The sequence below is a fragment of the Chanos chanos genome, chromosome 4 (assembly GCF_902362185.1).
Source record: "Chanos chanos chromosome 4, fChaCha1.1, whole genome shotgun sequence".
Lineage (NCBI taxonomy): Eukaryota > Metazoa > Chordata > Actinopteri > Gonorynchiformes > Chanidae > Chanos > Chanos chanos.
In genome coordinates, this window is record NC_044498.1 from 19391753 (window position 1) to 19442843 (window position 51091).

A 51091-nucleotide genomic window follows, 5' to 3' on the forward strand; every position below is an offset into this window, starting at 1 on the left:
ACAATCTTAAAGAAATACTTGCCTTGCAAAAGTGGAAAAAAAAAAATCAACAACATAAAAAGATGACTGATTACACAAACTGTTCTGACTGTGGGACGCTGTATACTTGTTATAAAACCTGCCTATGTCAACTGGCATAAATAAAAGGAATGGCATTGTAAAAAAAAAAAAAAATTAAAAATAATAATCATAATAATAACTTTAATAATAATAATAATAATAATAATAAAAAAATGTGACTTGTCTTAAGTTACTAAATTCAAATATACACAGCGACTCCTTTATTATATACACATATGTACAGCTTTCTTGTCTTTCTTTGATCAAATACCGCAATGGTGATATTGGAGGGGTGACTTGTGAGTCAAGCCTGTCCCTTTGCCGTGATCTATGGGGTTTTACCTGGACAATCAGACACAGAAACCAAAGGGCTCCACGGAAGGCACTTGCTACCAACTAAAAATACTGCAATCCACATAGAGAGCTCTCAGCCAAGAAAATACAAAGGACAGAGAGGACAAAAAAACCAAAACAAAAATAAAAACAAAAAACAACAAGGCCACTTCGTAGGCACTGGGGTATCCCCCCCCCCTCCCTCCAAACCACGAGCTTCGTAAGGCAGGCGCGGGAAGAGGGTAGAGCTATGTAAGTATCAATGGGAGAGATGTCCTTTGAACGGTTTGATAAGAGGATCCTATTGTAATCCTCAAAAAGCCATTGATCTTCCCCCTGCATAACCCCCCTCCATAGCCCACATCAAATTTGGGCCACTCACAATTAAAACAAAACCACAATCATCTGTAAACAACAACAACAACAAAAAAACCCATATTTATACAGTTTCTCTTATTTTCCTCTATTAGGAGTTCTTTTTTTTTCTGCACTTCTCTCTTTTCAGCAGTACATTTTTTCCATAAACAAAGTGAGAGCCATTCTTCAGCTCCTCATAAAGTAATACAATTTAGCTTCATCTGTACATAAAAAAATAAAAATGTCAATGTTTAAAGAAAGGGAAAAAAAAATTCTCCACTTTTACCATTCAGCCTCAGCAACATTTCTCAGTGGGGAAGTGGAGGGGAAAAAAAAAAAAAAAGAAAAACGACAACAATAACAACAACGAAAAAAAAATGAAAGTTCTTTGTCTCTCGAACTCAAAAGTCTTTGTTCTGAGATGGGGGTGGAGGAAAAAAAAGGTGGTCTATGCCTTTATGTAGTGCTCTGGCCAATCCACGGCCTTCATACACAATGATCTTTGGACTCTTCACCTGCAGGGGTGCTGTTGATGTTTTTACAGCGGTTGTCTTTGGGGCTGTAGGTCGTCCGATGCGGGGCTTTGATTGGCGAGCTCCGTGATGTACAAATCAACTCGCCCTTACCCGCCTTAGAGTACTTTCTGACGGCCAGTTTGCCATCCACTGTGTTGCACCAATCCTCCACCAGCTCCAACTCTTCCTCATCCGCCTCCTCTTCATCCTCCACTCCGGCGCAGGTGTGGTCAGGGGATGGCATTAGCTTGGCGCGCTCGTACTGAGCGTCGCGGTTATCTTTGTGCTGTTGCCGCGGTACCGGCCGTAGCGGTTCCCACTGGTTATTCACGCTCTCTTCCACTGGCACTCGTTCTCTCCTCTCCCTCTCTTTGCGCCGCTTACGTGTCCACCACACGCATACGATGATGCAGAAGATCCACAGCGTGCAGAAGACCACACACAAGACAGGCACCAGGTAGTCTACCCAAGAGGAAAAAAAAAAAAAAGTGTCAGAGGAAGAAAGAGGTCTGTGCTTAAATGGTTTTCAGAGTGTTAATAACTTCAATGTTTAAGTTCTCACGTAAAAACACCAACAGAGAGGGTTATGGGATAAGGACAATAGTATAAAGCCACCGGAATTTGAAGATGACTCTATATGCTTTGGGCCACAGGAAATGTGTTTATTAGTAAGTGTATTGACATTTCCCTCGTAAACTGAACACACTAAGATGTAACTTTGTCATTAGGAGGTCTTTTAAAAAGCATTACTCGCAGCAAATATCCAGACAGTGAGTTAAACTGACTCATTCCAGTAAAACAGACTCTATGCAGTAGTGAGAGATGTGACCGGGAAAAGCAGCAGATGAATCACCACAATTACTGTCCTATTGCTTTACAACCTCTGGCTTCAAATCAACAGAGCCCTCAGTTTCTTTATGACCCTCCTCTCAGCAAGTCACAGAGCCATCCTAATTGGTGGATCGTGGTTGATTGAGAAACGGCCAGAGGATTCTGATTGGTGACTCCCCTTTTCTGTTTGACTCACCAACTGGCTGTGTTCTGGGCGTGTTCTGTGTCTCCACTTTGACCTCAATGATGGCCAGCATGACTGTGCTGTTGTGACGCTTGGACAGCGTGTTAGCGATCGTGTTGGCTGCCTCCTGGATTAGAGTGTGGTCTGGCTGCTCTGCCTGAGGGAACGACTGCAGATCAAAAACAGACAATGGACAACTCATGAGCGAGTGTTAATGAGACAGAAAGAGAGCATACACGAGAGACAGCGAGAGAGGGAGAGACAGACCAACAAAAACAGAGAGACAGAGTTTTAAAGTAGACAAATGAGCACAGGATTGCCTTCTTCCTTTCATTTGGTTAATCATTCTCCTCTTTTAATCATCTAAAGACATGTAAAAACCTGCAACTGTGCATTCCTCCCTCAAGGACAAACACCATTTTATTCTACTCTGGCTGTTTCGTTTGCTAACTCAGTAGTATTTTATATTTTAAACAGCGAATCAACATTCAATTCAGATTGTCCACAGTTTTTGATGTTGGAAAAAAAAAAGATCCAATCACCTGGATGGATCAAGTTCTATCAGTGCAAAGTAATTCCAACACAGTTACAGTGCCAGTAGCTCATTTAGATTCCCTAACATCACTTTCCAAAGCCTTTCTGTTCTCTCTTGTTCATGCCCTGACTTCACTGCACCACTGAATTATTCCTTATTTCTTGCTCCCCTCCCTGGTGCTCTGAATTTGAAGCGTGCGTGTGTGTGTGTCCTAAAGCTTTGTGTGAGGGCTCTCCTAGTCTGGTCTCAGAGGTGCTGGTAAAAATGCTGCATTGCAGTTGGTTCGTACTGCTGGTCAGTGAGCTGAATCTTATACTACACCACAATCAGCTGGCTCTGAGGAAGAAGGGAAGACAGAGAGAGAGAGAGAGAGAGAGAGAGAGAGAGAGAATAGGCACCGCTGGCCGGCCGGATGTATTAAAGAACTCAGCGTGACGCTGTGTGGAGATCGAATTTGAATCTATTTAGAGAATTTGTGCTTGGAGTTTCTAGATCTCCTGTGGTTCTGACTTTCTACCCAGAAAAGAGAGTTGGGGGTGGGAGGTGGGGGGGGGGGGCATGTGGACATATCTGATGAATTTGCTTTTTGAAAGAAAGACCAAAAAAAAAAAAAGAAGGAAGGCTTGTATGCTACTGTCTCTGAGGGGAACTGTGTAATATGAGATGTGGTATGTTTCGATAACACTGGATGATGTACACACTCACAATGGCCACCTCGACAGCATCCTGATTGGAGTAAGAAAGATCGCAAAGGACCAATAGGGCGTGGTCTCTGGCCAGAGTACGTGTAGCTGGCAGGTACCGCAGCTCTGAGCAAACGCTTTCAACTGTAGTGCCCTGCACAGAGAAAACAATCACTAGATTAGATCGGATTAGATTTGATTAAAAATGCGTTATCAGGGTTTCTAAGATATAGAGTGCCACATCAGCTAGGACTTACAAACACAGACTCAGGCGCTAGATTAGACTGACTGAGCGGCTTTGGTTTGACGACGGCACTCACCTTAGGCACTTTGTCCCTGTTGAAAATCAGCGTGATGCGAGCACAGCTGTTGTCCAGATAACCCGCGTTGGGTTCACATTTGGTGTGGACGAGTGTCGTGGAATCTGCGTTTGAGCACATGCCCCACTGGTTGCAGGGCGGAGACAAACAGGTCATAAAATTGTGCTCAATGCACTCATGGCCTCCTGGGCACGCATGGCGTTCCCGCCCCAGTGTCCCTGGCAACAGGCACGGACGGCGACCACAAAGAACCTGGCGAAACGGAAGATTGCATATCCACACTGTCACGCACAACAGTCACTGTACCTCTTAACAAAAAAAAAAGAACACACACACTAACAGAACAGGTCAATACACAAAGCCAGCCGTCACGCCGCAGTAATGTGACAGATTTTGAGCCTGTTTAACGTTTGAAAGCAGACACACAGATCTGTGTCAGACCAGGAACTGTTAAAAGCTAACAGCGTTCAACTGTCACAAATTCCAATTTAACGTTCCATTTTTTCCAGGGTTAAGAGACAAGTGCCGGTAACTTAGCAACAGTATAGCAACAATCGCCGAGGATCCCTTCAATCCTTAGCGACTTTCCCATAATGTTCATAGTTCAAATTGTTTAGTTAACATTAGTGATTGCTTAGAGCAGAGAAACTGACCTCAAAAAGGTAACGTGAGCAAAATGAGTCACTGTTGACACAGAGCTGGTGTGAGTGTGTATCTGAAAATGGACTGAGGCTTGTGCTTGTTCACGTTGCTCTTACCTTGGTGCACTTAACTTTGCCATTCACACACTGACAGGAATTGCATTCCTCCTCCCAGTGGCTACCATGGGGAAACTGGAGCCCAGCGTAGTGACATGTTTTCCCTATGCCAATGACTAAACCAAACAACAAACAAACAAACTCTAAGACATGCCCTCAGTTTTGATTTTTAACCATCACCATTGTCTAAAAATACAAATTACAGAGAGATCATCTATTGTAGCAGACGTGATGCATTTTCGAATGTTTGCCTTTGCCCATTAGAGTTTAGCGGTTATTGAAATCTATGGGTCGTTATATCTGTTGTTCAAAAAAGACAGAACGGTGCAAAATATGCAGTGGGCTTTGGATCCTACTCACAGTCTTGGCAGCGGGGTCCCGTTAGACCCAGAGGACAAATGCAGCGGAAGCCGTTGATCTCATCTATGCATGTAGAGCCATACGCACAGGGAGAGGACTGGCATTCATCAATGTCTGAGTGAGGAAGGTAAACAGAGAGAATGAAACATCAGCATGTGCACATCTGACTCAAAGCATCGTCTCAGTACAGACATGTGCTGCTTTTTTTCCCCCTCCGTACCACGAGTCATCTTCAGATTTTGAGAAGTTCCACAATAATGTGTAAGAAATGAGGTCGGGATGAGAAAAAGTATATTTAAGAAACATTTATTTTAAATGATCAAACATCTCAACAGGAAAAAAAAAAAAAAAGCCTCAGACAAAAGGACAAGGCCCCTGAGAGAGACGAAGAATTTTACGCCCATTGAATAATTCATCTCTTCTGTCCCTTTGCATGTGAGGGCTGCCCTTTGGCCCAAGAGGGGGTCAAAGGGCACGGGATGAACCCTAATCCGGCATTGTGGATGACAAGCCATAGCAGTCCCTTCCCATTCTCACTCTCATTCCTTTCTTTCTCTCTCGGTATGTTTTCCAAACACTCACTGATTCGGCAGTCTGGTCCAGCAAAGCCTGGTGCACACTCGCATCGAAACCAGTTTACTCCATCCACGCAGATTCCACCATTATAGCTACAGGGAGGAAAAGAGCCGTGAGTCTTATTATCTTTACTTTACACACACACACACGCACATAGTCTATATAAACGACAATACTCTATACTTGGACAATGTTTTGACTGTTTACTGGAGTTCTAAGCTCCAGATCTATCTCCAGAGTTCCTAGAACGTGACTTTTCGTAAACATATAGAGTGTTACGCAAGATCTTATCGAGAGGAAGGAGAGAGCATGTTGGAGGGAAAGAGAGACAAGGGGAGCTAGAAAGAGGGTTACAAAGGCTTCATCTCATTCATCAATACCGCCCTTTTCAGATGCAAATCTTTACTGACCCCTTGCTGAGATGCCCTCCTTCTCCCTCTACCCCTTCTCTTTCCTCCTCTATATATTGTCTGCTCCCAGGTCACCACTGAAGAATGGCACGGGACAGGGACTCCCTCCCTCTTTCCTTCCCCCAAATCCCTCAGCCCCTCACCATTGGGGGCACTTTTTTAGACCCAGCAGATCTATTGTGCCCCCTATTAAAACCAGCCCAGGGTCTCCTGAGATGTCGGATTTAGTGGGTGATTTAGGGACATCTTCCCCTGTCTTTACGAACCCCCCACCCCAGCATCCTACCCCCAACCCCCGCCCCCTCCTCTTTCCACTTCTGTAGGAGCGTATCCGCTCGGAGAGATCGGCAGGGGTTTCTCTGGGCATTAAGCCATGTGAGAGAGGCTATTCACAGCTGGTGCTGTTGTACAGGGAATGGGGAGGGCCAACACACACATAGAGAGGACAACAAAGCCACCAGTAGCCCCCCTGAGTGGAGCAGTGCAAATATAGAATGAGGAGGTCCAGCTCTGAGGACCAGAGGAGCAGAGAAACAGAGAAACAGTGAAGGCTCACTTACCAGGGATGGGGGTTACAGTCATTCATGTCTGTATCGAAAAAAAAAAAAGCACAGGTTAAGCTTGACAGTCAGATCTCAGTACAGTATAAACTTTGCAACTTTGTAACTTTAAGTGTGATGTAACTTTAAGTTACAAACGTTTTGTTCTAAAGGTAAGTCCTGTACATATTATCTTGATTCTTTAATGTTATGCTTCACAAGCAGATACAGGCAAGATACACACACACACACACACACACACACACATACACACACACACACACACACGCACACACACACAATCTAACTGACTTGTGTATCTACATCGGGGAGTGGTGTGTAAGGACATAACACTCACTCTGGGCACATGTTGGTCCCTCCCAGCCATCTTTACATATGCAGGTAAACGTGTCTCCTCCTCCCACACATGTCCCTCCGTTAGCACACGGGCTGGATGCACACGTACTGTTCTTAGCTGAAGTAAAAAGGTGAAAGAGGGAGAAAGAGAGGAGAAGGGCAAAGAGGACGCAAATGTGAAGATACAAACTTTGACCTAAAAGACTGTCACGCATACAAAACCACTCCTGAACCCAAAAACAAATCACACAGATGTACACACCGATGTTACAGGTGCTTCCTCCCCATCCGGGCGGACAAGAACAGCGAAAAGCATCTCCGTGGTCGTAGCACGTGCCTCCATTACTGCAGGTGTTGGCATCACACTGGTTCTCACCTATGAACACAAACAAACATTAGTCAGTAAACAAAAACAAACACGAGTCAGTAAACACAAATAAACATTAGTCAGTAAACAAAAACAAACACGAGTCAGTAAACACAAATAAACATTAGTCAGTAAACAAAAACAAACTTATGGAGTCAGGTCAGAGAGTCGGTAAAGGAGCTGGGTGAGGAGTTTCACCGCAGGTCAAATGAAAAATGATCACCACAGAGGGCTAACTCACGCGAATGACATGTTTTCCCCTTCCAGCCATTTGCACATTCACAGTGGAAGTCATTGATGAGGTCTACACATCGCCCGCCGTTCTTACAGGGGTTCCTCCGACACTCATTTACATCTGACAGATTAGAGGAATGAATTAACGCAACGCAAAAAGGAAGATGAAAAGAAAACAAGGAGAAGAATGAAAGTCTTCGCTTACTATGGTCGCAGAGTTTTCCCTCCCAGCCATCAGGGCAGAAACACTGGAACGCGTTGACCCCGTCAATACAGGTGCCCCCATTCCGACATGGATTGCCCACACAGTCATTCACATCTGAGAGAGAGAGAGAGAGAGAGAGAGAGAGGGGTGAGAAAGACAGAAGGGAAGCAAGTATGGAAACAAAAGAGAGGGATTTGGTGAAAAAAGAGAAAGAAAGTGGAGACTTCTAAAAAAGAAAGTGCTAATGAAGGATGGAGAGACGCTGAGAAGTGCGGGAAGACTGGAGAGGTGAAAAAAAACGTTGATGGAATAAAACACTCACTCTCGTGACAGTAAGCGCCGGTGAAGCCTGGTTCACAGGTGCAGGTGAAGTTCCCCCCCGGCTGACTGATGCAGCGACCATGTGGGCCACACACGTTAGACGAGATGTACCGTACCCCTCCATCTGATTCGTTAGTTGCCACGGTGATTGTACAGCTGTCAATCACTAAATCATCGATGACAGGATACAACATCTCAGCAAACCGGATCCATAAAGCACACTTGAACATGTCTAGCTATGTGTCTGTCAAACTCAGGTCAGAACCAATGTTTATAGCAAAATAAACTTTGCCTTATATACATGTAGCTACTATTGAGCAATGTGTGTCTCCTCTCAATACCTTTCACTTCTAGCTCTGTTTAGCTTTAGGACTGAAGATTACTTGACAATATTAAATCAGACATTATACCCCCTACACAGGGCAACCATAATATCCAGATGATTCTGGGAAAAGGTTTGGGGAAACCCCTCCTGTAGTGTGCCAATGAAACGGATGCCATTAAGCTGAATGAGGGTTGTACCTTGGCAGGGTGTGGTCCTACAATGGTCCTTCAGGTCTGAGCAGGTCTTGCCTTCAAAACCCTCTGGACAGGCACAGTAAAAATCCCCTAACAGACTGTGGCAGGATGCCTTGTTTTGACATGGATTGGGCTCACACGGGTTTGCATTTGAGCGACTTGGCACCTAAACAGAGAGAAAGAGAGAGAGAGAGAGAGAGAGAGAGAGAGAGTGTCAGTGAGGGAGTGAGAAAGGAGCTTTGATTTACTCAAGGCCTTATCTCTGTAAGTCCAATCTCCTTAAAAACAAAGAGATAAACTCAGGGAGCGAGGTAAAGCCATGGAAGCTTGTTGTAAGCTCCCAGCTAAAGGAAAGTGCACCATTAGCCTTACATAAGAGACCAATCAAAACAAACCGTGTGAGTAACGCTCATACAACTTAATGTTCTGTTCACTTAACCTAACTCACAGGCCAAATGTACTCAGTGAGGACACAAAACACTTCTCTGACAGGTTTTATCCTCGAATTTGACGCTACTCTTGGAAAAACACACATACACACACACACACACACACACACACATTTTGTAACTCAATACTTTTGGAGGCTTAGAGTCCACATCCATCACCCTGTTCTTTTCTTCCCACAAACACAGCAGTAAGGCTCAGTTATTCTTCTGCCTTTTTTTTTTTTAAACTCCATTTTTATACAATAGTTTGGACGAGACACACAACTCAGAGGGGGAACTTCAGCTGCCCTCTCTCAGGAGAATAAACCACCGATCATCCCAGCTGCCATTTAAGGCATTAGGGCCGCCCGTGACCTGGCCCTCCCTGCTCACTGTGTCTGAGCTGCATGTCTGCTCGTGCCACTGGCTCCTGTTCGAGGGGCCGTATTTATTTTAATAACCATGCGCTGAATAAATACAGTGAGTCTAAAGCCAACACAGAGCACTCACGCTTCCCAACTGCAGGTGATTTAAAATGAGGTTGGCAGCACTTTACCAAAAGACAGGCCTCGTAAAAACCCAACTCCAAGCAGACCCGGCTAATGCGAGACGTCGTTTCTCTTGTAAAAGCCAGATTTCCTTTGAGACCGTTTTGTATGTTTGTTTAGTCAGTTGAACCAATGCTGTCTAATTCGTAGAAGTATTCAATACACCCTGTGAATCATTTGGCTGAGGCAGATGTTTCGGTCTGGGCCTTGAATGGAGTTGGATCTGGATTCTAAAAGCATTTTGGTGTGATGTGAACAGAGCGATTAGAGATCAGAAACTCTTTAGTGTAGCCTGAGCACTCTTAAGAGGACGGAGAGTCTAATTGGAGTCTAACAGCAGCGTAACGGTACGCCAGGCATGAATATAACGCTCCAGTCAAGGCCTTCTTGTTCCCGGCCTCCGTTTCTCGGCCGAAAGCCAGAGAGCCCAAATAAGAGTTGCCTCATTCACTACAACTTTTATTTTTAGCCTCTACGGTGAGCCGGGCGGGGGGCGGCTGGCGACCAACCAGTGCAATCAACCTCTCAGAGCCTCCAGTGGACTAAAACTGGCCCCAGACCAGAGTTTTCCACTCACTACGAGCAATCGAGGCTGTACGGACAGAGACAGGAATAAACCCCCTGTTCTAGTTACCCACTTGCACCTGTGGCTGACTAACAAGGCTGACCTGCTATTGGACCACTGCTTCAAACAAACACGCGTATGAATGCCCACTCATTTCCCTATGTAAGCCCTGAAGGGTGAAATCGAGATTGTAAGGGAGAAAACATGAATGGGCATAGACAGCAGAAAATTGTATTGCATACAGAGGGGAAAAAAGATTGATTATTTCCACTGAAAAGATTGAACAGGAACCTGTTGGCAGTACTTTGTTTACAGAACCAGATGAAACACAAGCCATTAAACGAACGGACGGAAATTTTAGCGACCGCGAGACAAAGTGAGCTGACGGAAAAAGGGAAATAAATGGCCTCGGCGTGCCCGTCACTCACCTCGCAGAGCGTTCCAGCGAAATCTGGTGGGCATTCACACACAAAGCCGTCCAGCACCACGTGGCATCTCCCGCCATTCTGACATGGCCCACTGGCACACTTGTTCCTCTGGATCTCACAGTGTGTGCCAACGAAACCTGGCAGACACAGGCACTGGTAGCCCCCTCGCGGGCCCTCCTACAGAGAAACAAACAAACAAGAGAAAAAAAAAAGAGGGGGGGGGGGGGTAAAGATCTTAATGGCGTCGTGCCAACCAGAAGTGCCAATCTCCGCCAATCTCCTCCCCCACACATCAGTCAAAACAACTACTTCAGGAGCCAGGGGTAAAGGTGAATATGAAAACATTTCAATTTGAAAGTCCCCGACAAATACAGTCAAATGAAAAGAGAGAGGGCAGCGACAGGACAGTGTAGGCAATCGTGCTCTGCTGGGGAGCTAATCAAGAGTTGAGCTTCTTTAAAATCGATGACTGCATTGGCTCCTTACAACATCAGGTACTTCATTAAGAAGTTTAGACTGTCCTCTCCTCCAGATATCAGTCATCTAGTTCCTGGAGACTAAAACAGCACCATGCTGGATGATCAGTGAGAGAGTTAACTTACCTTACATGTTGCTCCATTCTGACACTGTCCATTGCAGCCATTCACATCTGCACCAGCAACAACAACAACAAAAAAACATGGATTACATACTGTTCTCAGTAGAAACAAAATTAACCAAACTATATGATTTCAGCGTCCGATTAAATATGAAACGAGCGAGCGTTAGTGCAGTGGAGATAAAAAAAAACGAGTTAGTTCATTCTGTACATTGTTAGGCATTGTGGTTAAGAGGAGAGATACTCCAGCATGCAACAGAGAGAGAGAGAGAGAGAGAGAGAGAGAGAGAGAGAGAGAGAGAGCGATCTATTGTGCTCTGCGTAGTTGTATCTCTGTCCAGTATCAGGTACCTACAGAGGAAATCCTCACTGAGAGAGCAGGTGACCTTACTACATGGCTTGGTGATAGAGAGAGAGAGAAAGAGGCAGGACACCGTATGGAGGGAGCATTAGGGGGGGAAAACGTTGGAGGAGAAGAGGACAGAGAATATAGAGGTACTGACTGATGTCACAATTCTGTCCAGACCATCCTTCAAAGCAGTCACAGTGATATCCACCAATCAAGTTTTTGCAAGAGCGAGCATTCACACAAGGCTTCCCAACACTACACTCATTTATATCTGTGAATTAGGAGAGAAGGAGACAGGAGCATAATAGCAGGAGAGAGGGAGAGAGCAATAGATAGACAAGAGGAGGGACAGAGAGAGAGAGTGAGAGAGAGCGAGGGAGAGAGAGAGAGAGAGAGAGAGAGAGAGCGAGAGCGAGAGCAAGAGCAAGAGAGAGAGAGAGAGAGAGAGAGAGAGAGAGAGAGAGAGAGAGAGAGAGAGAGAAAATAAGCCTTATAGCCCCATCACCGTTAGGCACACTACTATAACGCCAAAAGCCACTCTGCTGATTTTGTGTGTGTGTGTGTGTGTGTGTGTGTCCTGTCTGAATTAGAATTACTGCATACTTTATCCTAAAAGCAACACACAACTCATAATTTTCTCCCCTTATCTCATCTGTGATTTGTCCTAATGGCTCAACCTTACAGGTGACACTCGAGCTCCTCTCCTGTTCTTCACACTCAGAAGGTAGAACGCACCCTCCCACCCCCAGATCCTGCCATGAAAGAGTTGGCGCTCATTACAGATGTTAAATATTTATGAGGGGCCCCTTGTGGAGGTGCACTCCTCTCTCTTGCGCACCTGTCCTCCAGGAAACCCGAATCCCCTGCTTCACTAAAGAATGGCGAAAGGCGAGACGGGGGCTAAGGTTCGGCCCTGAAGATGATCCAGCCTGCTCTTGTTCCCTCCCTGCACTCATTTACAGGTTATAATCCGTTTTCTCCCGCATCCATCACTTCCTCTGACGCCAATGGCCCAAATAAGCGCGATGGACCAATGAGGGAAAAAGGCACGCTAACAAATCAAACCCTGTGTCTGAAGCCTGAGGTAACCTCACACTTGGGTCAAATTTAAGTACACTGCTCGGTCATTACACATATGGACACATACAGGGCTTTACCCCAGTCCTCGTGGTTTGGTTTTCTGAGATCATACATCTACTCCCGGCGTTTTTTGTTTTTTTTCTTAACTGAAATCTGTACCCACGCTTCTGAGTGATTCACAGGTGAGAGGAGATTATACAATGCAAGCTGGCTAGGTCGCTCAAAAACAATCAAAAAACTCAAAAAAACCCAAAAAAAACACAACAACAAACAGGCACAAACAAAACTACTGGATGAATGGTTTGTTTGTCAACAAACTGGGATGCAATAACAAACACTTCATTAGCTAACGGGATGCATCATCATCACCATCATCAACAACAACAGCAACAAAACGATTAAATGTTTTTTTTTAATTACTGGAATATGATTGGATGCACGGTTGATTGACACATGCTCACGGTCTCCTGCTGTTTTGAGGAGAACTCCTCATGTCTTACCTATCTGACATGTCTTCCCAGCCCACTGAGGAGGACAGATGCACTCAAAACGGTTCTCCAGGTCAATGCACGTTCCACCGTGAGCACACGGACTGGAGGCACATTCATCCATGTCTGTAAAAAAGAAAACATGTCGATACTTACTTTGAAAAAAAAGAGACTAGCAAGATATACTACAAAGCTGTAAAAGTGAAATGGAAAAGTCTGTTCCAAAATAGGAAATTTCCTTAGCTGTTCTCCAGTTGGACAGCTTTGCTCAAGTGACCTGGCAGACTAAGAAATTCTGCTTTGTGGAATAATCCCAAGGTCTTTTCCTCTTTTTTTTTTCTTTCTTTTTTTTTTCTTTTACATTGCACACGCTCTGCTCCAGCGAAAAAAAACGACGACTGTGCGACATCACTGGTCATCGTGAATCCACTATTATTATGATAACTGTTATGTCTATACGCCTTTTTTAAGAGGGTGAAGCACCACTTTAGCTGGATACAGAGGAGCGCCTATGGTTTCTGCTGTGACTTTCCACATAAACAGCCATTTGTCTGATTTTATATCCACTGAGGTTGTGGAGGCTGTCAACCACCCACTACATAGCCACAGTATAACACATGCCAAGAGATGTGCAGTCCAGGCAACACACTCATTTCACACACACACACACACACACACACACACACACACACACACACCAGTGTTATTTATTTCTATATGCAACGCGGAGAAAATGACCGTGCTTATTCATATGTGTGAGAGAGAAAGAGAGAGAGAAAATAAGCCTTACAGGCCCATTACCGTCAGGCACACTAAGATCACGCTGAAAAGCCACTCTGTTGAGTTTTTTTTTTTTTTACTGCTGAGAGGACAGACCTGTCTTCACACTCTTAACGCGATTAGCATCCAACATAATCCAGAGGCCGGCAGATTAGCCACTATTAAAGCTGCAATCCTTACACTTCTGCTGGCAGCACAAAGCGAGAGTGGGAAGGAGAGCATAGGAAAGCCGCAGAAAGGTGGGAGAGCCGATAAAAAAAAAAAAGAAAGAGACAGAAAGAAAAGCAGCAGACAGCCAGTTGCTCGAGCTCTGTGTTGTTCTTCTTTTTGCTCCCCGCTTGTGTATTGTAGCTGTCCAGAAGAGCAGAGGATCTAAGCACTGGTAAGGGGCGGGGGGGAGTGGGGGCTAGGGTAGTAGGGTAAAGGGGAGATAGCAGCACCTTCATGGGCTTCTTAGGGGAGAGTGCCAGATTCCAGCAGGGGACCTGGCCATTACCATGACGATGGAGTCCTAAATGTGTTGTAGGGGATCTGGGGAGGGAGGAGGGCAGTGTTTGACTCACAGATGTTCAGTGTCATTTCAAAACAGGGAGACAGAGAGAAAGACACGCACAGACAGAGAGGTACACAGCTGCTGGGGCCTCAAAGGTAGGATGGATTTTGGAGGTGGGGGACAAGGAGGGGCATGTGGGGGCGGGGGGGGGGGGGGGGGGTTGGGGGCATGGGGAGACTGGGGGGTGGGTGGAGGCGGCTTGCAACATGCCGCGTTCCTGATTTCACAAAGCCAAATGCGGGTTGGTTCAAAGTGAAGGCAGATTATGCAAATCCCCCCCATCTCCCTGATCAGTAACATTGCTCTCTAATCCAGGGCCCTACGAGTGTTCAATGCAAAGAGACAGAGAGAGAGAGAGAGAGAGAAGAGAGAGAGAGAGAGAGAGAGAGAGAGAGAGAGAGAGAGAGAGAGAGAGAGAGAGAGAGACACCCCAGTGAGCTCAAACCAACCTTGCCAAACACCCAGCACGAGAGGTCAGCCTGCAACAGACTGTAGCAACTGGGCACATGTGGAGAAAGCGTGCATGCGTGCCTGTGGGTGTGTGTGTGTGTGTGTGCACATGCATGTATGTGTGTGTGCCTGTAATATGGAGATATAGGTCTGCAGGCTACATGCCTGCACCTGAAAACAAACAAACAAACAGAAAATGATGTACATACCTTTGGCACAAGTTGGGCCTTCCCAGCCTGGCGGGCAATGACACTGAAATCCAGAAGCAACTTCGTGACAAGTGCCACCATTCGCACAGGGATTGGACACGCAGGCATGCTCGGCTGTCACAGACAAGGCTCACAATTAACAATAACACAATCAAAGGTTTAGCAAACATTGCCTTCTGATCACAACTGGATGGCTTTGTCTTGTATGGTTCTCTCTGCCAACAGTCCAGCGTGGTGTACAATTTATCATAGATTTATTCACAGAATTAGTCATGATTCCTTAACAAAAGAGAAAGAGACAAGTGTTTGCAAACTTGGAAAACACTGTTTCCTAGAGTCTGCGGGACCATTAGGAAGCAGAACGTGTTTTTTCACAGCCAGTCCTTGATTCTTTGCTCTTCTTTGGTCAAGCTCATTTGTTAAGAAGGAAAAGGCTAAATTTTCACTTATTCGCGTTGGACACTCACCAATCTCACAGTTCTTGCCCGAATAGCCTTCTGGGCAGGCGCAGTTGTACTCGTTCGGCTCAGAATTCATACAAGTCCCTCCATTCACACAGGGGTGGTGTGTGCCACAATAATTCAGATCTGTGCATAATCAAAAAAACATATAAATACAAACCTCCAAAAAATCCTAAACACTGGGTCCGTACTGACGCTGCTGCTTGAGCAGTAGTTCAGTGCTTCTCAACTTTAGACCCAAAGATAAAAAAAAAAAAACCACACTGTTTTTTTGCCTTCGGTAAGCATTAAAATAATTCATGAATGAGATGAATCAGGTGTGTTAGCGGAGGGCCAGAATAGAAATGTGTTCTTTGATTTCTCAGGACTGAAGTTGGGGAATGGCGGTGATGAAAATCGGATCCTTTTTAGGCCCTTGGACGGTACGGTAAGGCACGGCTCGTTTTGGGAAGGCAGCTTTCCAGTCATGAGAGAAGGTCTGCACACTTTCAAGCATGCCTTATAAGGTGCGGCACTTCACAGAAATGCTGGTAAATAAATAAAGAGAAGGCCGTGAGCTCCGCCGACCTCAAAGACTCTTCTCACTGCCCAGCACCTCCAGCATGGAAGCCCGGACACGCGGATCGGATGTCCAAGTGCCACTCCAATCACTACATCAATATTCCACACATAGCGAAGGTCCCTATCTGTCAGCGAATGCGCGTGTTCTGTGTGTGTGTGTGTGTGTGTGTACGCAGTTACCGCAGAACCACGCTGACTCTGCAGCCCACAAATCCCATCAATTTAAGACGCGGTAATTCCGTTTCATCTGCTGCTACAAAATTCGCTGCGGCGTCATTTTAGTGCTTTTGTTTATGAAATTCAAATAGAATATAAAATGTAAAACCGTGTTATCGTTGTCTGCTTTGTGGGTCGAAACTGTGGAGACTTTGATTGTTGGAATAATTGGACTAGGTCAGACCTTTTACAGTGTGTGTGTGTGTGTGTGTGTGTGTGTTTGTGCAATCATCCTTACCTTTATCACACAGAAGCCCACCCCAATTCTTCTCACATGTGCACTGCCATGGCATGACACAGGTTCCGTGCAGACATCCAGGAAAGGTCAGACACTCGTCACAGAACGGGCCCTGCCAGCCGTAGTTACATCTGCAAGCCACAAGGGCGGCAGCGTTAGCAAAGGAGCCTATCAGACAGCTAGTGACATCTTAATGACAGACTAAGACAAACACACATACATATGGCTGCCTCAAGGTGAGCCCCAATCATGCTTCCTGACACCTAATCTTGGGAGAAGGCGACATTCCAGGGCAGCTGAGGTTATGAACACTTCCACACACGCTCCCCCAACACGAGTGGGTTGTTGTGGGGTGGGGCCGAGAGAAGGAGGGGTATGCGGAGACACACGGTAGAGGGGTTAGCTAATCATTGGTTTACGGGAGCATTCTGCTATTCCAAGGCCAGCAGTGCTCTCTCTCTCTCTCTCTTTCTCTCTCTCACCCCAGCTGTCTTGTCATTTCTGAGCAGGCTATTTTGAGACCGCTCCCCTGTAGGAGAGGCATGACCAAACTCCAGCTGCTTCGGACAGAGAGCCAGTGTCTCCACAACTATCAGAGATATATACACACAGCTCCCAAACAGACACAACTCTACTTGTAAGGCTTTACTGCAGCAGGATCAGACACAAGAGGGATCTGAGACTGCGTTATCTTTGCCTCTTCTGACATTATGACTAACAATACTTTTCTGACTGAATGCTTTGATTTTTTTTTTTTTCCCCCTGTGTATTTCAACAAAACCATTACTTCTCTGCAACAACCTAAATCTCACTTCTAACTGTACTGACTGACCGTGGTGGCTGTGTGGACTTTCAGAATGAATGATTTTCTGAAATGTCAGACGAGAAAAAAAAAAAAAAAAAAAGATATTATTTCTTGCCTGTGCAGTGTCTTCTATATGGTTCATAGTCTAATGGATATTATTTCTGTGTTTTGTTTTTCAGGAAGCTGGATGAAGCAGCAGCTTAGTATTAACGACAGGTTTTAAAGCTATTCTCAAAATCACATCCAAAATTTAATTTAAAAAGAGAGCCAACTGTCAAGATGGGCCCATTTTCAACTTCCTTTTCAAAAACAAGCTGCCAGATTATATACACTGATCTAATCACTTCTCAGCTGGAGCTGATTTTTTTGGCTTATAAAACAGTGTCTGCTGCTTCAAGTTTACGCCTCAGTCAACCACGCTATTGTGTGGAAAAAATATTATTAGTGGTATCCATATAAATTTAGCTTCGGGAGAGATATGAAGCGTACTACCATCACACAATACTACAGCATACACAGGCGACCATCCAAACCCACTTATAACCACTCTGGTGAGGTCTCCGAAATAGCCCCCCCACTGGAGCAGAGCCCTCCAGATCTCTTTCCACAGGCTCTGCATGCCTGAGGCAGAAGCTTGGCGAGCCAGCCAGGATTATTTACACTAAAGTACACACTCAGCCCTCTGTTGCCCAGATACAACTTTACTAGTATCACATGAGCATGTAGGCGGAGAGAGCGTGCGCTTGGTGAATTCGAACCCCTGTTTCAGCTCAAAGGCGTTTTGCATTGCTAAGGCTTGCCTTGCCATAACTCCTCTCGCCTCGAAAAAGAAATTAGGAACTTGGAAAGTACGAAATAATGCGTCTGGGCAAGTCCATCAAGAACTTAAAAAAAAAACCCCATAAAATTATGCGCTGGTACTCGCTCCTCATATAGCAATGCTTCAGGGACCCAACACACATTCCTCTATCTGTGTGGACCCGACACATATTCCTCCATTTTGCCTTTTAGATTTGGGTGACACAAAGCACCCAAACAAAACCATGCTGAGGACTTGGTTGTTTCACGTCCATATCAATATCCCTCCATATACATGGACAGGCCTATCCGGTCCAGACCCTCCATACCAGCACTGGCAGGTACCAAACCACTCTTTGTCGTGATAAAGAGCGTATAGTGGAGGCAGTGTGGATGGGGGCAGAGTAGATACCGCTCTTGTTGAGGCTCTGGCCTCTTCCTGTGGTTGAGGAGGAAGAGCCATCATAAAGAGGAATGCGGCTGTGGACGGGAAGTGACGGAAGCGGGCCAGGAAGTGGACGAAGAGGGACTGTGACGTGGGGGGTGTGAGGAGAATTCCAACAGAGGAAGCGCTGTCACTTCCTGTGCCAGGAGAAGTGAAGCCCAAAACTATGCAAATAGAAGCAAAATCCCGACGCTTCTCAACTTATTCATACGTGCAAGACATTACAAGCGCGTTAATCAGGTGCTTAGGGGATTGTTTCCCACTTGTTCAGACTCGTGCAAATGAGAGTTGAGAGAGACTAAAGTCAGCGTAGGTAACTGTGTACCTCTAATCACCAGAACATTAGCTGAGTCATCTGGAAAAAAAAAAGCAAAAGCTTAAATATTTCACCATGGGAACAGCGTGAGGATGTAAGCCGTGTATCTAAATGCTCATAATAGTGTTGTCATACTGTCCAGAGGTCTCACAGAGCGACACTCGAGGCCAAAGGTTAAGCACCACGTCAACACACTTTCTGCACGCTTTATATAACACAAAGAAATCATAACTGAGACTTCGTTTACAATGACATCACATTCAGGTGTCACAATCATAAAAAACAAATTATCACACAACAAATTGTTCAGTAACAACACTCTCCTATAACCATGTTCAGAATGAAAACATGTGTGTCTATAAACATATTCCAAAAAAATAAATAAACAAATAAGGCACAGCTTGGGCAAACAATGGCTTAAGTGAGTTGACTAATTAATAACATCAAAGCAAACAAGGTAGTCCCATTTGAAAAGACTTCATGAGAAGAAGCACATATGGCCTGCTGAACTTAAGAAGACAGATCAGCATGGCTAACGGTGCGTGAAATAAGACTGAAATCACACTAAACACTCTGCCACTTACTTGCACTCTCCGGGCTCGGTGCAGCCTCCATGGAGCAGGTTACAGCCCTGCTTGCAGATTGCTGCAAGTTAACAAGGAAAGGGAGGGGGGGGGGCAGAGAGGGAGAGAGGGAGAGACAGAGAGAGTTAGTGAGTGAAAGGGAGAAAGATAAGGGCTTAGTCTTGTTTGTTTGCACTGACTCCATACAAGTGCAACAAGACGTGAGAATTCTCAGTGCCCTCTGTCAAACAGCATTTCCCCCTTTTTTTTCTTTTATTACCTCAGCACACATGCACACATGCACGCACACACACACACGCACGCACGCACACACACACGCACACACACACACACACACACACACACACACACACACACACACACACACACAAATTCTCGCCCACCCAAATACCCGCCCTCTCGTCCACCCACCTCCTCAAACTCTTGTCTCCTAAGGTCAGGCTAGTGATTTAGTGTCTCTTTTCTACACCACATTTAGACTGCACTAAAGCACCAGAGTTACATTTCTGACCACCCCCCCCACCCCTCCCTCACACCCCACCCCTCCCTCACACCCCACCCCATCCCTCGACTCACCCACCCACGCACACACCACCACAAGCACATATACACTATCAGCGCTTTCCGTCATTCACTCTAGAAAAACACTGGGTTAGAGACACACTAACGGCTGCAACATAGATTATGGGGTTGTAAAAGCAGGGAGACCACTGTATCTATAAATACAGCAGAAAGGTCAATATTTAACAATGCTCCTCTCTAAGTGCTAAGGGGCACAGAGAGCAAAGGCTGTATCTTCCACTCAGAGCAATCATAATTAGGACACAAGGACAGATCAAGGACGTTCAGAATCCACTCAAGTGTGTACCAGGTCAGTCTGAATTGCTAAGAATGTCTAAGAGCAACTGCTCTGATTAACTGTAACTGACTTCAAATAAGACACCACATACCTGTTCTGCAGTCCTGACCCATCCAACCCTCTAGACAGACGATGTTTCCAAAAGGATCGCAGCGGTAGTGGCCGAAATAATCGTCCCGAGGCCGGCACTGCTTGTTGCATTTGCTGCCATAATAGTTCTCGTCGCATCTGACACGGATGCGGTAAACGAAACGCGCTGTGGGGCCGAGATGGTCGATGGACCGCCAGTGATCGCCCGGGTTAACCATTCCTGTGTGAGCGTGACGTTCAATCAGCAACTCCTCATCTGAGGGGGGGGGGGGGGGGGGGAACAAATGAACAAATAAATAACAAGCGGAAAAGCAATGCAAACCAACAGTGAAAAGTAAGGTTCCAATTTTTCAAACATCACAACTGAGTCTGTTCCATACACCAGGAAGGTAAAGTCATGAAATGTAAGGAAAATGGAAGACAAAGTTGTGTCTGAGGATAACATTCCTCTCCTCCACATTCTCCATGGTACAGCTACTGACTGACATATGCATACACCAACAACAACTAAATCTACTACAGATAAGAACAAAAGGTAGGAGAGCATCACGTGAGATGGAGAGATGGACCATGATGGAAGGCTATGAATCCCTTCCATGGGCACAATGACTCAGCTTTTATTATAGCTGCCCAACCTGCTGCCTCTTAAATCCACATCAACAAAGTTCAAGCCACCATCAAACTGTCAGTTTGTGAAATATGTCCTCAAATTACAGTGTCCAACAAAACAGCTATAATACTAACCGAGTGAAACCACTTCAGCATCCTGGATTAGACTAAAGTTAACTAGCACCACACAAACACACACAAAAAGACGGCACCAATCACAGGTCCACTCAATTTTTCTGATAGAGATGACAACCCTGGGGGTTTTAACAGTAAAATAAAGACAATCTTGAGACATACTTGTGTATGTTCACTGTTATCAAGGAGAGTTAGACCTTTCGCGGTTGAGAAGTGAAGGAGACACGTGCTTTGAATCCAATCTGAGTCTCTCCTCCATCCTTGAAGGATTTATACCTCCATTTCTCGCGTTCCAGAAAAATCCGCCACGTTCTCTAGATCCACCGGGGCAAATGTTCCACCCACTGGCCTTTAGCGTAAATGTTCACATTAACAATTCCATTTTTCCAAGCATCCCAGCATTCCGCCAACTCCGACAAAGAAAGCAATTTTTATCACAGTGGAATCGGAGATGACAAACAATCGCTGTGGAAATAGGGGGCCTGCGATTTCCTCTGTCCTCATGCTTTGAGACACTCACACACGGACACACACACACCTTCCTCCCCATCCACTGTTGGATGAATTAAGCAACAAAAACAGAAATAGCCCTAGTGTTTCCAGATAAAGAACAATGGAGCGAGCTTGGCTTGACTGCTCTGCCCAATGTCTAAACACCAAGTTGTCCACAGCTCTTCCTGCCCTGTAAACACACGGCAATAGCGACCTTTCCTGAGACCTGTGGTATAGTGATGCAAACACACACATACACACACTTACTCCTCCATATGCATACGCTTCTGGGTCCAGCAGTTAAACTGTATTCAGTCCTCTGGATCACGCACACTAACAATAATATTCTCCCAAGACATTTTGGTTACAATACATTTATTCTGCTCCTGACAACACATTTGTCAGCATTTGATGATAAATGACCTCCTCTAATGCTTAACAGTTCTATGTAGGGGGTGCAACGGTACATGCATGTGCCAATCGTTTTGGTAGGGGACGTGAGTGTTGCAAACCGAAACAACTTTCTGTTGGGCAAAAGCTAACGCAATGTATGAAACAACACACACTGTAATATAGTTTTCACAAGAAGAATCATACATATTGAAATCCAGATTGGGTTATTATTCCATTCCCAGAGTGCCCCAAAAACAAGAACACATTTTCGCTTATTTAACAAATTAAAGCAACGCGCGCGCACCAGAGATTATTTCGAAAATTCCTATCCCAGCGGATAATTTCACTTTGGCAAAGTGCAGAAAGTCACGGTAGAGAGAGAAAGAGAGAGGGGGAGAGAGAGAGAGAGAGAGAGAGAGAGAGAGACTGCTGCACGCAGCTATTGTGCAAACAGTTGAGTGAGAGCAAGATCTGCTCCTGGGGGTCTTTAACTGAGCACGTTAGCAGTGAGTAACTTTAATGAACACGGGCTTCTGGATCGTCCAACAGGGGTGAAGACCATCCTGGACTATCCTGGCTTTTCACAACGTGTGTACAAAAGTTGTCCCACTGAGTATGAAATCTTGATTTGTGCAATCTCCCTGCTCTGGGAAAAGGGGATTCGTTTGATGAAATTTCAAATCCATTTTGTGCCAAATAATGAAAAAATTTCTAAGTACTTGGTATAAAAAAAAAAGAGCTTCATAAGCAGGAAAAAAACCACAATTCCTTGTTCAAAAAGCACTATGCAAAGACAGGTCAGAGAAAGCTCGGCTCGCGATGACGTGTTTTCAGGATTGCCAAATCCTCTCTGTCTCTGCACAGGGAGTTGATTCAAGATTTCTCATATTTCTTGGTTAAACCAATGACTTCAAATTTTCATGCTGTGAAATATCAAGTTGGTCCAAATGACACAACATAATGAGCCCACCCAAAATAGACAGATGTAGCCACCAAATGAGCACAAATCCCACAATACTTCCATACCAACTTCATCCTGAGAGGTCACAAGAGTTAGGAGGTGAGATAACTGGACAGGCCAGTAGCGGCTATTCCAGTGTAATTTTTTAACGTACAAATGAATTTTATGGCTACTCAACAGGTTTTAGTTTCAAGACAATCACGTTATCTGATCTAGTCCTGAGTAAATCACTGGCGTGCAGATAGCAGGTCAACAATTAAAGAAAAGGACACTCTAGCTTTCTAAAGGAAGTGGCCATTGCACTTGGGAGTCAAAACCTCCACTGATTTCAATGAAAGGGGTCATCCTATTGGCTGGTTCCTACACAAGATTCTGTGGCTGCTTCTGTGATGTCATATGTTTGCTCATTCATTTGATTCTTCAGACGACATGGCTACTGGTAGAGAAAGCAGTTTTATAGAGTGTGATTATTTCGAAACTTCTTACCCCTTTAATTTGTTAGATAAGCGAAAACGTGTTCCTGTTTTTGGGGCGCTCTGGAAATGGAATAATAACCCAATCTGGATTTCAATATGTATGATTCTTCTTGTGAAAACTATATTACAGTGTGTGTTGTTTCATACATTGCATTAGCTTTTGGCCAACAGAAAGTTGTTTCGAGGCAGGGGATTCAATGGCTTATGACTGGTCTTGACCAAAACGTCCACTGGAACCAGTGTTTTAAAACAGAAGCACACACTTTAACAGAAAGGTCAAGCAGATGGGGCATCAAGATACCATCCACCACCCTTTGCCTCTCTCATGTATAAGAATCACTCAATTACTGACCAGTTGCTGTAAACTAAATACCACTCTAACTTCATCGGGAGACACCTGCTTGGCAGTCGTTTTAAGTATACATTCTAAACCCTACTCAAGTCACATTCTCAAGCCTGACAAGCTCTCAAATCACCCCTGTGTATATGTGATGTTTTTCAAAACGTGTTGATGAATGACAGGCATATAGGGAGGGGAGGTATACAAGAAGCCGGGCTGGGTACCCCTTAGGGGCCTTTCAATAGAGGGGAGTAAGGGAGGGAAAAAAAACAAAAAACAAAAGAGAGAGAAAACAGGAGATGGTGACCTCACTATGCAGAAGTTGCTTATTTGCGCTGGAGTTTTACACGGGAGCTGAAATACAGTCGTCCTACCGATCGCATCCGCACATCAAAGCCGACCCCTACAATCACCCCCCCCCCGGGTCCCGCTGCCCATCGTTGGATTGATCCCGCCATCCAGCGTTCCACCTTCTCTCGCATACGCTGAATTCCTCCACGGACCCCCTTCCTCCCGACAATTCCTCAAACAAGACAAAGGCAGTAGGAGCAGCAGCCAGACAGGAGAGGGAAAACAGGATACAGCTGCGGATTGATGGCGCCTGTGTTGACTTCCTTCAAAACTCCTGCTGCCCTGACTGAAATGTCCAAAAAGCAGCAGCTTCCAGACAAACTCTGGGAGAACTGATCCCACATCAGGCTTCCCCGCATACCACCCTAGAATCGGTGCATGCCTCATATTTGCTTTCTGACACCTTTATGCTTAGATAAAGATTTGTTCCAATGCATGATAAGATCAGAGATATTAACATGGCTCTAAAACAGTGATATGCAATTTCACATGTTGCCCAACTCAACATACTGAACATACTTATGAGTAAACGTATGTGTCACAAGACAAGATACAATGACTAAGTAAAAAAAAAGTCCGCCTTACGCACACTGAATCATTCCTACAAAATCATGTTACTGTACTGAGACAACTGAAGTGATTAGTGAACTTGGGTTACTTGTTTGATTGTTATGTATGATTCAGTGTAAGCCTGTCAGTACTGCTCATTTTGTACGATGTATTCTGACTTCAGGGTTTTCAATTTTTGACTTTAGATCCATCTCTGAGGAAACCGTGTACTCACAAATCATATGTAAATTTAGGAAAAGCTTAACATGGCTTGCTAGCAGCAAGTGTTGAATAAGCACACATATACACATACTTTTTCATCAAATCATACAATGTTCTGTGTGCGTGTGTGTCTGTGTGTGAGCAGGTCCGTGCAACACTTCTGTGCAGGCCTTATCCTTGCCTCTAGGTTACAACATTTATTTCACTGACTTAGGAATGTTCTGGAAGCTCAGGTGCTAATGCACAGATACAACCTTTAGATTCTCATCAAGTTTATCATTCAAACTGCAAGTGCTCCTGGGCTAGTTTGTTTCTGCTAGAGACTCTCCCAGTTTAATGAGAGCTTATGTACGATTGACAACTGAATTCTTTTGATATTCTTTGATGATGAATTGCTCTCCCTTACATCTTATGACTACATCTGTTTTCAGAGACAAGCCTCAACATTTCCTCCACCTTCATAAGACCCAAAGCCTGCAAACCCACCAAAAAAAAAAAAAAAAAAAAAACCCATACAGGGACTATTTCTCAGACAAGGATTAAGTTTGGTCTTTGACTTAACTGCATGCTGAATTGAGATCCTCCACTAAAAGCAAGATTTACTTCGAGACTTAATCATTGGCTCGGGAAACCTTTTGATAGAGAGCATCAAACCTGAACCATATTCATGCACATACCATTATCCTTTAATCTCTGACATGTAACTCTGCAAAGACTAAGAACAGGTGCTAATGTTTCTGAACTCCATTGGCAGCAATAAGGATAGTGAAGTCAAGCTTACTGTTTTGTGTGCCGTTGTCCCAGTCCCAGGCCTCCACGATGAGTGTGTACGACCGCTGAAGAAGAAGGAGAGAGAGGGAGAGAGACCGAGAGTCAGCATATTGTGGGGAGGATTCTGTAGTACATTAAGGCACTGATGACAGGGCTAAAACAAGGTCAGGTCTCATCTATGTTCACTGAATGATGGAGAGCAAGTAGTTATGGTTGGGGGGGGGGGGCTGAAATATTAGCTTGATTACAGTCTCTTCAAGCAGCCAAGCAGTCTCCATCATAAAAGAGTTAAGTTACAGTACAAGAGAGAGACAGAAAAACAGACAGACAGAGAGAGTGATGCCTAAACCAATCAACACACTAAAAACCTTTCAATACAAACAGAACCAGGCGTTCAGCCCTTGATCTCTGTAACACTCATGAGAACACTGAACGCTGATCATTTTATACATTACAGTATCCTACTGTAGACTTGGATGTTCAAACAAGTACACTGCCTCTCTACCATTTTCAAGACACTAAAAAACAGGGAAATGAGCTCATGGATGGTAGCTTTGTGACAGCATCATTAAAATGATATGTAAAAAAGAAGATAAGTAATGTAAAGCCCTCTCTTCGAAATGACCAAACACTCTCCAAAGGACTAGACTGAGCCACTTTTGATGCGCTTTGGACTAAAGTTGACGTAGTCTATGGTTAACTCAAAGAGTCTCTAGTTTGGGAACATCCTTTGCGCTGGACAGCAATCAGCAGAGAATCATGAACAAGCTCAAAATTCTACACAGACAGAGACTCCTCTTCTGAAAACACTATTCAAAACATTCCTTTTCAAATACTCAGGGACAACAGGGCAGTACATGAATGAATGGATGAATGAGTGAGTGAATACCTGAATGAACAGGTAAAACCCTAAGAGGGAAGAGTGCTATACCGGTTTGAAGGGATGGGCCAAAAGGGCTTTGAAACAAACCTGTCGTCCTCTTTAATCAAGAGCCCAAAAGCTTTCTGAGGCTTTGATGGTTCAGACACAGGAACCTCATCACCAGCCTGTTCATTAGTGAGACTGTGAACCGTTTTCTACAACGCTGAGTAGCCAAAATAAAGTTAAAAACACTACAGTGTAAAGTGGCCATTCTGTGTGTTCATCTGGCATCTGCATACTCGTCAACAAAAGTGGATATGAATTCTGTGTATTTGAGGGAAAGAGAGAGAGAGAGAGAGAGAGAGAGAGAGAGAGAGAGTACAGATACAGTAATAGAATACAGAGTGATTACAGATACAGTAATCATCTTTCAGTTTGTGTATTGGGGGTGGGGGGTGTGGGATGCTGCGCAACACACATCATTTTCATTCATCTCCAGAGGTGGGGTGGGTATCTAGGGGAGGAGCCCTGGCAGAGAGGAGACAGGCAGCATGTGTGTGTGTGTGTGTGTGTGTGTGTGTGGTGGGGGGGGGGGGGGCTGACTGGTTTGGCTCACACAGGCAGGGATTAAGTGCAGTGGTGGCCTGTCTGGGTTGTACTGGGATGGGACAGGGGGGTCTACCCTGTTCTGCTATGACAGCCACACATCCATGCAGACGCACACCAGATGCGTTTTAAAAAGGATGGATTATTGGACATGAACATGGATCATCCAGCGACATGCAGCGGGGGCTTCTGACCTCTCTCCCCATCCCCCAACATGTGGGACTGATGCCCTGTCTCACTTCAGTCCGTGTGTGTGCGCGCGCGCGTGAGACATTATATGCATGTGTATCAGTGGGGTCTAACACTGGTATGCATCTGCGTATATATCTCTGCACACATGCCCGTTTCAATGGATGGGTGGATTTGGCACCTTGTCAGGAAACAGAAAGCTATGGGCCTACTGTGTCCAGCACACGAACCGGCACGTGTGAGAGCATGGTAGGCATGGCGAGAGTAGAAAGAATGGTTTACTGAAGTTAGAGTCAGTGTTTGTGTGTGTGTGTGTGTGACTGTGAGAGAGAGACAGTAGCACAGGGGCAGTCCTGTTCCCACACACTCGGTCTCTGATTAGCAGGATTATATGACAGCTGCCCAAAAGGCTGGATGCGGATAAAGAGAGTGGGGGAGGAGGTGACCAATGAACAAAGACCTCCATCTCAACCCCATTCCTGTGACACACCAGCAGCCAGGGGTCTCAGGACTCTCCAGGAACATTCCACCAGCCTGAGGGCTCGCTCTCTCGCACACACACACACACACACACACGCACACGCACGCCTGTGCTCCTGCACGCACACACAAGCGCGCACATGCGCAAAACACACAACACACACACACAAACACACTTCTTCTTATCCTAGACGAGACCTCCAGTTAACTTTGCCATAACCTAACCAAAAAAATATTCTGGCACTTTTGTGTTTCGATGCCTCACCCGCAACCCTGCCTACAGAGAAACACATCTAAACAAACATGCAGACAACCAGACACAGAGTGATGCACATTTTTCTTCTCCTGCTGTACTAACAGGAGTAAATCTGCCATGTCTGCTGGCATTATCACGCTTCAGTCTACAGAGCCTGATAACGGGAGTATTTATACCCAGGCTGTGAACAAGTGAATGCAGGCTGCCCGCAGACATGTTCAGGCATAGATCATCCGCACACACAGACATACACACATATGCACGAACACACACACACACACACACACACACACACACCACGACCTCATACGGCCTCCCACGCACCCACCCACCCCATCCAACTCATCCCATCTCTGCCCATCCCCCACAGGATTTAGGTAAAGACCTCCATTTGAACATTACCCAGCTATCAGCTGCTAAAACAAATTTTAAAAAATCACATCCATTCTCACTGATAAGGAGTGTAGTTCGTGACACGAAACATTACATTCAACTGGTGCCAGACTGACTCTATCATTGTTTAAGGTCACGCCCAACTGAACAGACAAACTAAAGAGGTTCCTACTGGCTGAAATGAGTCATATGACCACATCCAATTGGTGCAAAAGCTCTGTCCGTCATAAAAGTTCTGATAGGTAATGGAGAGTTGCTGTGGGTGTGTATGTGAACGTGCGTTAGGGTTGGTGGGATGGGGAGGGTTTGTGTGTGTGGAGTGAGTCACAGGTGCAGGTTCCCACGGTGGGGGAGGGGGGCAGGGCAACGTGCTGAGTGGGATTGTAGGGTAGTGCTTAAATTAAAGGGGGGATGCTGGGAGTGAGGGCTTGGACTGACCCCAGGAGACCTCTCATCAGGGTTCCGAACAGCTTCAAAAGACTGCCCCCCCTCACACACACACAGACACACACACACACACTCACCTGCAAAGCTAAAACAAAGTTGCAAACACCCCCAACCCTGGTGAGTGTTTAATGACATCAGAAAAGTCAGAGAGGACGCCAACGCTGATACGACAGTCTAATCTAAGCGCAGTCTGGCTATAGTACAGCAAACAATTAGCCTGTGAGCTAAAGAAGGAAGCAAAGGCTTTCCTTCCAGCATTACACAAGCTCTAACGAACTAGTGATGTTCAGTGAGGAATTCTCACCACCACAACCTGTAAAGGTCACTCTGACCCTGCTCTGGAACTGGCCGATACAGCCCTTTAGAGATATCATAAACTTTACCTACAGCGAAAAAGTCACAGAACGCTAATTTCCCCCCACGCTACTATCAGCTACACACAGAGACTTTCACAAAAAAGATACCGGGAAGCTTGATGTGGACTCACAGAGTGACAGATGGAGAAAAGAAAGAGGAGGGGAAATGTGAGAGAGGGAGAGAGAGAGTGAGAGAGAGAGAGAGAGAGAGAGAGAGAGAGAGAGAGAGAGAGAGAGAGAGAGAGAATATAGGTCTCCATTCTCTGGAGACCTTTCTTCAGATATTTCTGCGAGGGAGAGGAATCCATTTCCGCAGCTCTTCTTGCAGGAGGAACTAGGGAGCAGACACACTTCCCTTGACTGACCCTCAAGGCAGACAGATCTCCTTCCCACATACTCCCCTCAGCAAACATCACTAAATCACAGCTGCCACTGCAACTATGAGGAGTATAAGAACATTAAGCCAATCAGTGACACTACTACCACACAAACAGCAGAAACCAGCAACAAGTCTAAAAACTGAGCTGAAAGACTTGAATGGGAATACGTCAGCATACTGATACCTCTCTGTCATCTACACACCCTTGCAAACACACACACACACACACACACACATTAAAATCAATACAACATAATTTTCATAGTTAGCCAGCCCTCCACCAATTCCAGCCTTTGACCAAGGGCAAGATGGTCATTCCTTCAACCCATGATAAGTGATCCCAGCACATAAACTTCATGAATCTCGAACGCCAACTCCACAATCCCATCTTTTTTTTTCCACATTGCTGAGTGGGACAAGCAACTGACTTCTGCCACTCCGAGAAAAAACTGGGCGACACCAAACGCAACCGCCAATTACCTACAGCCAAATGTGTGACACCACTTGGCCAATTAAGGGTCCACAGAAGGACTGTTTTGTGTCGTTTGGCAAGAATGACATGAGACCGTTCCCCATTCATTAGTCACTGAGCAAAATATGTTCTCAGCCAAGTAAGGACACAGTGACAGCAAAGAAAGGAATGCTATCACACCACTTAGTCTCCAATTTAAATTCACACACACACAAAAAAAATCACATCTAAATCTATGAAATGAAAATGGCATACACAGGTCCACATCAAAATCAAAGGAAGAGAAAAAAAAAAAAAAAAACCCCTCACCAAACCAATCTAGACCTGTTGGTCTCTCAGCATCTCAAATATATATCAAACGACTGACTCATTCGGGGACCTGACAGCATTGGTTAATTTAACACATTAGAGCCAAAACGCCCATCTCCTCTGGGGAAACAAGGTGCTGGCTCTCAGTGTAGATTTATGTCCCGCTGGACATGGCACCAGTCTAACCATCATGTTCTCCCCCGGGACAAGCAGCCCACTAACCACAATAGCTAATGAGTGTGTTTTGTTCTCACCCAAATCCCAGTGCGGGAGGACGACTAGGCCATGCACTCAGCCGGCAAAACAAACCCGTGTTTGTTTCACCCTCAGCGTCTAGACTCCATGTCCAAATGGGCAGAGGGGATCTCTGAAAGTTGTGAATGCATGTGAGCATGTATGTGACCTCAGCGGATCAACATTACGCCTTGTACTGTGGGAAGGAATAGGAGAGAAGGCAACACAGCAATCAATCACTCTTTGAGGTGAGAGATGCCCTCTCCTCCCACAGGCTAAAAAAGTTAAACGAAAAGAGAGGTTGGGGGGGGGGGGGGGGGGGGGGGCGACACAAACAGGTCATCGTGACATCCATCTTCTGGGTGGCAGAGAGTTTTTCACATCATGACGTCATGACAAGCTTCTTTCTCTCTCTCTCTCTGTTCTCACTCTACCACTCTCCCATGGCATAACAAAACCTGCGATTCAAACACGACTGGAAGCTTTTCTGTTCGCTGTCCCACAGTCTGAACCTTCTTACAAACCTGTGTATCTCTTTAGAGAGTGGCTAATACAAATTGGACACATGTGATTGAAGTTGAGGAAACAGCAGACCAGTTCTTTGACGCAGGTAATGACAGAGCGACAAGCAAGAGACACATCAAAGCAAATGGCAGACAAGAGATTGTAGGGGTTGGTCCTATGAGAACTTTGAGAACACAGGCTCTGCCGATTACTCTCCCCTCTCCAGCCCTCCCCAACCTCGCTTTGGACAATTTTTGAGGAGGTAAGGTCTACGGAGAACACTCAGGGCGGTGTCAGGCTTCATTAGACCTCCTTTCATAAGGTCTATGAAAAGCAGTTCCCATCCAGCAGGACAAACTCAAAGGCAACGTCGGCTTTTGTTCCTTCAGGTCTTCCCATGAGCAACCCCCCACCCAACCAACCACCCATACCCCAGTCTTTTCTGGCGTAAAGAGAATATGTGTATGCATGCATGCGCGCACGCGCGCGCACACACACACACACACACACACACACACACACACCCCCCCCCCCCCCCCCAAAAAAACAAACCAAAAAAAACAAAATAAAAAAAACCCCAAAAAACTACCACCCACCCATCCCCCTAGAGTGGCCCTGCCTTAGATCAACCCTGACCGTCAGTGTCGGATGCCGGCAGTGGGTTATTCCGTTATCGGAAACCCTACTCGCGCGGCTCAGCTCCGCACAAAGCCACTGACCTCTCAGCAAACAAGTTCATTTGATGTGACTCTCGTTTCGACTTCGACAATTGCCATTTTCCGCAAGGCTTCCAGAGCACAAAAGCAGACAATAGCTTTGTTAAGGGACATTGTGGTTCTGGGAGGCAGTCAGACTGACTGACGTGCTCTTTGGGCCCTGAAGCTGGTAAATGATATTCCGCACACTGGAGCCTCCCTTCTCTTAATGTCCCAGCTCAGCACATGAGTTCCTGGGGCACAATGCTTAAGCGCAGCAGATTTAACAATGGATTGGGGGGAAAGAAGAGGAAAAAAAACCAAAAAAAACAGAGACACTGTCATCAATAACATGGAAATGACTGAGGCCAATGAAGCAAGGACTTGGTTAAATGTGGTAGCTGTAGGAAGATTCAGAAATGCTACTGCAGGTGAATTTAGAGACAAAGACCTCACACTTTTAGACAGCACACACACTGTGCGTATTTGTGTGTGCGTGTGTGTTTGTATGTGTGTACATACGGGCCATTTAGCATTCTAGCTACTATGCCAACAGGATCATTAGCAATGTATTGACAATACAACAAGCCCCTCCCTTCTGGGTGCTAATTAAGCACAAGAGGTTGTGCACTACAAACATAAATTCATATGCGCAAAGACTACAGGTATCTAAGAGTTACCTAACCATACACACATCTTTCTCACAAACACATATCACAAAATAAAAACAGACAGAAATTAGGTAATATATGCATGTCTAACACACGTATGTAATCTCTCACAGGAACAAATGTGAGCCTAAATAAACATGCTCACACAACAGACCCAAAAAAAAAAAAAAAGCTAAGACCCATGTGGTAAAATGTTATGCACTGAAGCAAAGTCACTTGACATGCTGGCAGAACAGCCTTGGCAGGGATCACATCAAATAGTACAGTCGGGCGATGACTGAATTCAGAATGCCCTGTGATAACCAACAGTGCAGCAGTCTTTTTTCTTGTTTTTTTTTTCTGTAGTGTCTGAGCAACTGTTCAGCTGTGGCAGCTCTGGCAAATCAGCAAATGAGAAAGCAGCGCTACATAAGAAACACGTAACCCCAGTGGAGAAAACTCGAAGGCTTTCCCACAGGAGCTAGCCTAGATTGGCTCCCCCTTCACACCCCACATCCAAATTACTGGCACACACGCAGACCCATATTTCATCAGCATCCTAAAACTGGGTAGAAACATGGCCCTGATTTAATGTCCACTTGAATGATTGATATTCTGTGAGTGGGACAGTGTAAATTGCGACGAACCAAACCAATGATGACTCTAAGATACTGTTAGCACATTATTTGTGTGTACTTTAATCAGGCCACTGATACAGGCATTCTGAACCGTCAGGACAGCAGGTAAGCCTGGCAGCCGCGGCTATAATTCCTCTGACTGGCCAAGTTACCACTCCTGTAACTAGCCCGCTTGCTCTCTGTACTTAGCGTAGCATTATATTCCCTCTGAATAACCTCGTTTGAGTCTCTCTGACACCATAAGCTAAGCACTTTTCTAATCATTAACATTTCAAACACGTTTGGGGTCAAATGGGAATTAAACTGGCCATGCGGTAATGCACTTTAATTACAGCCGCACACCTGCTCACAATTCATTTACCCACAGGGCCAAAGGCAATGCCATACAAGCATGCATTAGCAAAAGACAAAATTCCCTTTTTGTCCACACAGGCAAAAGAAAAGGGAAACAACAACTAAGGCAAAACAATCAGCCTCTCCCTGGGCAAAAATCAACCATAAAAGCCGGAAAGGCAAAACCCGAGATGATGAAGATGCAGCGTTCTCAGCAGGACATACACGCGACTGGTAGAGAGGAAAACTGTAGTGCCTGCAGAGGCTGTTTTGGAAGGATTATAAACAGGACCAGAGGAAGACATCCACATCAGGGAGGCAGAGCGCTGTAGGCAGGCTTCCTGACCGCAGTCACAGCGGCACGGGGAGCTTAGAACAACAACAACAACAACAAAAAAAAATCCCGTGTCCCATTCGGCAGGGCTCACATAGCTTTTAGAATTATTAGGGTTAGGGTTAGCACGACAGGGGGGCCAACGCTCGTTTATTTCCACCTCATCTCCGCCGCAAGGACACGACGTGTTTGCTAACCCATCTCAATGGAAAAAGCAAGTCGATTATAATTGCCTAGCCCAATACAATTACATTCATTGTTGGTGGCTCAAATCATTTAATCTAATGGGAGCACTTTGCCCAAGTAGGCATCTGATCATACTTTACTCTGAAAAGAGAGGGATACTCCCCTCACCCCACACCTTAGCACCAGCGCTGTCTGCTAGAGCGCGTCTCAAAAGCCGTGGGGCAGTGAGAAACCCTCCCCTAGTAACTGAGTTCAGAATCCATGCAGAACAGAGTGGATTCCTCCATACTGATATCTGATAAACTCTAATAGACAACTCAGTGTTGAGTCTAATATCCAAATGTTACAGATAAAAAAAAAAATTAACTGATTACAAGTTTCTGGCAGAGGTACTCGAAAATCCCTACCATATGTAAACTCTAGGGGGAGAGGTTTCTTTGTTTGAATTACGTCCAAGGAGTCCACTCCTCTTTATAAGAATAAAGACATTTCCTACAGATATTTTTCTTCTCTGTTTCTTCCCCTCTCCAGAGAAAATCTCTTTATTGCATAACAACAGGGAGTTGAAACTGGCGGAGGTAAAAATGCTGAGTAACCAAGGCTCTCTCTCTGTGACAGCTTCTTCTGATGATGTTTCAAGAGAGAGTAAAAGAGACAGAGGTCTGGAAATATCCCACAGATTGCCCTGAAAACGGAGAGAACCTAGGAGGTTGTTTAATAAAAGTCACCCTTGGGCGCATAGCCTACTAATTGGCCCAGTCTCTAAGCTTTTAAAAATATCTTCCTCATGACTGGTGTATTTAGGAGGTGGAAAAAGCAGCCTTTAAGTGGCCTTCGCTCTATTTCATGGGAGGATAGTCCAAAAAAAAAACCAAAAAAACTGCCCCCCGGTCACAAGAAAGAAAATGTTGATTGAGGTGGTAGACAAAAAGCTATTTTGTTCACGTCAGAGAGAGAAGGGACATAGAAATAAAAAAAGAAAGAAAGTGTCTAAGACAAACCTACAGAGCCCTCTTGATCACAGACTTCCTGTTAAAGCACCACTGTGGGGTCTCCATGGAGAGAGTGAACTCAACTGAGACTCCTTTTGCAACGTCACAAACAGAGCTGTTGTGACAAGCACAAAGAACAGGCAGCATCACTTTCATTATGATGTGTAGTCTGCTTTCTCTTATTAAAAATTACTGAACAAATCCACCGGTTTTGTTTGCTGATTTACTGGTTTGTTTTTACGCATTAATTCATTATGGCTTTCAAAAAAACAACCAAACAAACAAAAAAAACAACTTCTTACTCATCCGACGATTTAAGTCAAGCAATTAATGATGCTGCATCATACATGACCTTTGATGGCAAAAATATCATGGACACAGCGCAGTTCACAGATATTTCTAAGCCCCACTGGACCTGGTCTACATTCTATGATCAACCTCAAGTCAGCAGCCACCTGCTCTGGTCCTGAACTGGACAATTACTGCTTTTTGTTGGGGCGAGGCATGGACAGCTGTGACTGGCTAATTACACAGTCAACAGAGTAATCTGTAGTGTGGCTCCGGTCTCTCTCTCTCTCTCTCTCTCTCTCTCTCTGTCTCTCCTCTCCTTCCCTCCCTCCCAGGTGAGGCCAGCACAAGTGGCTCCACTGAAAGACCAGTCAGGGGGAAGGGAGTAGAGAGGGCGGCAGATAATTGTTTACTAAAAGCCCATGTAACGGTCTCCTAGCAACGGCCCAGCAAGCTCCCAATCAGGTGTGGCTGACGCTGCCGTTTAGCCTTGAATCGCAATGCTCCTTCACTCTGACAGACTGTTGCAGCTGCTGTCTCTACAGTCAAGAGCAATCCTCCATGCAGTGGTAGCCAGAGAGAGCAACATCAAACACTTGGAGAGCTGTGTCTTGCCTTGCCGCTCAGCAGCAAGTCAGTACATTAAATAGCTTGGTAACATTTACTAGGCTGTGTGCACTTACCTGGAAATATGTAACTGCACACCAAAAACAGTCATGCCACTTAGAAAACAAAGATCCATTTATTGGCACAGAAACATTCACTTGTCATTGGAAGTTCTAAATCAGTCAGATTTTAGTTGCACATTTACTCATTCACCTCCAATAATAAATACGCTGTAAACTAATTCAATTACAGTATGTACACAAACTGACAGCTGTCCACTGGAGAGGCTAAGCATTGCCTGACAAGTGAAGCAGCTGGCATCCACACACTGCCCGTTACTACAGAGAGGGCAGACACTCTAAACCAAAAAAAAAAAAAAAAACCCTGGAAAAAAAAAAAAAAAAACAACCTCTGGTGTCTTGAAAAACAAACCATCCACGGAAGAATTCGAGAATAAATCATAGCCTCCGACAGGTGGCAGACTCACCCCCTAGTGTGGGAAAGGTGCTAGATATCTTTTTACAATACAGCCCAGATGCAGTTACAGTGAGGACACATCAAACGGATGTGCGGATGTCGCGGCACTGAGGGGGACACGTTCCACCAGCAATTTCATTAGCTTCCAGGGAACGGTCCGGAACTACAGACACAGCATGCCAAATGAGACAGAAACTCAACCTGCGGCTCTAAGCACTCCACGCACTCTACACACGCCATACAGGGCTAGACTAATGAGGGAACAACGTTTAGGTTACGGAACCAGTACACCACTGAGGAAACGCAAAATGGGCAGGTGGACTATCTAACCCAGACTGACGAAATGGGCACCTACAGAGATCCTTTTTTTTTCACCCCCTCAAATCTAATGATTTATTAGCATTGTACTGTGAAAGAGCTATAGCATAAGAGCAGACTGAAAGTGTTTGACCAATATACACAAATTTGTGAAAGCCAGCATTATCAGGCACCGATGACAGGCCCCCACGCAAACGCTCCTCAGTGCTGAGCTCACGCTGGGCATTAGTCCAGAGCTGACAGTCAATACTACACAACATTTTTTGTACTTTAAGTACTGGACTGCATACACCAGATACCTCATTTGACACCTGAGATACAAACTAGAGAAGCAACCACCCTGACATCTTGCCATGCCTGATTCCCTTCCAGAGGCACTCAATAATTGTCGGTACATCAAGATGTACATTGTGAAACACACTCAGTGTAATTGTGTAGCTAAAAACTAGTAGGGCTATCAAAATGATGCGTTTACGCTGTACAACTGTCCGTTTTTTGCTGCAAATTTTCAAAATAAATAAAACAACAGGCTTTGTGGATAAAAAAAAGATGAGGCCCTTTGTGGCAGACTTGGACAGAGTGAGAAGTGTGTTCTTGTAGAGCAAGTCCATAACATTAAAGGACATAAAACTGTGAAATTAAATGTATAATTCAAAAGTAGTTTATTCTCTACATGTTCTGATGAGGGTAAGACACACACACACACAAATATTTCACAGTAGGACAAATGCCTGCGGGCAAACCTGCCCCCACTATGACAGCAGCTCAGAAGTGCAGGGGGGCTTTGAAGGGAGACAGTAGTCACCTTACATGCACTTTAGGTAACTCATGCGAGTCTCCCTCTACCCTCTCTTTTAAGCACACACACTGCAAGAGGGAGGGAGAAAAAAAAGAGGGAAAGAGGGAGAGGTAGGGAGAGATAGAGAGAGAGAGAGAGAGAGAGAGAGAGAGAGAGAGAGAGAAGATAGATGAGATGCATAATTGTTAGGATGTGCTGCTGCCGTCTGTAGACTACGCAGTTGACTTTGGCGTTTGAACAGTACACACAGCTGAAGGTTTTGCCTCTCTGACTCCGGGCATGACAGTCATACTCCTGATACCGTCACTGAGTCGTGCCTCGCATCGCAGAATTAATAAAACAAGCCAAAAATTAATGGCTTACCTACAAATCCTCATTCTAAACTAAACATGACCTGCTCGTGGCAAAAATTATGAGACCTGTCACTACCCTAACAGCATCCATCAGTGCTTCCGTCTCTGCAGAGACAGTGACAACTAGCATTCTCTCTCTGTATCGCGTGTTACTCAGTTGATTAACTCTTGAAATTGTGTGCCCCGAAAAACCTATGGGCTGAGCTAGTGATATATGCGCAAAACACTTACCGGCCAAGCGAAATGAAACGGAATAATGATCTTTCCATCGGTGATTTTGTTCGAATTGTTTTTTGTATTCTTAAAAGAAATTATATTTCCACCAAGGATATCAGTAGTTCCAGAGCCGAACGTGCAAGGACCAGAGGTCGTAATTTCATTTTGGTACTCCTTAAGACAGACTTGGAAGTAAGTGTCGCACTCGTCCCGGGTACACCGCTGATCTTCGGAATTCCTGTTGCCATCGCAGCATTCCCCATCCCACAACTCACCGTTAACGTTCTGCACAGAAATCAGCTGCAGCTCAAAATAGCCAGAGGACAGGGACACCTAAAAATAACATTAAAATGGAAAATGTATTCAACTAAATAAATATCTTCCCGTGCTAAAATACATTAAGAAAAAAAATGCAATATCTCTGTGATCAAACGTTCGTCAGTCTGCAGAGTGCAGGACTATGGGGGGCAAATTAATTTATGTCGATGGGCTTACGGTTCTGTTCTACAGTGAAGAAGACAGCCTTGTGCATTCAGAGTCTCCTGCCCATAAACCAAAATCACTAAGGAAGCTAATTGTTGCTGGGAATATGTCTGCTTTTCTATAAATGACAGATATTCAGTTGCATAATCGAAATCTAAGAAAACTCCGAACTAGTGCATAAAATTAAAGGCACATGCATTGTAAAGGGGTGACAGGAAATCGGATTGTAAGTTAAAATTTCTCACATCTCAGGCTTCACAGTCCAATTTCATGATCACATGTTCTAACTGACGGCTGCCTAATTGAATTATCGACAAATATACAACATTTTGAGCTCGTTAAATTGTGTAAAAATTAATTCTTTTGGCAAACGCCTCATCAACTTTTAACTTATGATCACTTCAATGGTCACTGAATTTATCTAGAATGATATTCGAAAATAGCAGCGCTCTTACCCTCGTCCAAATCGTTAATAGCAGACACGCTATTAAGAGCCAATTCGTAGCCCATACACAATTCCTCATGCTTCTGATTATTTTGGAATAAGTAATAGGAGACAAAAGATGGAAAACAGCCGTTGACCGGCGACAGGTTTCTCGGTTCCTGACATGCAAAATTCACAAGCGTGGTGTGTACGCGGTGATGGTCCAGCTACAATACTCTCCCTCCGTCGGATCACTTCACGGCAAATGATATGTTTCGCAGCTACTGCACGCCTGAAGGTCTCTCCAATGATTGGCAGTTGAATGAACCACTCACAAATCCGTGTTTTTACATTTCAGCGAAGACCGTCTCTAAGCCAACCACACTCGCGGGGGCGGAGTGTTTCTAAAAAACTTCTGTTGCTTGTACAATGAAATAGCAATAATACTCTGCGCCCCCTAAACATTTAATGGTTTGCTGACAAGTGATCACGATAACATAGGGATAAAAATTCAGCGTATAATGTCGACACTGCTGTGTATAATCATAAAGAGTAACGACTGTCATCCACTCTAATATGGTGACTTCCACTAGTTATGCCTGCTCTGATGCAGCAAATTTAACTTGGAGCTTTGCTATGTCTTCCACTGAACGTGCAGAACATAATGTTAAGACATAAGGTATTTCGACTGTTGGAGAGTTAAAAGTGTATGTAAAATAACATTTAATGTGACCAAAGGCTGCTGTCACGAATTACAGTAATGGAATTTGAAGGTGATCACCGCAAGGACGTATGTTCATTGAGTATTTGAAAACTGCATTAAATGCGTGGTGAAACACTGGTCGGCCCATAAAAATGCAACGAAACGGAAGGTGCTGCAAGTTGATGCTCTTGAAGTAATGGCTTGTGCGCTTTAGACTGCGCCCCGTTCACAGAAGACCACATAGTGCGTGCTCAACTGGCTCGAATTTCATGCAGTTCAGAGCGCCCTCTTCCGTACATTTACGCACTGTCCGAAACAGAAAGGCTGTTATTAATTTGGGACAGCCTCTCGTCCCCAAAAACTCCTGTAACACCTTGAAAAAATAAAATAGATAAATATACAGATTCTTTTCACAGACATTTTCAAGTTGTTGCTGCAGCAGTTCTTGTTAAAACAATCTGTTTTTTTTTCAGGGTTGACATCATTGGTTCATGATTTCTTGTCAAAAACAACGTGTCCTTGGTTTTTATACTTTTCTGTTCTGGACACCTTCATAGTGATGAGTGGCAGGCATTTTAATGTTTGTGAATGGTTGTGTCTATGTGTAACAACCCCCCCCCCAACCCCGCCCCCTGCCATCTAACTAGTCGAGTCTCACGTCATCAGATACGGCCTGAGCACTGCAATAGCACAGGCTGCAACAACCACACTTCAACTGGAAAATTTCACACACTGTCACTGTCACTCTAACATTGCTCCAAGCTGGTCACACTAACTGAGGACTCGGGTGGAGGAGCAAGCCAGGACTGGTGGTGCTGAAGAAGATTATGAGGTAGTGGGGAGATGGATGTAAGTGGGGGGTGGTTAGGATGGTGAGGATGGGTGGGAGTTACGCTTGGGGGCTCAGGGGAAAGGTAAAGTGGATGCCTTTTCTCATCCATATTTAATGGGCTTCCCTTTGAGGCCTCACACATAAACATATAGCCACCACATCAATTCGCTTTTATCTTCAATCATTGTCTTGACCCAGTTTAAAAGCTGGCATAAACCTCTCAACACAACCAATAATACTGCATGGTCTTGAGGGGGATACGGGGTAAGTATATTGACAATATTGGAATTACAACTTACTGTTATAAGAACATCTTGTAATTCAATGGGAAAACTATTCAGTAAAGCTCAATATGAATACTGACAATGAAGTCTTTTGTGCATGTTGATGGATTGTAAGTCAATTTCTAGAATCTGAGAGCTTTGATATGCCTATTGCTTTTCTCTGTGTTCTATATTGTCCTCTGCATTTTTATCATGACCTTATTATGGATCCTAGTTTCCATAGCAATAGGTCCATGACTGTCATAACTGTAAACCAAGCTCAGAGGAAATTAAAACTGAAATGGAGAAACCTCCAAGTGATAACAATTTATTAAAGTAAATATCACTCGTTATAACACTCGAGCAAGACCTCTGAGTAAAATTTCTAAGTGGTGTGGCTCTGGTTTTTATTTAGCACATGATCTCTGCCCTCCTGAATCCTTCAGTTAGTCAAATGTACCAGGAAACCTTTGTGACTTGCATGATTACCACATCTACCAAACTGGAAATACACATCCAGTCTGATTCCAGTGCAACTTCTCTGTTTCTTCAGCACTTGAAGCAATTTACTCTTATACTCAGTAACAAAGAAGGAGCAGGTTTGGAGCCTTGGCACCTTTCCCGTGGAATTTCACACCAACGATCACATAAGTTCAAGCACATGCTTCCTACAAGCAAGTTGTACCTGTCATTGTAACTGACATTCTTTCTGAGACCTGAGAATAGCATAATTTTAACGTATGTCGCGAACATGGTTATGGCTAAGATTGGTTCTTATCTTTGATGGCAAGGGAATGTCAGAATTCAAATATTTTCCCAATATCCTCCACATTTTATTGATTCATTTATTTTAAAATGTGACGGTCACCATGGATAAACTCCAATCAGCCTACTATGAAACCAAATGGAAATTGATTTAAACAGCGTTTACCTCTGTGATTAACATGATTAAATAATTCACTATCTATCTAAAAGATTTCGGGAGCCAACTGCATTTTGATTTTGAGAGTACAAGTATGAGGAAATAAAACAACTCACAGGTAATGGAATTCAACTCTTCCCATTCCGGATAAGTCAGTTTCATCAGTTCATCTATCAGCCATCTCTTGGTTCCAGATTTTCACAGCTCTGTGCAGTCTATCTGATCTTCACCTAGAGATAAATGTTCTGTGCCTTCAATACGCCACACATGACACTGATGGATCATATTATCTGACCAGAGTTTGCTTAGACTACAAATTGTGATAGATTGTGCAGACTCCCATTTTCTCAAAGACAGTGTCATAGTTGTTGCTTCTTTTCTTTTCTTTTTTTAATCATACAATTACAAATACACTGTGAGTGACACAGAATAACACGAAAGTTTGAGTTCCTCATAAAGTGAAGCTCTCCTCATTTCTCCTCTCTCTGTTCTGCTTGTTTAAGAAAAAAACAGCATGTCAGCTCTTGTGAATGGGGGAAAAGAAGTGTACATATTTGCAGTGGAGCACAACATGAGGGCACTGAACACCTGACAGAGCTAAGACTCGTCACACCCTGGTTCCAACATTTTCCCCCTTATCTCGCCGGAAACATGGCTTCCTCCAGACCCAGAGTTCAATTAGAAGAACTGCATTTACTCTAGTACAAACTGTGAGCTCCCTGACAATGCATATCTTGCCTGTCTGTGTCATATTTGAGAAACCCAGGGTTAACTGTCAACTCAAAAGGTGAAGGACGTTAAATGACATTTCTGTTCCTTGGCTTAGCTCTAACCCATCTCCAATTCCACTAAGTTTCCTACATTATTTACAACAAAACTATATGCAAGAACTGACTTGAAACATAAGAACTGAATTTATTTTTAATGCAAATAATTTATCCACATTGAAAGTATGCTAGGAAATTTTTGCTAACAATGGATTCATGAAACAAATAGGATGTAATAAAACAGGTCACGTTCCAGTAAAACAAAATGATAAAATGCTGTGATACCAAGCAAGAAATATCAACATATGCCATTTTTTTAGGTTTATCACACGAGTATTCTTTTTAGCATCTGATTATACTGTATTCAGTTATGAACACAGAGGTACAAAAAATGTTTCATTGATACGAGGAGAGCATTTGCTTCTGTGCGTGCTGTTGACGGTATCATGTGATCTAAGAGATCTACACGGAGCTGAGACACATATGAAACCTTTACCAGTGCTCTTTGACACACCCCAGCCCCTTCCCTCCTACTTTCCCTCTTCAAGAGCAGGTGCACACAGCCCTCCACACTAATCTTTACAATTAGAGCCTTTTACAATGGAACCAATCAATCTTGACATTGAGTGTGAAGGAGAGGCCATTTGAGACAACAGAAATATGGAGCTGTTCTCTCATATAGCACTGTCTTCAGACAAGATATACATTTTAGGGGTGTGGGATATTTCCATGGAATTTCAATGCTTGCCATCAGTAAAGTTGTATTGATATGGACCATTAATATGGACAAAATGTTCTAACCATAGAGCTAAATTTATAGCAGCGATTAGTGCGTTTCCTAATCACTAGGGCAGTAACAATGATGTCATATTTTGAATATGAATGTTCATATTTTTCTGTAGGATGTGGGACAGCAGTAATCATGTTAATGGATGAAACGAACAGTATGCAATTGTCTCCACTTGAAATGTTTAATGAGACAGCATTTGCATTTGTTTCTACTGAGTACAGAATTGTGCTTATGCTTTTGTGTTGATAAAGCAGGATTTTATTTACACTGATAAATAGGTGTGATCTCTTCTATTATTGTCACGTCTGCTAACGAGCATCGTTAAAAAGATACTCACCAAAGAGCTGGAAGAGGATCTTAAGTCTTAAGATATTAGTAATACCTCAAAATCTGTATAATGGAAGACATTACATATATTAACAGTGTATAACCATTGTAAATATTTAGCCTCTTTCATCTACAGGAAGTTTTACATTGTATGACAGCAGCCACCATCATCTCAAATAGATAACATTCAAATAAGAAAAAAGTATGATGTAATCACACATATACAGCATCATTAATGATTGTTTGCATCTACTTATAGACCTGAATTATTGCATTTTTTATTACCACACTATTCTAATGAACAAAATTAAATGCGCAATTACAATGGAGGTTACCATAGAGCTTTTCAACACATGTGTGGATATTTCAGCACCTGTTAACTCTGTCATTTTAAGCAATTTAAAGATATGTCACAATACATTTCCCCAGACTTCATGTCTCCAGGGACGACAGTTGCCATATATAGGACTTTAGCTATATTTGGCTGAAGGCTCCCAGGTTATCCATCCTGTGGATGACATCACAAGCCAGCCCATGAATCCAAAGTGAGCCTATCAAAGCTCTCATGTTTTGGCTGTCCCAAAAACAGCAACGACATGCACTCATCCAGGATATCCTAACTGACTCGAAATGGTGACTCGCTTGTTTGCTTTGCATGTTTTTGTTCTGATCCGTTCCAAACCTCACATCCGCCGGCTGGGTGAGAGAGGGTTCACTGAGTCAAAGGGTACACAGTGAACACTGCGGATTCAGAGACCCCCTCCCACCCTTCTCTCTCCTTCTCCCTCTCCCTCTCTCTTCCCCCTTTACCAAAGAGGCACAGAGAGAAGGAGAGACACGCTCTCTGGGAAACAGTCCAGTACAGCCTGCCGTGCCACATGCATGTCAACAACGTCTCCATTAGTCTCAGAGCAGGTTATACAGTCACAGTCTTCCATCTTACCTTGTTTATCTGTAAAACCTGTTTATCTGTAAAACCTGAGGGTGTCACTTCCAATTAGTTCACTGTTTCATTCCTTCTGTTGACTCAGCACTTTCCATTTTCATTAGAGAATGTGTTTTCATGTCATTTCAAAGTGAGGAAAACCTGTCTCAAGTCCTCAGAAGAGACAGTTCAATGGCTAGGTTAGGCTAACCAACCAGGAAAATGGAGAAATGAAAAGCAACAATACTGACTCACCGATGAGTTTAGGAGCAATTTCTGACTCAGCTGTTTGGGACATACCTGTGGTCCCTTACAGCTACGTTAAATCAACCTGCAAATGATGAATCATCAAAACCACCCTAAAAGATTAACATGCCTCAGGTAAGCAAAAGGAGCAAAGCACAATGTCACCAAAAAGATGATGAACAGAGGAACAGGTAGGAAGGTATGTATCAAGGTTTCACTTCAATTTTTTTTAAACATTTGTACTAAGTGTTACGGGGTGACATCAATGGGTGTATATAGTGATGTTGACAAGTACATTCAATCATTATTATGGGACCTTTGTCCAACTCTTTTGTTCATTGGTTACTGAGGAAATCATGTAGAATTTCTGAACTTCTGTACGGAGTCGTCAACCTTATTTGCATACAGATGGACAGTGTAGTGGAATCATATTGGGTTTCTTTTGTCCCTTTTGTCTGTCGGTCATAACTCCAGAGGTGGACACAATGCTTGCAGCACTTCAAAGGGCCGTCACACCTGGGAAATTCTCTCAGAAAATGAGTAGCCACCCATGGCCTCAGCACAGATGGTCCCTAGTGAAAAAAAGAAATACAATAGAAGAACCGTAAGTAGCCCAAGTGTCAAATTACAGCGTGAAAGCACCCAGCAACCTCCATACAAATTTGTGTGCTGTGACGCATAAGTAAAGCTCATTACTATTTTATCATCCGAAGATAGACTGGAAGACCATCCAATAATCTGTTCAAATTGATTCTTCAGGAGCTGAAGTAGGGCTTAACTTCCACATGATTCATGTATAAATGGGATATTAGGTTAATGGTTGTGCCATGCGAGTTGTTTATCTATTGCTTTTGTTTTGCACTAAACTGTGGGGATAACATTTGAGTGGATGAATAAAGCTGATTTAACAATCATGGCATAAATAGAATAAATGGAGATAGTGTTTGTAGTGATCATTTAAACCTAATAGCTCTCAGAAGAATAGATAGTATTCATCTTCAGATTAGCAGATGCTTTCACAGAAGCAGTCAGGCAGGCAGGAAGATATGCTTCTCATTGAACAATACCATGAGGGGGTGTTCAGTGACCTGTTGCCATCCCGTTCCCAAGCAACAAGTTCTCCAAGCAATACTTGTGCTATGAATTTTTAAGAAATGCAGGTTGAAGGTAAGAAAAAAGAAAAAGAAAAAAAATAAATCACAAAATCCAGCTCTTCAAGAAACTATGCCTCTGGGTCCAAACTGATAACATCAGCTTTGTTTAAAAAGGTCACATCTGCAAAATAACCGTTACATGTAAAACCTGATCATTGGGCTCTAATGCGACACCCAATGTTTCTGATGTGTTGTAGAGGATTCCAGTGTGGGTGGTTGCTGGCCTAAAATTGTGGTACAGATTTTGGACATGAAAAAAAGCACACCAGTTTTTGCCTAGTTTTTTGGTGATATTTTCAAGTCCAACATTACTACATTTAACATTAATCATGCATCTGACACAAGATCCTATTTATCTACCTTATTGATTTCAGAAGCATTTCCCTCTTTCCATTTTCCTCTCCTGTGAAACGATCAGACCATAGGAATCAAGGAATAATCACTACATAAAATGTCAAGAGTGAAATAACATTGATCTTTCATGATAAGCTGGAATCAGACAATTCCATTAATACAGTACAATAATCTGGAGCTAATGCTTTGAAAGGAAAAACATATGGGAAATCATTGTCCCACTGTATAGCAACTACACACAGATTTCATGCCACAGGCAAAATCTGAATGGTTATTGCGAGGGGAAAATAATAGGCAGGTATAACAGTCCCCTGACATTTGTGGTCTCATTGAGCACAATTTGCAAGTCTTCATTTCTGGCAAAATGCCCCGACTCCCTTGTCAAGATTCAGTTTAAAACTGGGACATTTCCCTCTCCTGGTACACAAGTTGTTCAGTTTCCAATTAGCACAATCTTCCTTATCTGCTTACACTAATTCCTCTGCTTAAACATACACAGGGCATCATGAACAGCCCTACAGACATACTGTATTGTAGAATGTCACCTGTACATTTTTTAAAACTCATCCAGCATCATTAATATGGACAGAGACTGGTCATGGTATTTTTAATGCACCAATCATTATTGAGTTTTTAATGTGAATATTCAGTTAAACAAATGTACAAATTACAGTATGTCAAACACACTTCCAAATCTTTAAGGCTTTTATTTTTGAGCTTAGTAGAAAGGTTTTTTTTTTTTTTTAATGAGTGCATTCATTCATTCATTCATTCATTCAAAAAAGTCCGTTAAGCAGGTCCTTTACCTGGTAGAATGAGCGTGCAGTTCTATAGCCTAAAGGCTGAAACTTGCATGCCAAGAAAAGACCTACTTGAGAAACACAGATGTGGAACAAGCTTCTCCACAGTTGAACAAATGTATCAGTACACGTTTTAATTCAAGCAACAAACCTGAATTGGCTCTATATGGATCATTTGATTTATCAAAGGATTTTTGCTCCACCTGAAGGTGGTAATTGTGTGATTCAGAACCACAGAAAATTACAAGTGGGCCAAGTGCTATAGTGCAGATCATGTTGTAATGCTAGCCCAACCTCATGTCCATACAGAGGGTGGCAAGTTCAGGCATTAACCAGAACAAAACCTCTTTGGCACACCCCACCTAACACTGTGAGTACTTTTAACACCTGGACTGGTACTAAAAACACTGGCACAATACACTAGCCCAAGCCAACAACCCATTAAAAGAGATCTGGTTTCCTCAGGATGTCTGGGCATTCCCCTCAAAACAGAACTCATTCCATCCATGGTGTGCCAACAATTCAGTACGGGGACTTCGCTTTATTCTTCTCTTTCAGGGACAAGCAAAAGTCCTTTGGTGGCTACTAATCCAACTACAGAACCACTTTTTACACATGAATAAAGGACCAAGAACACAGACCAAGACATAGCAAGTTCATATAAAGGACTACTGTGCCATTAATTCGGCGGGGCTCATCTTATCTGTAGTGAATCTTATCAGCTGGGCCTTGGTGTGTTAGGCATGGTCAATACAGGATGATGACAGATGAGGGCTTCTGGGAAATTGATGCACTCTTACTTTCAAGATAGGAGAATGTTTGAAAGTCTGCAAGGCGTTAAGGAGTCGTCATTCAACATGAACACAAAAACTAGCCCATAACAGTCAAGACACAATTTATGGGGAGCACTGACAATTTGTCTGCTATGCAAGTCTAGGCAGGAGGTACATGGTATAATATGTTTTTGATTATGAATGTCATTGATAAACAGATTTGTTTGAAGTAAAGCAACAAGGCAGTTAAATAAAGGGTGTTACGTGAATTCAGCAGCATGTATGAGCAGCCCATCTACTGCAGTCTATACATTCCACACCAAAATCAATATTAACACTGATATTTACCGCTGAACATGAAAGCTTCCCTAGTGTAAATTTTTAACTATGATTTTGCTGTTGTTTAATTTGAAGAAATATGTTATAGCAGATGTTGGGTTTTGATCCAACCCTGGACAAACAAATCTCATGCAGCTAATTACAAAACCCATTTGTCAGAATTAAGTAAAGCATAGGGAGAAACTCTTCAGGCCTGTCCTTTCCATTCACTCTGGTAATCAAAACCCTTAGCAGCTGAAATACAAGCATGGTAGGTTTGCAAAGCATGCTTGAAACCTGCAGTTGCAAATATAAAATATATTCAAATATTGTACATGCTAACGGATTAATCACAGTACTGCAGACTTGTCATTTTGCCCTTAACACATATCACTAACTTTAGAGAACTTAAAGGTCTGGAACATATCCTGAGGTTTTCACCATCAGTAGTTTTTCGTCCCTCAGTGAACACAGTATGTGTGCACCTTGTTTTGAGGCGTGTGGTTGCCATAGCAATGCTGTAGCAGTTGCACTTAGTTACTTAACACTGTTATTTGTGACCTCTCACCACCTGTGCCCCCCCCCCCCCCCCCAATCTCTCTGCCTGGACATCCGTAGGTAACATGGTCTAATGATTACCATCACATTTACAAGGAAAAAGATGTGAAAACAAACATCACCTTGGCAACACAAACCCTTTTCATCGCTCCACCTCAGCTCGCTGAGAAAGGGAGAACTTTTTCTGACCCCACAACACAGGTAGAGAGGAGGCCTAGCGAAATGATCACTTTACATATGATCTTCAGTGTGCTGGAAGGGAATTAGAATGTGTTAGAGGAAAAGATGAAAAGGAGAGCTGGAAGGATCACCTCTAAGACACAGCATTCTTGTGATCTCTGATCCTGACTTCATACCCACAGTCTGGAGGAACACACTTGGGGTAACCTAGAGTTAAAGTGAGCAAACAGTTCATATAAAGAGTGAGATGTATTAAGCTCAAAATAGATGGCTTTGAGTACAATATGGATTCTACTGGCCCTTCAGCACCATTACAGTGGGTGTGAACTGTACCTTTGAACTGAATCAGAGGACCAGCTGCCGGCAGACCATACCACTTTATTTATCTAATTATACTGAACACAGACTGATGAAGTACAGACAGTGCACATGCAATAGTTTATTTCTGAAATGTACATATATATATTTAAATCATACATATGACTTTTTTTTAAATATATATATTTTGCAACAAGTGCCAAAAATTGCCACTGACAATCAACAAAACAGAATGAGCTTAAAAATAAAATAAAATAAAAAGAATTCCAACAACACATTTCCATGAACTATTCAGCCTTGGTCAGGCATTAGAAGCACTGGTGCACAACATCAATGAAACAGTATTTAATAAAACCTTAAGTAAATCTGTGAGACATAATTACAAAATACTTTTCAAACAACAGCTGTTGCAATATGATTTTTGACAAAGAAACCAGCTAAAGAAAAACGAGGTCTAAGGCTCAAACAAATAAAATAATGTTTAAGAGCCAGTAAAAACAACCTCTATCTTTATGCTTATACTTTTTAAAATACATGTTTTAACATAATCTGCCAAACATTTGTACGGTTAATATTACAGTTAGAAGTTAATATTAAAAACACTCATCCACCATATAATGCCACACAGCAAAACTGTTAACAGAAACAAAAGAATGGTGTGTTTTATCCATTCTACTCTCCTACGTCTATAAACTATAGGTACTGAAGATATGGTCTGGGGTACCTATAAATGTGGTGAGTTAAAATAATGTCAAAGACATCAAAAACTGTTATTTGGGAAAGCCTTAAATTATTTAATTAACAAGACAATTTAGCATTTTCAAATTCCAGCTCTGGAGGCCCACTTAACAATCTATTTTTGATCTAGCCAATCACAAACACTAACATGCTTGATTCCCTAACTCAAGAACCTGATAATTAGTTCAATTAAACATGTTAGCGCTGGGCTAGAATGATAACATCCAGTTAAGTGGATCCCCTTGAGTGGAGTAGAGAAACAACAGCATAATGTATTCTTCCTCTCATAAATTGTAATTGTGCAGATTATGCTCCATATCTGTGACCTGGTATATCACTGTTGCACTCATTTGAAACATATGTTATAATAAAGAGCAAAATTCTCACTTCTAACACAGCAAAACAATGCTCAACAAACAAAATCGCATAATATGTATTCATATAACTTCAATATCAATCCTTTACTGGATTTTCAAAGTCAATAAATATGACGAATCTCAGCTAAAATCAACATAAACATAATAAAAATAAAAGACAGTTAAAGAAAGTGTGTTTCATAATTACTGAGAATTAAACCAAATAAACAACAGACCAATGTGAAGTACCTGAAGGGTTAAGACAGCATTGTTATTTGTGCTCTCCTCACTTGTGAAGGCCTAGGAATTTCTCAATACTAAAATCTTCATGATTGAAGAGTCAACATACTGATGGCTTTGGTCAAAAGTTTCAACCTATCTATCCAAAAAGCATTCAATTGTGAGACCTACTATATGTCTTAATAAATTTTCATTATATAAACACAAGCCTTTCAAGCAAATTCATGCAGGTCTGCTAAATGTTTGGCAAATTATTTCTGAACAGTGGTCCAGGTTACAAATAAAGGTTTTCATTTTTCTCTGAATGTGATGGGCAGATATAGGACAATCAGTATTTTTTATGTCCTTGGGAACACTTAAAAACTTTAAAAGAGATTTCACCAAAGGCATTGTAATGGTATAATATGGGTTGTAAGAACAGTTATCAACCTTGTGTCCAAAACAATTTTTGACTGAAGGATTTTTTTGACTAAGCTTTGTCATGTAAAGTTGATGATGAGGGCTGCCATGCACTCTCCCTGAATGTTCTTTTGTCTTTTTTGGACCTGAGATGTCAGCAAGTGCTGTATAATTCTCTAAGCCTGGGTAGGACCAGACCTGCTCTTGGGAAATAGAATTGTAATGAATGTGGGTAGC

The 51091-nt window shown here is 43.5% G+C and overlaps 1 protein-coding gene across 1 annotated transcript; it reads right to left on the bottom strand.

Annotated features, from left to right (window-relative positions):
- Nucleotides 1-649: 649 nt before the first annotated feature.
- Nucleotides 650-39001, bottom strand: jag2b (jagged canonical Notch ligand 2b). The gene is made up of 26 exons (XM_030770480.1): nt 38923-39001; nt 38000-38317; nt 25623-25677; nt 20315-20569; nt 19365-19425; nt 16417-16547; nt 15408-15527; nt 14941-15054; nt 12961-13074; nt 11535-11651; nt 11036-11082; nt 10434-10610; nt 8468-8630; nt 7947-8111; nt 7625-7738; nt 7427-7540; nt 7081-7194; nt 6820-6936; nt 6483-6510; nt 5519-5604; nt 4937-5050; nt 4577-4692; nt 3819-4070; nt 3521-3652; nt 2293-2449; nt 650-1727 (listed from the first exon to the last, which is right to left on the bottom strand). Exons 1-26 carry the CDS (start codon nt 38989-38991, stop codon nt 1237-1239), a joined length of 3741 nt encoding a protein of 1246 aa, XP_030626340.1. The 5' UTR covers nt 38992-39001; the 3' UTR covers nt 650-1236.
- Between the last annotated feature and the right edge of the window lie 12090 nt (nt 39002-51091).

Coding starts and splice junctions, on each gene's coding strand:
- jag2b (XM_030770480.1), bottom strand. CDS start 38,991: ATGAGGAATTGTGTATGGGCTACGAATTGGCTCTTAATAGCGTGTCTG. Junction 10,611..11,035: donor AGAATGGAGCAACATGTAAG/GTAAGTTAACTC, acceptor GTTTCTCTGTAG/GAGGGCCCGCGAGGGGGCTA. Junction 5,605..6,482: donor GACTGTAACCCCCATCCCTG/GTAAGTGAGCCT, acceptor TCCTCCCTGTAG/CTATAATGGTGGAATCTGCG.